Below are 70,413 nucleotides of genomic sequence, written 5' to 3' on the forward strand. Positions count from 1 at the left end.
CTGCCTTCGTCTGGAGCTCAGCAGACTCCAGAGTGAGAATGCTCTGTGGGTTTAAGCTCCCTACACTGGAACACATGTCCAGTGCTAGTAAGCACAACTAGCCCTGGCATTTTTGCCTTTGTGGCCCATTCTAGTTCTAATTCTGGAGTAAATGAGCCCTAAGTCATTTAGTGAAGTCAATTTACTCTTCAATTTTGTTTAAACAGCAAAGTAAACCTTAGGTCCAAGTTCACTAGCAGGTGTGCACTGAAGTAATCTGTCAAAGATGGGCTGCATCATTAAACTTGGGAAATGCCGGGCCTGATGGCAGCTGTCCCCTGAGCAAGTGAACACACAACCCAGGCACAGTCTCGGGCTCGTCTCCCCTTCCAGTCTGGCTGTACCACAGGCATCATTCCTTTACCTGGAGTCTGTTTCTGCCTACATGTGTATTTTATTAATACATAAACAACTGATTCACCATACAACATTCAGAAAACTCAGTAAAGTATGAAAAAGAAATAAAAACCTAATAATCCCAGAAGTCAAGTCAGCCTGTTAAGCATGGTGTTTTCTGCTAGCCTTTCCTCTCCACGGGCATAATACACAATGAGGATCACTTATATATACACATGGCTCTGTTCCCTGACTTCCTGACTCAGTACAGTGTGTTTCTTCCCAGATGATTTAATGTCCTGAACTCTGATTTTACCGGTTGGAAGTAGTTCATAAGCAGAACTAGCTTGACCATGTCTTCACTGAAAGGTGGGTATTCAGGGTATCTCCAGTTGTGGGCAGAGTCTAAAACAACTGTGGGAGGCAGCAAGAGCTCACAGGTCAATCGTTCCCTTTGCTTTGAACTTCTTTGCAGACCGCTCACTTGACCGAAGCTGGAATTTGCTCCCATAAATGTAGGAAATAAAGCCATCAATTTCCACAGTGAACACACAGTTAAGCTTGGGGATAACTGAAAAAAAGGAAGAAAATAGATAAGGAAAACAATCCTGGCAGTAAGTTTGCTTTTTGCACAGGATTATTCCTAAGATGTTTGTGTTAGAAAATAAACTTAATAGAAAATGGGAACCCACAAAGCAAACAGCTTTGGATTTGGATTTGGAAAAAAACCAGGATTAAAGGGAGTTATTCTGTCATAAGGTCCATTTATTCACATTTTAAATATAACTCAACACCTAATTTCCAGGGTCAAAGGCTATGAACCAAACTCCCAGAACCAGAAACTCCCAGACAGACTGGTAGAAACAGGTCTTCCCACACAACTTTCAGATAGACTCATGGCTTTGTGCTTAGTGTGAGCATGTATACCACTTTCTGAAGTTTAAAATGAGAAAATATTGAGGGAAAAGGAAGGAAGCCGCAAGAAAATACAAGCTCAAAAATGAAAGGAACTAAAACCTCCAGCTATGGTTTTGAAATCTCTGGATGTGTGGGCAAGGAGTGTGGAAATGCCGACAGACTGGCTGCTCATGCTTGTCTCTGCTGAAGCGATACACTCTAGCATGTTGAGTGCATGGACTCCACTTGCTTCCCTGGAACCCAAAGGATCGCCACCATGGGCACAGCTCTTGGAATTCCAGGGACAGGTGCTACCTCAGCTGTCTCCCTGTTAACTGTTTAGCTGGGAGGCAGTAGCCTTTGGGCAGGCGAAGGGTCCTAGTCCTGGAAAGAGTTAGGTGCCTGTAGGCATAGCCAAACAGCTTTCCTTCTCTCCTTCTATCTGGCCAAGGCTACTGACTGGGTTCATGCATGCCTCGAGGAGCACTATGGGGGCAGGGGATGGTCTCTGCAGGCTTGGAATGCAGCACCAGCAGGTGGACGCATTTTGTATTGACTTGAGAGGTCAAACTAACACTTAGAGCCATGAGGAAAGGGCTGACAAAGTGGCTGGGTGGGGGCTGATAGCCCACAATGCCCTCAGGGACAGCTACCTACCTTTCAGGCGGTCTTCTTTGGTGATAATCTTGAAAACATACTTTGTTTCCTGTAGAAGGATTCCTGTAACACCCACATAAGAAGGGCACTTCGATTTTGTGACTACAAAGAAAAAGGACAGTCTGAGGCTCAGGCCTCTGTCATGCTGGAGGAACAGCCACCAGGGCTGCAGGGGCCTGGGGCTCTGGTCCCACCCTTGGAAAGCAGAGAAGTGAAAGGACCTAAGGGGCAGTGCAAGGTAGAAGGTCCTCAGCTGGTCAGGGGTCCAGCTGGATGAGAAGCTGGGCTTCCCAATCCCTTGCCTCTGGTTTTGTAGTCCCTGGGCTGCTCTGACAAGGTATCCTTTGGAGAGTCTGCGGCCACAGGGGGTCTTGGGAAGGATTCTGGAGCCAAGAAGTCACAAGTGTGTCCAGCACCACCAAGGCCTACCCTCAGGTTGCTTAGATGGGGCCAAATCTCACAGGATCTGAATGAACACCCACCCATCATGGGTGTTTCCCACGATCTCCTGAACTCGAGCCAGAATAGGATTACACTACAGGCCATACAGCAGTGAGTGAGGTGAGCTGTCACCACAGGCAGTGGACCCTCAACTCTCAGGACCCATGTGCTGGTGTTGTCAGGATATTCACTGAGTACCTGCTATGTGCCTGGCACTGGCCCGACTGGTGCAAGAACAAGACAGTCCTGGGTCCTGCTCTCATAAAGCTGATGTCCTAATGGGAGGAGGGATCATGAGTACAAACCAACTGTATTTTCTGATGGTAATAAGTGCTTTGAAGAAAATAAGATTAGGGTAATGGGAAATGGGGTGATGGCTGATGTTCAGGGGAAGTGGTATCTGGGTAAGGATCTCATAACGAGAACTCAGTCTGTGAACAAAGAGAACACTCTGGGTTGAGGAAGAAGCAAATGCATCGGCTCTGAGGCCGGGCCAAGCTTGGTGTGTGTGAGAAGCAGAAACAGGCCAGAGTTTAGATCTGATGCCTGAGGAAGTCAGAGAGGCCTTTTAGAACACAGTAAGGAGGCAGAAAGGACAGGATCTGATTTTTGTTATAAAACCTTCACTCTGGCTACTTGGCTCGGGAGGAACAGCGTATCTACAGGGAGAGGGCAGGCAGTTTTGGCAGTTAACCAGGGGACGTGGTGTCTTAGACACTGGACGTGTTCCTTACCCCACGGATATCCCCAGATTAGTTAGAATGTGCTGATGGATTGGAAGTGGGGACACAGGAAAGAAATGTGCATACTTCTTAGGTGTTCGGCCTGAAGAACCAGGATAAATAGTGGGGAAAACAGGGGAGGGTCTGCCTTGAGAAGAGGACCAGAGCTCCGCTCTGGATATGTAAAGTTGGCAACACCTACTAGACATCCAGGTGGCTGTGTCCAGTGGACAGCTGGATGAATGAAGGGGTTCAGAGGAAAGGTCTGCACTGGAGACAGCAACTTGGGAGCTTTAAGTCCACAGGTGTCACTTAAACCATGGGACCCAATGAAAGGGACTTTCTGTTCAAGATCTCAGGTTGTGGGCAAGTTCCAGTAGCTGCTGTGCCCCTTGGGATACCAGGCCTGTGTGGAGAAGGTACACAACCAGCAAGTGGCCAGAATTGGCTAAGACAGCTAGTCATCTCCCACCCTCAGTGCCGGTGATCTGGGGATATCCATGGGGTCAGGTACACATGTGATGCAGTAACACAGTGCTGCACCACCACTGAGTGACAGCTTGAGTATCTAGATGACCATGGGCTCTTAGGCAACTTACCTGAAACAATAGCACCATGAAGATCTGCCTTTAGCAGCTTGGCCTGAATCATCTGTGGCTGCCTATGAGGTAGACAAATAGCCTTAATGTAAACCATGATAAAGAGTTCTGAGAGCAGCAAACGGGTCTGCAAACTTCTGCAGCCAGGCAGTACAGACAGCTGGCTCCAAAGGCTGCATTCACAAGGATTGTTAAGACTTGGGTTCTGCCCCAAAGGGCAGCGCTTCAGAAATGCAACTCACGTGTCTGGCTTGAGACCATTGCACAGGTCCCGAATGTACTGTTTCCAGAGTTCATGTAGAGGGAGAAAAAGACTGTATCTGTGGCAAAGTCAGAAAGAGATAAAAAGTTACGTGACATGGGCTTGAGGTTATAACATCCAAGGGGCACAGAGCTATGACCTGGGGTCACTGGGAACTAGGTGCACATCCTAGTTCCACTGCGGGTGTCCTGAAATCTGTACCTTCACCTATCGAACCTCAGTTTCCTCACTGGTAGGACCCTCTCAAGGCTAAGTTTCTGTTGATGAGAAGAGGAAGGTGTGGTCTTCCTTTGTCCCTTCATCCTCCCTGCTGGCTTGATGCAGCCACCATACCTGGAGCTCAGGCAGGTGTCTCAGGCCATGAGACACTACCTGAAGACGGCAGGGCAGCAAGGAGGCACCGAAGGATGCACTGCCTGGGTCTCCGGGGGCTGTGGAACTGCTCACCACAGCAGCCAAGGATGGTGTTCACCTGAACTTGTTTTCATGAGAGAGAAATAAACTTCTGTCTTGTTCTAGCCACTGTTATATTGAGGTTTTCTGTTATGGGAAGCTACACCTGGTAGGCCATCAGTGAACAGGAGTTGCTGGTTATCATTCAAGTCCCTGTTTAAGGTAACAGGTCTGTCTGGAAGGTGAATGAGCAAATGGTGGGGCAATGAGAGGGAGCAGGTGAGGGGACCCGAAGGCTTTCCTCTGGGGCATTAGCACTGGTCCTGGTGCACTGTGGGGAATTCATTTACAGGAAACTTTTGGCTAGAAAGATGAGAACCTCAAGCTCACATCCAAAGTGGGGTCTATAAGGAGGGGCACCAGTAAGGCAAACCTGGGGCGGCAGTGGCCCTTCTTCCACCCGAAGCCCAGGTGATTCTCTGAGGGGGTCATGGACAAAGTGACAGACTTGATTTGTCTTTGTGGGATGTGGGAGGCTATCTGGCTGAAGAACCTGAGGCGTAAGTCTAGGAACAGTCCTAAGACATGCCAGTGCAGCCCATGAGCAAGAAGGGATGGAGTGCTGGCTGCAGGGAGGAGCATGTCATCCCACACAGATGATGACTCCCTTTCAGAAATTTCCGAAACATGTAGGCAGCAGGTTCTTTGGCAATAAAACCCCAGTGGGTGATTCCATCTAGTGCTATTAAAAGCTACAAAGAGATGTATATTAAGAAATTTCAGTTCCCATTTTTCTGTTGAAGAAAGCTGAAAGACAAACGGCCTGTTGCTAAGGGCAACAGATTCACTTATGGCACAGGTCTCAGTTACTGCAAGGACAGAAGCCAAACAGTTCAGTCTCACTCACTCCTGCTAAAAGCCAAAGCCAAACCCAGGCTGAATTGGTAAAGGAAGGCTGCCCCCTTGTGGAACACCGGGAGAAGCTTTCTTGGCCAGAGGGGAGCAGGGGCTTCTCAGCGCACCATGAGTCTTCCCAAGCCCACACCCAGACCAGGAAGATCAAGCTGCCCCGGGTAGGAAGGCAAGAAGGGCTTGGCATACCTCTGCTGCTCTGGTTTAATGTCAAAGAGTCGCAGTTCCCTTCTCTGCCTGGCAGAGAGGCCTTTGGATTTCTTTTTCTTTTCTTTTCGCTTCCGGCGAGTGAAGTACTCCAGAATAACAGCCTTGCGTTGCAGCTGGTCCTCACGCGCTTGCTGTCTCATGTGAGGCAGGCTGCGTTTCAGGAAAGCCGTCACGAAGGCTTCAGCCCGCTGGGCTCCTGGGTGCTGTGTGGAAGTAAGGTGGCAAAGTGCCCACTACCCTGTTCACGGCAGCTGGGGACCCGTGGCCCTCCGACACGCCACTCTAACAGTAGGTGGGCTGCCTCTGGTGACCCACCGACACCCACTGTCATTCACGCAGCCTCTCCTGTGCCAAGTGTTCACTACCAAGAGCTTTCTAGATGCAAAAGTCACATTCAAGTACCAATTTGTGACTGCCGCATAAAACAACCATGTCAAACTCTGACTTCCTACCCTGCTTCTCTGAGGTGAGGTTTATCTCTAATGAGGATTAAAAAAAAATTATATTTGGAAGAAAAGACTTCTCTGATCCTTGACAGGGAGGAAAGCTTGAGAAATTTATGACAATGATATATAATATTCATGACCAGATGAAAGCAAGCTCAGAGTCAAGTTATGGCCTTTAAGGAAATGACCCTAACACTAGGGAAAATGGCATAACTAGCTGTACCTGGGTGGGCCAAACCTCAGGAGGTAGGAATTTTGGCTCATATGTCAAATCTCTACCTGGGTTTGCAGCCTTGTAGCTACCCACTAAGACTGCTCCCACATCACTTGGCGAAAGGAATGGTCAGCCCAGCTCAGACCCCCATGCTCACTCTCTCCCACAATGAGCAAAGCGTCATGTGATTGTAACTGAGCACAGGCTCCTAGAGAGGACTTTTGTGTAAAATAACTGTCATTATTGTGTGTAATTCTTGAAAGAACTCCAAGCATCACTGCCTCTCAAATTAGAGTTCTACCAGCCTATTCCTCATTCAGGTGCCTCTGCCCTTATCTGTCAGACCCGGGAACACTGTCTACTAAGATCCTGCCTCTTGGCTGGGCCATTTCCTGGACACTTGCTGCACTAACCAGGCTGCAAACACCCAAGGCTAATGTGTCAAAAGTAGTCAAATTTTCCCTTCATGGTGGAGAAGTGGGGATGGAGAGGTGGGGAATGATGCTATGATACATATAACCTTCAAGGTAGCACATGGTAAGGAAGGCAGTCAACTTCAGCTTTGTACCTTTAGATGCTAACTAAAAACACATTATCATCATTATTATTACTGTAAGAGGACACTTATTTGAGTATTTTAAATACTAAGTGGTCCCTTTTTCAAGAAGAAGCCAAATAAAGGTATATCAGTCTTTCAAAATCTTGATTTCAAGGTAACTCCCTCATTATGAGTCACCAGTGGAGCATACGCCATACTGTCAGAGCATGTTTGCAGCACCCATATAATCCATTAATTCTACTTATGAAATGTGACTTGCCTGCCCTCTTCAGGAGTGAAGGGGGTACAGTGACAAGGTCAAATGATTGTGCTCACCAGGGCAGGTCCTGTACACCATGGGGGATGACACAAGAACAAGAAGCCCCAGTTAACCAAACTTGACTTTGGCACAACAGGAAAGGAGGCCAGAATATGGAAACAGGCCATCACAATAAGAAACCTTGATTGAGCCTAACATGTCTACCGGAGAGTTGAGGAGTAAGCCATGGGAAAGTACATCCAGAATAGCACTAAGCCTTAGAAGCCACTGAGCCATCTTTGTCATCGCCTCTGTTGCCTCCAAACTTGTGGCCAAGCACTGTACCTGAATATCAAACTCTTTTGCCTCTTTCTGAGAAAGAGCATGGTAGACCACACCTGGGGGATTAAACAAAAGAAAACAAACATGAAATGATCAGTTCTTGTTGGGTATGGCTATGAGACCCAAGACTTTTCTACCATGAAAATAACTAGGTTTATTCAGAGACAGGAGAAGACAAGGGTGGTACAAAGAGCATTATTTCAAAGCTTTCTTGGATGCTTCTTATTTTACCCTTCTGCCACATCCTTCCTAGCAGTTCCAAGGGTGTACTTTGAAACAGTGCTTCTAAAATGTTTATGTGTGTAAGATTCTCTAGGATCTTATTAAAATGTGGATGCTTGGGCCCCACTCCCAGATCCCACATTTTTAACAAGGTCTTATATGCTATTGCAGTCAGCAGACCACACTTGGGGTTGAACTGACTTAAGGAGCTTGAGCAGTTACTCTATAAATATAATGAAGGTATTCATTTAAAAGGCTATAGAGATTCATTTAAAAGGTTATAGAGATTTTCAGGATGCAGCCAGTTGGAAATATTGTATTTTGTGACTGTAGATGTTTAAAAAAGATTTTTCAAATTTTAATGTCTATGACATTGGGATATAGCATACAATAGATAGTGTCACAGGAGTTTTCAACCTCTAAAAACTTCCATACTCCTGTTTCTTACTTAATTTGTCTGAAGAACAAGCCAGAGCATTGCAGTGGAGTATGAATGTGAGTGGAGTGAGAATGAGACAAGGCCTGGATAAAGGGCCAAAAGACTACAAAACATGGCTTATACTACACTCAATAAATTCCATTCCAGCTCCCTTGTGCTTCCTTGAATACCTCTAAACAAGCAAACCAAAGTGGGTACAATTTTTATAAACAGTGTGATTCTCCCTCAAATGAAAGAGAGGGATTAAAACCTGTTTGCAGAGAGTAACTGCATGGCCTGGAACCTCAGAAATGACTTTGCTTTACTTGTCACAAGTGCCTAGCATTAGACTTTAAGTCTTTACTGTAACAATATACATCTAATGGTCATTGAGCTCTTATTACTTGCCATGCACTTGATTAAAAGTCACACATATTTTATCTCATTATAATTTCTGAGCAGTCCGTTAGTTATTATCCCTACTAAGCACATGAGAATATTGAAGCTCAGATATGCTGAGACGGTTAACTTGATCACATAGGCAGGGAGTGGCGAGGTGGTACTCAAAATCCTGATCCCAAGTCCAGTTTTAACGGTGGTTTCACTCCCCTGCCTATAACTGTCCTGGGCTTGCTCCCCTCCTTGGCACAGGTCTCTGCTCAACTCCCAAAGCCTTGGGTTGGCGGCATCATTCCCGTTCCCAGCGCTTTACACCAGACAAGGGTTGTTCACAGAAGAGCAGGCTGGGCAGGCACCATTATCATTACCTTTCAGAAGCGGAAACCAGGTCACAGAGAGGGGCAGGGCCTTGGCCACTGTCACGCAGGTAGGTAGTGGCCAAGTCGGGCCAAGGCCTTGGGCCCTCCTCTAGCACCACACACCACTGAGTAGCACCCTCGAGAAAGCCTGCCTCTAGCTCTGACTTCATTCATCCCTAGTTCAGAGGCTGAAGCAGGCCAACCAGGGCTCTGGGCCTCGGCTCTACTTTTGTAAGGTGGGGCGATTCCCATGGCAGTTCTGTTTGGACTCCGTAGCGACCCTTTTCACCCACAGCACCAGGTCCCCGACGCTTTACAGCACCCCGCTCTCCAGTTTCGGGGCCCTCAACCCCGCTTACTCTTCATTGTCGTGCCGCTTCCGATGCGCTCTGATGACGTCTCCTTCAGGCGTCGCTCACTCTTTACCTCTCTCCACTACTTCAGCAGGCCTCAACCACCACAGGTTCTCCCGTCAAAGTTCGCGGCGGTAAGCTTGTGGCGGAACTTGCGGCCAAGTCACGCTCGACTCAGCCGGGGTCACAGGCGCTGGGAGCTCGTAAGCGGCGCTAGCCGTGACGTCACCGACGCGCGCCGACCTAGTGTGGCGCCTGCACCACGCGGCCGGCTCTGCCGCTAGGATAGGCACTGCTGGACCTGAGGGTGTCAGTGCTTAGTGGGGCGTTTTCAGCTTGCGTGTTTTGTGTGCGAGGGAGGGCCAGAAGCAGCCTACTTCTGTGGTCTGGGCGTGTGGAATGCTTGTGAAGGGTTGGAATAGAGTGAGGCAAGCCAACCTGAAGAGGACACGGGGAACGTTGAGGACATGGGGAGGGCAGAAGTGGGACGGGGTTGTTGGTGATGGTGGGAGTGAGGTCTGTGGGGCCCCTGATCGGTGTTTCCTACAGATTAGCCAAGGCTTTGGATTTGGGATAGGAGGCTCAGGTTCCACGTTTGTCTCTGCTGCTAACTATCTTTGCGGTCTCGCTTGAGGCACCTCCCATCTCTGGGCCTCACTTTTCCCATCTGCCCTGAGTGGAGTTGCACTTAAGGTCTCTCAAAGTTTTCTTGAGACCCGGAGTATTAATTTTTGTTCCATAAGATAAAAGTCAAGGAATTGATTCTCATTGCTTTGGGGAATGGGCCAAGAAATGTCGCTGGAAGGCCTGGTGCAGACTGCTCAGAAGTAATCCAGTGCCCGGCAGAACGGTGCAGCCTTAACTTATGCTAAGTGCTGGGCCTGGGCTGGGTGCTGTTGGAGAGCGAACATCAATATTGTCCCTGTACTCTTAAGTCAGTGTTTATCAATTTGCAATACAGTATAAACTTCTTTTAAAGGAAAAAATTTCTCAGGGATCCACAGATCCTAGTTTGAGAAACATTGGGTTGCATTTCTCTGGATGGTGACCTTGTGCCATTTTGAACTTAAACATAAGACTGCAGGCCCTGAAACTGAGGGCTGTAATGTTGCATGTCCTGGTGATCTGACCTATTTAATTTATGTGTATATTACCATCAGAATGCAAACATATTTAAACCAAAATGTGTTTGCAGATGACTGAGAATAGGAAAGAGTCTATGGAACTAAGTTTGAGAAACTGCTCTTGGGAATCCATACTGCCTAAACTACTAAATGTGAATTTTAAAATAGCAGCAGACAATTACAAGACTGTAAGGGCCAATTTCAGTGCATAAGACTCAAGGGGGTCCTTTCGAGCTGAACCTTTATGGTTAAGGAGGTAAGTGAGAAGGCATACCTCTGATAGCTTCTTCTCTAGGATTGTTAGGACTCTTTAATTCCCGGTTGATCCCTTCTTGAGTAGCCAAGGCAGCCCTGGATCACGGTTAGTCTTCCCTAGAATTCCATGATTGTGGTGGGGTGGGCACTCCCAGAGCTGCAGTTAAGTCCATGGTTACTTGGTCACTAAATCTTTTTTAAACAGTGAATGAACCACTTTAATATCCTCAGGAAATAATTGTCTATGTATGCAGAGAAGTATCTGTTACAGGTATTGGCATTCTTGTGATTTTTGTTTATAAGAGCAAATATTTGGAAACAACTCCATATTTGACAATAGTGGATTAAGTAAGCGAAATATGTGCTAATTAATTAGTTTAGTTAAATGCATTACAATCACAGGTTAAGTCTCAAAACTCGGGTTCCTTGGGATCCCTGGAGGTTCTTATTTAGTAGGTTGGTCCCAAGACTCTGCATTAAAAAAAAAAAAGGTTCCCAGGTGATTTTGTGGAATAATTACTTTGTATAGTATGATACATTTATAGAACTTCTATAATGGAATACCATGTAGCCATTAAGCAAATTACATACAATTTTTTAAAAGTTACAAAATACACATAACATGAAAAGGATTGAAAAGACATACACAAATATATTAAAAATTTGTATAGCTTTGTAAATGAGCTTAGTTTTTTTGGGGGGTCTATTTTTTAAATTCTATTCATTGAAAATAAAACTTTCTTAAAAATACTTTTTTCTTTTTTTATAATATAAATGATTAACTTTCAAACATGGATACACATGTATTTTCCCACTAGTGAGAAAGTTTCAATTGGAAGTCAAGGTTTGACAGCATCATTACAGGTGACTGATTCCCTTCTACCCCTGAACAACTTACTGTAAAAAATCTTCAAATATACAGAAAAATGGAGAAAATTCTAGAGCAAACACCAACTGTTCTTAGATTCTACAGTGAACATTTTCCTGTATTTGTACAGGCTTCTTTGATTGCTGCTAATACATTCAGGTTGCTAGGTTGAATACTCAAGACAAGTTCCATATGTAAGCTCAAAAATGTTAAGCCTCAACTATTAAATGTGTATATATCTATGAAAACTAGGACCCTCCTTATAAACACAGATCCAAAGAAACCATTTATCTTAGAGCCTCTGATAATACAGTAGAAATGTATTATCTGCATCCCCTTTTCTCTACTTTCAGATTAAAGAAAAATATTTCAAGTAGATTTCTTGCTATTCCCTTAAGTGTAAGAAAAGGTAATGATCCTGAAGAAATGCCTGCAAACCTGCAATGAGAATATGAAAGACTTTTTTTTTCAGTGAAAGTTGTAAACCTTCAAGTTAAAAAACTCAGTATTTTATATACTACATGTATATACGTATTAATGTGTAAATACACATGCATATATGCATACATATGTGTATATGTACATATATACATACAGAGTTTTTCTTCCGTGTTCCTTTTAAATGATTAAACCTAGTATGCTTGAGAGGGGTGAGGCCTGTGCTGCTTTTTTAAAACAGGAAAGCCTTGTCTGTAAGATGGGGTTGACAACAGTACTGCTTCCTAGGGTGGCTTGGAGCACTAAGTGAGGTGATACCAAGGTTAAAATGGGACCAGGCACGGACAGCACATGAGAGATGATAGCCATTATTACCTGCATTCTCTCACAAAGCTGGAACAGTCCCTGAGCCTCAAAATCACAAACTTCCCTGGCCTTGCTCTGCCCTTGATCTGTATTCTGGTCCAGACACGGTGAATTGACAAGTGTAGCTGGGATTGGTTGGGGCAGTAGGGGCTGGACACAGTGGCACCAGCAGTCGTTCCTCAGGCTTAATAGTGCCACAGGAGACTGCCCACTGACAGGGGAGACACTAGGCAGTAAGGTGCCAGGTCTAACGTGGGGCATTCCTGCTGGGCAAGACCTTTCCTGCTTGGTAATTGGGTGGTCTGGCTACAGGAACTGGGGAAGATGGTTCTAGGAAGATGGCCTACCAATCCCTCTGGTCAAGAGGCAATACTGCTCTAAGTAAACCTAAGATCAACCATCTAGAATTCCGAACAGCAGGGGCTATAACATATTGTGCAGCCAAATACCAGTTTCCAAAGTCCTGGTTGCTCAGTTTTTCAAACCCTAAAATTCATTTTTCAAGACTACCTTGATCCAAATGTCTGAAGCAGAACAGTGATAGATTTTTCCCCTTTCCTGATGAAGTTTCACTCTGAGATGAACCCACTGAGAAAACATTGGCTTGGGATTTATGGCTGAGCATGTGAATAAACAGGAAGGTCTTTGGGGTCCTAAGAGATCTCCTTCACTGGATTTATGGGGTAATTCCTGAGGCACTTAAAGGATTTTCAGGGAAATCACTACAGGCTTTATGGGACACGTGTGCATGCAGCTCACACTTCCCCTCACCTGTTCTGACCTGTGCTCAACTTTGGGGAAGCATCCATTGACTCCAGGCCTGAGAGCTGGATGTTTACATATCTGTGAGTCCATTCTGGTCCAAAACGGGAAAGTGGGAGGGAGAAAGGAGCTGATATAAAATCACCTCCAACTGGAATTAGGACAGGGTTGGAAAGTAGAGATCAGGTTTTGTGCTGTTTGAATCCCAACCCTGCTGGAGGTAGAGGACAGACCTCTCCTTCAAGACATCTGAAGCCAGAGAGGCCATGATTCAGCCTGAAGGGGTGAGCCCCTCAGTCTAGTGCCTGACAGGAAATGGGCTCTCCTTTCTCAGAGGTGGATATACACATATATCTTTTAGTCTCCAGTCTAAATTCTGCTTATTAATACACAACATACAACTTAAATTTAAAAAGCAGTATATATGACATGCAGAGAAGCAGGAACTGTGGCCCATAGTCAAGAGAAAAGAACAGAATAGATGACCCTGATGTTTGATTTGGAAGGCAAGGCCTTTAAAAGATTATTATAAATACAGCAAAGAGAGGAAAAGATGGACAAAATGGGTGAAAAACTGAAGAATTTCAGCAGAAGTAAGGAGATCCTACAGCTGAAAAATATTTTTAGTGTTTCCGGGATGGCAATTGCTTGCATGCTCAGACTTGAACATTTTCATAACTACTGAGAATACATCCCAGACCTCACACACACTTCATTTTAAATAATCTGATAAACAAATATTTATCTCCCACAAATTCTGAGATCTCTCTGGGCTCCCGGTCTTGCTTATTCAATGAAGAGGGCCCTGGGGATTCTCACCAGCCCCCATGCAGAGGCCTCTTACTGAGAGGGTTCAGTTCCCTGGAGAGGTTCTCTCTGCTCTGGGTCCTGATGGCCATGTCACGTGGCCTCAAGTAGCTGAGGAGCTGGAATGTGGAACCTGCCAGCTAGAATATGGCTCCTGGTCCAGGCTGAACTCTTAAGTTGTTTTCCATCTTGGCACCCACGTCAATCCCATTCGTGAGGCTTCCTTGCTCAGGACTGGGCCCAGTTTATCCCCAGCACTGGTCTGCAGAGCAGTCAGGGCCTGGCTGAGGCTCTTTATGATCTTGGGGAGGCTCCTATATTTGCCTCAGATCTTTGGACTTAGTGGGGATCCCAGGAGTGACGGGGTATTCATGAGGATGCATCTCTAACACACATCAGCCCGCCTGCTGCTCTGCTTTTGGAGCACGGAAGTCTATGAGGGAGGTCCTCATACTTGGCTCAGGAGCCGAGAGGGGGGCCACAGCCCCTCGGACACAGAGTTGGGCGGTGGGAGCACATGAGGGAGGAGGTGGCTGGACATGCCAGGGCTAGGGCATATCTCAGATTTTTGACAAAAGTCAAGTCAGCTATGGAATCTATTTTTCCATATAATGAGGTTCCTTGACACCTGAAGAACCAGCTTTAATATTAATTTGGTCATTTGGACTATGATAGGTTATATCAGCATTTATTATATATTAGTTAATTTTTTCTTTTTGGGTAGTTCTTAGAATGTTAGACATAAAAGCTGGCCATGGTCCACAGCAGAATATCCAATCTGTCACAAGATGGCAGCCTAACACAAGGATTGAATTGGTGGCTGGCGGTTTCTTTCCTGAATCTTGGAGTTATTTTCCTCCAAGCCTGTCAAAAATCTGCTTTAGCAGTCACTTCAAAGAATTGCAGCCCTTGGTACTAAAGACCAGGGCCACCAGAAGCTGGCGTTATTTCTCTATAAACAATGTAACTCGATTTTGATCAACACCTTCCCTGGCAGAAGGGATGGTTACAGAATCAAGCAGCTTCAATGAGAGAGGTTAAACGGAGAAATTACGAGACCCAGGGGAAGAGGGGTGATTGTCAGTGACATTAGGAAACTGATGGTGCATCAGTGAGGTGGAAGGAGGGGGGATGAGGGGCCTCTCACTGGCAGGGCTCATGGGTAGATTGTGGCTGCTTAGAGGCAGGTGAGGGAATTTCTACTCCTGTCAGGTTTGATTGTTTTTGGAGGTGCCCTTTTTCCTTTTACTATGAAATGATTTTCTGCCCAGCGACCTTGTTATTACAAAAAAGAGACACTCAGATATGCAGAGTAAAAGTAATGCAGAATTGGGCAATGATGTATAGACATGAGTTCATAAATTTCATGTGTTTATGGAGGTAGAGAATGAGACAAAGGAAGGTGAAGTTACTTGGCAAAATTGCTACCAATCAAGTTTTATTTATTTATTTTGATATTAGAGACTATCTGGTGACGTTTATTCCTGACATCTGTGTTAGGAACCATTTGATTGCAATTTTCCCTCCTCATTAAGGGACAGCAAGTGCTTGTGGAGGAGAGGGCAAAGGCAGAGGTGGCAGGTGGGAGAGTAAACTGCCCATTGTTATCACAACGCTGCCTGTCAGAACTGTGTCTATCCACAGTGCTTGAACGTGGCGCCGTGCAGAGAGCATTTGTGAGCGAAGGCTTGAATGACTGAATGTCTGAAATCAGCGAAAAGGTACAGAGAGGATTAGGCAGAAGAGGTGGCTTTGTAAGCAGTGTGATTTCCAGGGGCACCATAAAATGCCCCATCCCCCACCCCCAAGGATGTAGTAACAGGCAAGCTCCTGCCCCAGGGAACCATCTTACCTGGAATTCCAGTAGCAGAGAGTCATTTTTTCAGGCAGAGCCTAGCTTTCTCTAAAGTCTTTTTTGAAATGCAAATACCCCTATTAAGGGTAATAAATAAACTCTGCCAGGTGGTCAGGTGACCCGTCTCCCAGCATCTGAGGCAGGACTAAGGAGTCAGGGTGGGGATGGGAGGTGGCCAGGGGAGGAGACTTGGGACTGACAGCACCCTTGGTTGGTTTCACCCTTTTGCCTTCACAATGAAAACCTGGACTTAGAATTTCATCTGACATGGACAGAGTGCTGAGAGTTTGACTGATCTCGGGTGTAACTGGGGAGAAGTAGATTGTCTTCCTTTTTCAATATTCCCTGGCCTCCCCTCCACTGAGGTACTGGATAAACTGGTGTGCAGAGATTGCTGGAGGCGGGGAGGTGGAGCCCTCGGTGCCTGCCTTTTCTGTGAAGCAGCCCCTTGGCTTCTCCCAGCGGTGGCAGGCACTAGTTCTATTGGCCTGAGGCTGGTTGCTTTTGGAGGTGCTGGACTTCCCTTCCCTCCTGGAGACACAGGTGCTTTCCTTGAAAGTGTAGAGCATCCATTTCTCATTGTGCTTGAAAGGCTATCTGTTGTTAACCAGAATCCTGAACAAAGAGCTAGTGCTGAGGTACATAGTGCTGCATAGGAGAAGCACCTAAATTCATTCTGATGCTATGGAGGCTCTTCTGTGTTTTCTTTTATTAAGTAATTGATCAGCAACATTGATCAGAAAAATGTATACCTTGTTGACCATATTTTTGGATGAAGATCAATGATGTTAAGTTTTAGTACACCAATTCCCACATCAGGCACTAATGGGAAGGGATAAGGCTGTGTGATGTGTCACCAGGTGGGACCTAGGACAACCCCATCCTTAAAAGGGGTCCAACAGATTTGATTTTACCAACCTACTCAACAGATAATAAAATGTAAAATTGTGCTTGGTAGACGGGCTCTGAAGACAGAGGTTTCAAGCTGTTCCAATTCACTGACGTGAATGCTGTTTGACGCTCTCTGGGCATCCTTCCTGAGAAGGAAAAATGACACAGCAGACTTTGGAGCAGCCTCTGCTCCTTGCACTCCAGATATGAGCCTCCCCCTTCCCCTCCAGCACACATTTTCTTTCCTAAACCCCATATCTTGTCATCATTGTGAGAAAACTTTATGTTGAAGAATAACAACTGACTGTGTCAAATATAGAGAAAGTCAAAAATTACCTACTAGCAAAGGCTTCTAGCGTTTGAGTGTTGACCTATTGCCTCTTTTTGATGTCATGGTTTTTTGTGTTTGGTCTTCTTGAAGGTAGTCCTGAGTAATTTTCACCTTTATGAGAATGCTTGTTATGGTGTGAGGGAAAGTGCAGAGTGTTTGGGCCACTGGCTAGGGAGTGGATCAGAGAGGCATCGGCTGCCTGTGTCTGGGAATCTCAGGTGTCAGAGGGAGGTTCCCTACCTGTGACATCTCACCTTTTTACTGTATTTGCTTAATGTGAAATTGTAGTGACAGAATGTCTTATGACTCCTGGACATGGGGCTCCTTAATGTTCTTTTTCCAACTGCCCATTTGGCTTTAAAACAATTCAGGGAGTTTTCAGCAGAATCATTGTCAGAATAACAAGTGTTATTTTTAGTGGCACCAAAAGGTCAAGATACTAGGTTTAGATGAAATCAAAAGGAGATGTAGTCAGATGATTTGACCAATTTGTCCACGAGTGTATTTGGGGGGTTGAGAGGAGGGATGGAGATTTTAAAATGGAATGACTACCTCCTTCTCTTGATAATGTTGCCATTGCTCACACAGTGACAGGGGCTGAACCAGCTGGTGTTCAAGGTTCCCTGGGCTTGAGGACCCAAGGGGTCTGTGAGTGCTATAGGATAAGTCAGTAGCTGTGAGTGTGTCCAGGAGCCTTTGAGGGTCAGGGCTACAGGCTGCCTGCTATGGGTTGAACTACATGCCTCTTCCCCACCTGCCCCCCTCCCCAATCACACACAATTCATATATTCAAGTTCTAATCCCCAATGTAATGGTATTTCAAGATGGGGCCTCTGGAAGATAATTAGGGTTAGATAAGGCCATGGCTGGGGGGATGGAATTTCATGATGGGATTAGTGACTTTATCAGAAGAGATACCAGAGAGTTTGCTCTTTCTCTCCATCATGTGATGACACAGTGAGAAGGCAGCTATCCTCAAGTCAGGAAGAGGGTTCCCACCAGAACCCGACCATGCTGGCTCCCTGGTCTTGGATTTCCAGCCTCCAGAACTGTGAGAAGATCAATTTACATTGTGTAAGCCACCCAGTCTCTGATATTTTGTTAGGGCAGCCTAAGTGGACTAAGATACTGCCCAAGTAGGTTCAGACGACCATGTCTGCAGAGGGACAGGACGATCCAGATCTGCAGGCTCCTTGTTAGGGGTGATGGGCAAGTGTGGTTATGCCTCCAGGCAGTGATCCTGGAGCCGTCAGTGGCTCAGTCATGGCACTTTCTCCAGTTCTGGTGAGGCACACCAGGGTTCCTGCCCCTTCTACCCTGAAGACTCTTACTTATCTACTGCCAAGAAAAAGAAAAGGTCAGAGGAATTTAACATTTTCCTTAAGAGAGATCTGTTTATCTTGAAAAAAAATACAGAACAACTTGTAAATGACCCTTTGTCAAAACACCTCCTGTGCTCCCAGGAACATTCTTTTATGACCTAAGACATATGCAATTTTCTTGCTCAAGAACCAGGGGGCTAAAACCTGGAATTTAAGGGTCTCCTGTCAGGAACCCCATTTGCCAGCTAACCAGGTAAATGCTGTTTCGTGAATGCTGGCAGAAGACACAAAAGCCCTGGATCAGAGATACAGGACTTCACTATCACAGCACCCGCAGTACCAGAGAACCAGCATTTTCTCATCTTGGCTGAACACAGAGACCAAGGACACCTGCACGTGTGGAGATTGTGCTGCAGCAGAGGAATGCTCAGAGTGCCTGAGGTTTTATGACAAGTGCTCAGCGTGCCTACTATTTGCTCCAGAGACAGAGCAAACCTATCTCTGTCTTTCAAGGCTGTTCACATACAAACATCCTTGAAAAGATAGTCCAGAATAGAGGGGCTGTCCGTGCCTCTGCTCACAGGATGTGCAGAAATGTGAGAGACCCATGGGGACCTGTCCCATTCTGGCAAGCTCTCCCTGTTAGACTGTGAATTTCTTGAGCAGTAGAGGGTATGACACACTGTCTGAATGAGGAGCTTCTCCTTGGTTCTCTAGATGTAGACCATCTACAGTTATAGCCACTCCAGCCAATCCTAGGCTAATTCAGATGTGAGTGTGGCTGATCTTTCCATGCAAATCCCTTCCCTAGCCACTGTAAGCCCCTGAGGACAGGGCTGTATGTTGGACACCTTGACAGAGTAGCAAGCAGGTAGTGGGCATACAGTAAATGCTTACTGATGGGCTGTACAAAGCCAGTGACTTGGCAGGGACAGTTAACTGGCCAAGCAGACATGTGCTGCTGGTCTGTGCTACAGTGACATCTTTCTGAGATATTGAGGTTGCCTGTTGGACATGGTTTCCTGAAACTGATTGCATTGACTTGCGGACTCCTTTACAAGTAGCTGTTGTCTCTGCAAGAAGCAGTCCCTAGATCACACCAGATTTGTTGAGATCTGAGTTCAGATGTTTTCTGTGAATTAAAGAGCTGCATTTAACATTTTGAATTATGGAAGGGGATGCTGGGAGCAAGAAGCACCTCTCTCCTACTCACAAAGTTTCTCCCCTACAGAAAGACAGAAATTCAAGGTACTCTGGCAAATGTTTAGGGATCATTTACAGTATGCAGGGAAATTAGGGACGTAGAAAGGAAGAGGGTGTCAGTGACAGCTTGCTCCCTGCCCTCCAGAAGCTTCCATCCAGCAAGGTGGAATCCTGGCACTGAGTGAGAGCAACTCCAGCAAATACGAGACAGATAACAAGGAGACAAGACTTGTTTGCCTGCATCTGGAGGTGGAACTATAGGATTTATTGCTGCATAACAAACTACCTAAAAAACCAAATGGCTTCAAAGAACTACTGTGAGTTAGGAGTTTGGGAGAGGCTTAACTGAGGAGTTCCGCCTCAGGGTTCCACTTCTTGTAGCCCCACCATCAACCAGAGCTGCAGTCATCTGAAAGCCTGACCTGGGCTGGAAGATCTGCTCTCAGGAATGGCCCATCCACCTGGGGCGGGGCAGGGTTTGCTTCCTTGCCATGTGTGCCTTTCCGTGGGGCTGAGTGTGTTCACAAAATGGCAGCTGACTTCTCCCAGAGCGAATGATCCAAGAAAGAGCAAGGCAGAAGCTGCAGTATCTTTTATGATGTACCCTCCAAAGATATCACCATTTTTGTGATGCCCTATTGCAGTAGGACAGGCCAGTCCTACTCAATGTGGGAGGGACAACAATACCAGAAGACAGGGATCACTAGGCACCATGTCGGAGGTGGGCTACCACAGGGTTGTTTCTTGCTAGCAAAAGGAACCAAGAAATGGAGAACAGAGCTGCCAAGTGTCTCCGTGGCTGTTCTTACTCCTGAACAAACTGACAGCCTCTGCAGGGACTACAGTTGGAATCTCTGCCTCAGGCCCCAGGCAGCAGGGAAATTCTGGGTCTGCTCTGGAGATGTTGCTGGTACCGCTTGTGAACACAGAGAATCCTCTGTGCTCCCCAGGGCAGCAGGGGAAGCGGGTGGCCATGCACCCTGTTTGACTCCTGAGCTGTTTCCCATGTGATTACTCTCCCTTCTCCACTTTGCACCTTCAGTGTGGAAACTTCCTTGGCCCTTCCACCTCAGCTGTGGTTACCTCTCTCAAAAGAAGGTTTTGCTTTGCTGACCTAGATTGGTCTCAGCAAAAGCAAAATGTATTTTCTCCCAGGTTCCAAGGCAGCCCCCAAATGAAGTTTATTTAATAGAGGAATTAGTTCCAGTTGCATTTTTGACATGGGTTATGGGTTTGTTTGAAGCAAAGTGGGAGGAGCAGCAAGCTCAACATTTGAGGAGAAGCTAATGAACACTATTTTCTAAGAATACATAAGACACCATCTGAAAAATGCAGTGTTTCCAGAAAGACATTTTCATTTTCCAAACTTGTGGCTCCCTGTCTCTCCTTCTCACACATACACCATGAGGACAAGTTTCCATCACAAATGCGTGTTTAGGGCAGGCTCCTCGTGTCTTTGTTTTCTATGCCTGGAGCAGTTCTCCCAGGGAACCAGCTGATTGATTCCAAATGAGCATATGGTCCAGGCTTGAAGTAGGCCCCTTCCAGTTTCCTGTAGGGGACACTAGTTGTTTATGCTTCCCAGCCTGAGGCCTTCCTAAGTGCATTTATGGAACTTGCTGCCATGAGCTGCAGGGACATGTCTCAGAATTATAGCCTTGGGTTGGTAGAAACAACTCTGAGGTTTGTTTTAAGGCTGTCATAGTCTAGTCTGTGATCTGCCCATGTGTTTTCAACCTCTGAGTAAACAGGGAGTGCAGTACTTGGATCACAGACTTGCTCTTTCTCTACTCAGCAGCCTTTTTCTGCTTTGGCACCTGTCCTTGCCTCCTGCTCAGGGCTGAAGCCTTCCCATCCTATCTTCAGGGACCTTGCTCCATCCATTACCCTCCTTGCTCCATTTCTCAGGTTCTACCTGACGACTACCTTTTACTCCTCGAACTATATACAGATTGAAGCCTTGGGTAATGTTCAGAAGGCATACCCCTCACCCCCAGCACCCTGGTCCTGCCTTCCCTGAGCCCTTCCCTTCTCAGCCAAACTTCTTGGAAGTGTGGTCTGTACTCTTTCCTCCCATCTCATACACTCACCCCGACCTCAAAATTCTTTGGTAAAGGGGACCAGTTTACTGTATTGGCAAAACCTGTGAAGCCTGCACACACAAAGTCATAGCACAGAACGCTCACAGCATGATGGCGTTGTGCCTGTGCATGCCTTTCTGACACTGATACCAAAGGTCTCTAGGACAAGGACACTTGGAGCTCTTAAGTTTCTTGGAACCCTATGTTCCACAGTCTCATTCTGTGATGAGCCTCCCTCTACATCTCCCTTTCTTTGACTTCTTTACTTCATGGTCTCCTTTGTGCTTACCCTGTCCCTGCAGGTTTTGTCTTTAAGACTGTCCTTCTTTCACTACAGGCTCTCTCTCTAGTTGTGCTCTATGTACTTGCTTCCAAATATTTATGTGTGGTCCCAACCTCTTCCATTACTTACAACTGTTTGCTAGATACCTGCAGTTGTTTATTACACAGGAGTCTTGAGTTCAAAATATCTGAAATGGATTTCTGCTTCTGGTCATGACAGAGCAATAGGGACTGGATTTACCCTTCTATCATAAACAGCTGGAAAAAAAGAGACACAAATGTATGTAACAGTTGTTCTCAGACACTGAGTGCTGGGCAGCACAGGGTAGTGCTCTCTGAGAGAAGGGAGATGAATGAGGTGAGGCTGGGTTATCGGAGCCTCCTGACTGGAGTGAGTTTCCAGGGAGGCAAGAGTCCACACAGAGCCCAGGGGTTTCCCCAAGATAAGGAGGCTTGGCAGAGGATTCAGGGAGCCCAAAGGATCTAGAATTTGTAGGCAAAACACTGGAGAGGAGGGAGGAAGAGAGAGAGAAAGACAGAGATAGATAGATAGATAGATAGATGCATGGTCTGGAGTTCTCCAAGTTCCACTTAAGTCTTCAGATGAGTACTGATCAGTGATCCTGCATGTGAGGAAACTACTTGAGGCCACTGAATGAACCACTGAAAAGAAGTAAGTAGAGCCTCTGGAATTCACACAGGGCTAGAATAGGTCACATTCCTAATAGCAAGTGGGGGGAAACCTTGTAACACATAGGGCATCAGGAAGCATGCTCAATACTCCACAATTTAGATAAAATGAACAAATTTCTTGAAAGGCGCAAATTACTAAAGCTTACTTAAGGAAAATGTAGATAACCCAAATAGCTCTATGCCCATTAAAGAAATTAAATCTATAGTTAAAAACCTTCCCACAAAGAAAACTCCAGGCCCTAGATTTCTCATGAATATAGATGCAAAATTTCCTAATAAAATTTTAGCAAATTGGAGCCAACAAACAAAGAATATATCATAATCAAGTGGAATTTATCCCAGGAACACAAAAGCAATTTAACATTTGAAATAAATCAGTAATTCACTTCTAACAGACTAAAAAATAAAAGAAAACCATATGATCATCTCAATGTATATAGAAAATAATTTGACAAAATTGAACATCCAAACATGATAAAAATCCTTAGTAAACTAGCAATAGAAAGAAATCTTCTCAAGCTGATAAAAGGTTTCTGTGAAAAACCTGCTAACATTGTACTTAATGAAAGATGAAGTACTTTTCCTATAATCTCATCAAGACATTTTTACCACTTCTATTCACTTCCATTCTGGAGGCAGTAGTTAGTGCAATAAGGCATGAAAAGGAAAAAAACAACAACATACAATTATAAAGGGAGAAGAAAACCATATTTATTTTCTGACAGCATCTTTACCTATGTAGGAAATCTAAGAGATCTATAAAAAAGATGTAGCACTTATAATTTAGTGTAGGAAGGCTGCAAGAAAAAGATCAATATGCACAAGCACACTGTTTCTATATACTAGCAACAGTCAGAAATTTAAACTTAAAGTAATGCAATTTACCATAGCATTAAAAATGTGGAATACCTAGAGATAAATTTGGCAAAAGATGTGCAAGCCCTCTAGATTGAAATCTACAAAATATTGCTGAGAAAAATTAAAGAAACCTACTTAAATGGGGAGAGATATACAATGCTCATGGATCAGAAGACTCAGTATTGTTAAGATGTCAATTCTCTTCAACTTGATTTTTGGTCAACAAAATCCCAATTAAAATTCCTGAAGTTTTTTGTAGAAATTAGCTTGCTAATTAAAAAATGTATATGGAAGTGCAAAGGTCCTAGAATAGTTAGTATAATTTTGAAAAGGAATAGCAAAGTTTGAAGACTTGTATTAACTGGAAAGGGAGCAGATAAGTGGCTAAGTGTGCTTGGGGTTTTATGGCAAGGCCTGAATTTGGAAATATTTCATCTGTACCTCATTGCCAGGGTCAAGTTACTTCATGGTCAGGGTGTTGGCCCAACCCCAGTCCTCTTTGGTCACTTGCATCAACTACATCTGTGGGCTTTTTGCTAATGGAGCATGCCTGCAACCTTCTGTGGGCTGCTCTTGGGCATCAGAACCTCCTCCCCTGTATGTAGAGAATATCATTTTCTCACCCTGAGCAGCCTATAGACATGACTGATGGGTGTGGAAGAAGAAAAGCCCAGCATCTTTCCCTGAGGCAGGTCAAACTGTGAGGTGTAATTCCAGAGCCTCCTGTGGATCAGGATGAATCAGGGACTACACTAGGAATCACAGCCTTGTTTGCATTCTCCCTTCTCTGCCCTGCTTCCCCCCTACCCTCTTACTGGGATCTTCAGTAGCACTTCATCAGCAAATCAACTGCACTCAAGACAAGCAAGGGTTGGTGAGCACCTACCCAATCTCACCACTTCTTATTTATTTAACTTTCTTTTAGAGACTCAGGTCTAGGCTTCCCTCCTTGAAGAAAACTCTTTTGCTTGTCTCCATTAACAAGTGGCTCTGTTGCCATGTCTGTTTTCCTTCACTAGATTGACTCTCCTACAGCCAGGAACTAAGCCATGTTTATCTGTGCATCCCTGGTGTGCTCACAGCAGGAATACAGTAACTCCTTGATGACCCATCATACGTGGACTTCACATCTCTCCGTGAAGTTCTGCTGCAAAGGTAGCATGAGGTGAAATATTAGGGGTCTTTGTTCTCTGCTGCTAAGGACAGCTGAGATGTCTAAGAATGCAGCTGAAGAGGGAGGCTGGACCCTTGCTGTTGTCCTCAGGCCAGTTTTCCCAACTCTGGACTTCTCATGAAAAGTTAAATCATCCCCAGGCCCCCAGGCATTACAGCTTCCAAGTTTCACACTCTATTGCTCTGTAATTAAGCAATAATGCAATTAGAATTAATGCAGCAAAGATGATGATCTGTGGGACCTGTTATAAAAATGCTTCATTTAAATATTGAGCTGGGTGCAGAGAAAGAATAAACAGACATATTTCTTTTTTTTTTTTTTTTTTTTACATAAAAAGGAATTGGTCTCAAAACAGTTGTGGGTTTTATGAGTCATCACTTTTGTTCAGCCCACAGCTTTCTGCTGCATCAGAGGAGTCTCTCCCTTGTGGCACCCACTTTGTTCATCTCCACCATGCAGTGGGGGTAGTTCCACAGGAAGATCATATCCTTGCTACTTGTGTGGCTCCTCCAACTCTTTGCCATGCTGTGCCTGAAGACCTGAAGACAGCTGCCTCATACCTTCCATCCTCTTCCTTCTCCTCAGCCAGGGGGCAGGTACCGAGTCAGTGCAATGGGTGAGGGGCCATCCCTGGAGCACAGGGTTTCTGTAGCAGTGACCTCTAGATGGGTTTCCCTGTCATTTGTTTGTCAAGATGAGTAAAGTCAGCTCAGGAGACCCCAGAGTGATATGGTTCCCTGGCTTCCAAAGCTGGTCTAACGAGCACAATACAGACAGCACAACAAATCCTTCATTTAGCATAATGTCCTGCATTGTGAGATGGTGTCCTGCCTGTATTTTAGGTTAAAAAATTATCTTTCCTATTTGAAATGGTAGTAATAATGGAGGTTTCCCAATGTTCTTGCTCACTAAAATCAGTTTTCCAAATTGTTTTTTATTACTTGAGCCATGTGAAGTTGCTAATATCAGACTGTCTTGATCTATAAAAATGGAAAATTTGCTGTTCTTTGATAATTTTGAACAATAAAAACTGCAGTTTTGGATGGTTCAATCTAATAATTTTGCCAGAGTATGAGAAACCAAACATTTGGGGCCTGATGATATAGTGGAAAGACCTTCATGCTAGGATTGAGTGGGTTTAGAGTTGAGTTTGGTTTCTCCCTTTTGCAGTGAACTTGGTAATCCCCTCGCCTTGGTGAAGCTCAGCCACTTGTCTGTGGAATGGAACTCATGGTCTACATCCTGCCCATTGTGAAGGGTCACATGAGATGATGGGTATTACATTGCCTCTTAAACAGTAAAATGCCTGTGCATGTCAGGTTAATGGTCAGCAGTTGAGATAACTCTTCTGTATAATGATCAGTCTTTGGCTTGGGCTCTAGGGGAACAGTGTTCCTCCTTAACCCCGTACCTCTTTGGGATGAAGACACTTGGGTGACTGGCCAACATAATCCCCAAGAGGCTAAACCTTATATATGCTATGTTAGCATTTCATCACAAGTTAGAACAATTGGGTTAAAAATGAAAAAATCAATCTGTCAGTTACTTTATCTCCAGAAGGTTATGCAACCAGTTTGGATCTTTTAAGAAAATAAACTGACTTTAAGAAAGAAAAAAAAAACCCTTGAAATTCAGCTTTCCCTTCTCAGGTGGCTTAGAGACCATGTTATTTATAAAATGTTTTGAAATTCTTAGAATAATATCAAAGAGGAAAAAGGTATCATTCTTCAAGAAGACATTTCTAACTTTTAAGCCTCATAAAGTGACTTTACATTCCACCTATCAAAAGTCTCTACTAACTATTTTTTTGTAAAGGGCTTGGTACAATGGTAAATGATATTCCTATTATAGACCTGGAGAAACTGCAAAGTTCTCAAGTGTCTTTAGACCTCCAAACAATGTAGTTTAGTGCAACTGGTCTTTGGAAATAACAGATGTTGGTTCCCTGCAGTATCTGTCACCCTTCCTGCTTCAGTACATGCCAGCTCCACTTCCAACAGCCAGCTCCTGCATCTCTTTGTCTCTGGGCTCCTTTGTCACTGGGCACAGCAAGCCAGAAGTGTCAGGGATTGGAAGTTCCAGGAGAAGTTCTCAACAATGACAGACAGGGGTTGGTGTATAAATACCCCAACTCCCTCATCCCTGGGTTGTTATAACTGAGGTGTGATTTGCTGTCACCCAGAGTTCCCCAGTGGGATTAGTTTCATTCTCCCATGGTAGTAACTAGACACCTAACATGCCCTTTATTGGTTGCTTTCTCTTGCTTGTCTCACTTTCCCTCTCCCCAATAGATATTTCATGATCTCCAACTACTTTTGCTGAAATCTTCATCTCAGAATTTACCTCCAAACTAAGACAGTCAGTAATCTGGGTCTGGGTATGGTGTGTGCACCGTCCACCATATTAATCTGAAATATAGATTTATCCAGGACATGACATTCTTTGGGCATGTTGGATAGCTGCTTAGTGTAATATTATATATAATAATTATAATTATAAGAACTTAATTATTATAACGATTGCAATGTAAGACCCAGAGATTTAGTTGTTTGGCCAAATTGTAATTTGCTTGCCATCTTCTGTTAGCAGACCTCAACTTCCCTTTGGGGGCGCTTTCCTCCCACCCTCAGCCCTAACTCCAGTGGGAGGCTTGTGACTCAGGCTGGGCCAGTGAGACTCCACATGTCTCTGGCCTGATTGGTTCTGAGTTTAGCACATGACCTAAGCCAGACCAACCTCAGGAGCTTTAGGGAAAAAGGTGGTCTCTTTCCACTGGCTGCTAAGCTAGTGGGATAAAAGATGGGAGCCGTGGAAGTCACCCATGGAAGAGGCCTCCCCAGGGCCCATGATGGGCCCAAGGAAAGTATCTGGGAGATGGAGGGAGACCCAGTCCCGGTAACCATGTTTACACCCTAAGCCAGCCACACCTGTACTTTTCATCCTATTTTTCCTATTACTTGCAATTGAACCAGTTGTTACCATGTTGCTGAACCAGAAAGAGGGGCAGTACAGAGTTCCCTTCTCAGAAATTTCTCTCTTAATGGGAGTTGTGGGCTCCTCTTGGCTCCAGTTAGGCCTACAGGGTAGAATAAACTCTGTGAGGATTTCAAGCTCATTCTGAGTTCTAATTCTGGGTCTGGCTGTATTGGGAAGTGGCCTTTTCCAGAAGAGAGGGGTGCAGAGTTTGGGCAGAAGGGCAGGGTATAATGGCAATGAGAAATGCTGAGTAACAGGTGTCAAGCCTGTGTGGCTCCTGCAGTTGTAAACAGCTGAAACACACCTGGAACACTCCCTGGAACCTGTGGATCCTCACAGACAGACCCTGCAGCAGTCAGTTGTAGAGGCTCCACAAAGACTGTGTTGCTGCTCTAAATGGTCATTGCCCTACAGCCCATGAGTGGCTTGGCCAGAGACCTTGGCTATGTCCCCACTGGCTAGTCAGAAGGATTTGGCTGGGAAGGGCAATATGGCTAGAACCATGAAAAACAAGGAACAGGAATGTCTGTTACTGGTTTCCACTGAGGCCTCAGGCAGGGAAGGAGAAGACAGACACAAATGGTGTCTAGGGGTTGGAGGGGAAGTATAAGGCACCAGTGTGTTGCTCTGTGGGCTGGGATCCATCACAGGGGAGGGCAGGAGACACCGGACTATAAGGAGATGGGTTTACAGGAGCCTGGGGTCCGGAACAGATAGCTGAGGGCACTTCAGGGGACTGATGAAGCAGACTACTTAGACTTGACTGGTTGATGCAACTGTGCCAAAACTGCTGTGTCAAACTGTAAAATCACTGTTTTTAATTAATCAGTGATGTTCCCATCATGATCTCTGGCAGATGACAGGGTGAGGCTCAGGGCTGGGTTCTGATTTGATCTGATTTGATCATTACTTGGTGAAAGTAATTACTTGGCTGAAAGTTTAATGGCTTGGATTGTAGGCCGTGTTAAATGTCCCCATGTACAAAAAACCCCCATCAGTATGTCATTGACAACTCACTCCTTATCATCTCAAAACCAGCAGGAAGTCTTCCTTTTAATCTTTGCTGTGTAGCAGAGTGGCTTCTCCTGTTGGCTGTAGAGAGGGGTGTTTGCTGACCTAGTGAGACTGAACGGGGTCCCCATTGCTGATACTGTAGTGTCTGCTACTGTATGGACAGTGTACAGCAATATCAGTACCACCTTGTTAGAAATGCCAACCATGGGTAAAGTTGTAATATTTTCAGAATATTTCACCTGTCTTTAATCCTCAGGGGTGATGAGAAGTATGGCTTTAGTGCACCTGCATATCAACAGGCATTCCTCAGGGTTGGAGAAAAGTAGTCCATCTCCACATCACTGGGTAATTATCTGGGCAACTGAGGGCTTATCTGAACCTGAGAGGTTAGGGGGAGGGCTGGCCTGCTTCTGCTGGAGCAGGAAACAGAAATGGCCCTGGACTGCAGTTTATAAGCAATAAATGAGTTTTCAACTTTATTTCTCCCTTTGACTGATTTAGGTTTTAGAGGTATTTTGCCCTGGGATTTTGTCTCCCTGGAGTTAGACCGACTCTAAGGTCTTACCCCAGACATGCATTTCAAAATATCTTCCAATGATTTATGTGCATGGAGAAGTGTGAAAATCCCTGATATAAGGGACATCCCAGATGCAATGGCAACCTGGTCCCTCACCAGGAGAAGGGCCAGGCAAGCAGCCGTTTTGGATAACGACTCCCTAGCTTCTTGTCACATTTGATTGGATTAAGGCTGGTCATATGACCCAAGTTGGGCCAATCAGAGCCCTTCTCTGGGAATTTGAATTAGGACTTGTGTGTGTGTGTGTGTGTGTGTGTGTGTGTGTGTGTGTGTGTATGAGAGAGAGAGAGAGAGAGAGAGAGAGAACAATCCAGCAGCTGGATGTGTAGTACAAACACTTGGGAGTGGGTCATCTTTCACTAGCTGCAGGGCCTGAGCAATGGGAGACCATTAATAGAGAAGACTGAAGTGGATTTGTTAGGTAATAGGTAGTGGTGGCTTTTATGGTCTTGTTCCGACCACATTCTGAAGCACAGCTCAAATTCCATCCTTGGGTTCCATGAGGCTCCCTGCATTCTGTTAAATTCCCCTTGCCGGACTGGTCTGGTTTGAGTTGGCTTCTGTTACCCCCAGATAACCATGTCAGCTGGGATTTGTGGTGGCAGTAATGGAATCTGACTCTGGCTATCTTCCATGGGAGAGAGAATCTCTTTTTGAGGGCAGGTGTCAGGGGCACCAAGGGAGCTGGGTGGTAAAGAAACAGAAACCATAGCCAGGGCAATGCTGCAAGACAGTCTGGTAAACACAGGCTTTGCCCCTGGGGAAAGACCCTGAGCTGTTCCTCTCACCCTGTGTCCCTCTGTCCGGGGGGCCAGTGGCCCTGAGACTGCCCTGGGAAAGGGAGAAGGGAGATGTGGCTGCTTTGATCTCTTTCCAGGTCCTACATGGATCTCCCTTCCACAAATCTGCACACACTGACAGCGTGGGGATTCCCCAATGAAAGACCCAATTCATACCAGTATGAAGGAAGGATGCTCTTGGACAGCTCAAAATCGGAAAGCTCCACGTCTCAAATCAGAGCCTGAGGCAAGGACTTGGGTGGAGGTAATTTATTTGGAGGTGATTCCAGAAAGCGGATGGAGGGAGCAGAGAGAGTGAGTCTGGAAGGAGAAAAAGACAGTACAGGATGTCCTATCTAGGTTGCTTTTATGGGCAACGGGAGCTTGAGCTTGGCTGTACATTGAGAAGCAGGCAGAATGCCTTCTAGAATGATATGCCTGAGGACAGGGTGGTGGGGCCTTTACCTGTGGGATCCTCTGGGCACCACCCAACCCCAGTGTGTTCCCACTGCGCCTGCTCTTGACTGAACAGGCTCTGTAACTTAAAGGAAGCCCTGGGTGGAGAAGCAGAGAGCACAGGCTGCACCTTTGAGAGGGGACTCTAGTCACTCTCCCGAAGTGTGTATGTACCACAGCTGCTGGTAGAATAGGCTGAGGGCATGTCCTGCGTGACGAAAAACAGCATCTGCTCCAGTCATGACACCCCAAGTAACATCTTCATCCCCTCTGCACCCAAAAAACCCAGATGAGGGAACATAGTGATATCTCCAAAATGGAATGGCTGAGTAATTATCTCAAACAGTATTTATGGATGATCTTGTGAAAAGTCACCTTTTAGTCTTTACAAGTGGAATAAATCATGAAACTGGAAACTTCATTTATAGTTACAAGCAAGGAGAAAATCTCTGAACTTTTCTCTGGTTTTATAGACTCCTTGCTGATTTCTGTTTTGTAGAAAATGCACCTGGTAGTGTGCCAAATGCTATACATCTCTTTGATAAATAAGAACCGATTGCTGAAATATTCCTGCCTGATAGATAATTTTCTTAGTTCCTACCTCATAACATTTAGGGGGAAATGACAAATTTCTCATTTATTTGACTGATTTTAGTTTTCTGCACAGCCAACAAATGCATCCTTCAGACCTGGATCTGCCTGTTCATTTGCAAAATCTCTTTGCTGTCCCTTTCTGTTGTCTTTGGTGAGCCTCTGTGACACCAGCTCTGGCAAAGGTAGGAGTGAACTAGCTGACGTTTTTTAGTTTTATTTGACTGGGGTTTTCCTTGTTGTTTTTGATCTGTGGTGTGCCTATCTTTCCCCCACATCTGTCTCCATCATGACAGGTGTGCTCTGATTCACACAGCACAGAACCGACTTCCAGCACTTCCTGCTCGGAAGGGCTCAGCATGCACCGTTTTCTGTACCTGACTCAACTCTCAGCAGATGCTGCATGTCACAGCCCTGTCCAGAGACCCATCCACTTGAGTGAGTGAGCTCTGAGACTCCCACACAGGCTGCCTTCTGCTCAGATGCCCTGAGACTCACTGGTTCTTGTTTCTGCACCTTGGCACACCTTGGAAAGAGATGCAATAAGGCTACCACTTGTGACAGCCACTCGTGAAAAAGCCCTGAGTTTTGCCCAAGTGACAGCAGCTCTGATCATAGAGGAAATCCAGCTGTGTCTGTGTCTCAAAGGACTCTCCAAGCATCAGGGCAAGGGAGTGAGGCCTCTTAAAGCCCAGCTCAAATGACACTTCAATTCAATTCCCCGAATGTTTGATGAGACCCTGCTATCCCTCCCTCACAGTCTGTTACAATTAATTATTCTTCTTCCTGCATCCCTTTACCCTACTGTGTTTATTGTGGTCCAACCTGAATTTTAGCTGGCTGTGGATGTGTTTATCCCACCTTCTCCTTTATGAGGGTGGGGAGGGATCCTTCCATAGTCATCTTCCAGTCTGCTCATGACTGGAGCAGATGCTGACAGGACTTCCATAGTCATCAATGCAGGGATGTTTACAGAATAACAATCAATATGTGTTTGTTGAATGAGTAAAAGTAGCTAATGTCCAGGCTCTGCAGACCTTGTGGGTCCACATTCCCTAGGATAACCCACTCCCCTAGGTTCCCCTTCCTCTGAGTCCCGGGGCCACCCTCCCCATGCTTGAGCCAAACTGATCAATTTTTCAGGGTGGTGGGGTGGGATAGATCACCCACCCAGAGGCACTTCCCTCAAGCTCCCCGCCTAAGCAATATTGTCCAGGCTCAACCACCAAGGAACCATGTGTAAAACGCCTTCCTGGAAAAACCTCTTCATAGAGCACGTGTTCTTCTGAAAACTGCTGGAAAGTTACAGCTTTATACATTGATTCTTCCTTTTTTGTGTGTGAAGTTGTCTTTTCCTTAATTAAAATTATTTAATTGCTTTTATTGTATTACAGAAATAATGTTCATCACAGAAAAGTTGAACCTTACAGTCAGGTACACACAATCCTATCTGCCATGGAGACACAAACTTTTAACAACTTGGTGTGTAATATCCTAAACCTTTATTCATGTGTGTGTGTGTGTGTGTGTGTGTGTATGAGTGCGTTTCTCTTTCTTGTATAATAAAACTGAAATTCAAATCCTATTTTAAACATGACACATGAGCTTGCTATTTAAAGGAATTCTAGTGATTCCTTTTGGGACATGTATATAATTCCTCTGGAATTTATTTGTACTACTGGCTCATGCAAAATCTGGAAGTCATAAACTGTTTATAGTGGTGTATGTGTATGTCTGACAGTCTTTGAGAATTTCTCTCTCTGATTCTGCCTCCATATCCGTCTATCCATCCATCCATCCACCACCTATTAACCTATCATATATTTACTAATTGAGTGTTGAGAGATTGACATAAAGAGACAGGCAGGGAATCCAGGGCTGGGTTGATTGAGTGCCCTCTGTAGGGAGCCTCACGCACTCAGCGCCACATATTTATGGCGTTTGCCAAGGACTGGATTACACAGCAAAAGATTAACATCCCTGCTGCACAAATTAAAAATACTCTATTATTTGCAGCATGGAGCAGACTAGCTGAAGATCAGCATCTTCTCTTTGAACAACATAATTGAATGTCTCTCAGCCTGAACCCCTTACTGTATTGATTTGAATTAATTATTTGGGCATTTGTAATCTCCTGGCTTCCCCAGCTCAGGAGTGCCCCACATCTCAACAATGCATGACTGCCCCCTCCCCAGCCCTCACTTCTAGTCTGGAAGCCTTTGACAGTTCTAAGGACAATTAATCAGTCAAATGGAATCAGTTTTTGCTGATAAAGGAGAGCCTTCCCTGTAAAACTGACATTCCATTTTATGGGAATTAATGTTCTGAAAAGTGACTGTGGTTTGCCTTAGTTAAAAGCATCAATTCATTAGGACCCAGGTTGGAGAAGCTGTGGGAGGTGTTGCAGTGGGATCAAATATTTACCGTGGAGGGGCTTAGAGCTGGGTCAGAGGATGGGACCTTGAATAACACCAAGCCTTTTGGTACTTAGGGAGTAGGAAAATATTCAGCTGCAAACAGGAATTAGTCAATTATGTAGATAAGGAGAGCGTGTTGGTAGATTATGCTGTAGAAATACTGCAGACCTTCCAAAGCAAAATGGAAAATTTTGTATACTATCATTTACTAAAAAAAAAGGTGCAGAAAAATCAACATTTGCAAGGAAAATAAGACTCAGGTTATCTGCAATCCAATTCAACTTCCTCTCTGTGTTCTTAAATCGAAAACTAGATGCATGTTATTTGAAAACATCAATTACCTGTGTTGAGAATGGGATTCTGGTTAACCCTAAAATTTCTTTTGCTCCAGCCTTCTTTGAGGAGCATCCCAATGGCTGTGATGCCCTGTCACCCTGGAGGCCAGTGGAGTGAACACAGCTGTCAGAGGCTGCTGAGGGCAGAGATGGAGCCTGGCAAGAGCCTCTTGTGCACACACTCATTTGCCCACCAACACTCACCGATTGTGTATCTGTAGGAGGCAGACTGGATGGGTTGCTGGGAAGGGTAGAGCTTGTAGGGAAGTGGGGAAACTGCTCTTTTGTAAGGGACAGCTGCTGCTAGGCAGCCACTGATGTCACCACATAGGAATGTGGGCCCTGTATGGCCACATGTTATGATTTTTTCAAGGGAAGCCAGAAATTTGGGCTTTTACATAAGAGTCCCTGATATTGTAAAGTAATAACAAAAATCTTCGTGCAAGCCTAACAAAATATGTCTGTGAGCCAGATGTGGCTCATGAACCATCAGTTTTCAACCTCTGGGTAGGAGATTGAGTTAGATATGAATTTGTCTTGGGGGCTGTGGAAAGAAAAAGTTTTGTTTTATTTTAATATAAATCCCTGATAGAGATTTTCTTCTTTTGTTTTTAACTTTACCTGCATAGAACTGTTTAACTACTGTCCTTGTTTATAATAGGCTCTCATCACTGATTGTGTATGGCATCATTCATTCATTCAATTAAAATATAATGCAGTGAGTACCCTAACTCATCACCTAGTTTGGAAACTAAGATCTTGATAATCCCCTACACCCACCTGTGGCTTCCCCTTCACCCCATCCCTCTGCCCACCCCACCAAAGTAATCATGGTTCTTTATTCATGTTCATCACTCCCTTGCTTTCCACTTTAGATAGTTTTCATCTCATCTATAGATTTTTTTAAAAGAGTCTGTCCATCCATCTACCCTCTATCTACCTATTAGTTTTAGTTGGGTTTTAACTTTATAAAATGGATATTTTACTGTATGTAATCTTTTGGGGCTTGCTTTTTTCAACTAATAGATGCTCCTTTGTGGTTCATTCGTTCTGACTCCTGTGTAATATACCACCATGAGAATATTCTACAGCATACCCATTCATCCTCCTGTCTATGGGAACTTGTCTGTTTCCAGGTTATATGAATGGGGCTGCCACGAACTTCTGTTTACCTGTCCCCTGGTGCACATGAGCGAGGAGTGAAATGGCTGAGCTACAGGGTATGTGAATGTGCAATTTTGAGTTACTGCTGAAGTGTTTTCCAATGAGGTTGCACCAATTTATGGTTTCACAATCAATGTATAAGAGATCTTGTGATCCATATCCTCTCAACACTTGATATTTTAATTTTTGGTAATTGAGTGGGCCTTGATTTATAATTCTCTTATTACCATTGAGACTGAATACATTTTATATATTTACTGCCTATCTTTTCTGTGGTTCATGTCTTCTGTCCATTTGTCCCATTGTATTGTTTCTGCTTTTTGTATTGATTTCTAGGAGTTCTTTGTACATACTGGATACTAATCCTTTATTGGTTGTATTTTGTAATTTTTTTCACTTTCTTTATGGTGACTTTTGATAAACAAATGCTTTTAATTATAATGTAGTCAAAATTGTCATCTTTTTTCTTATACTTTTTGCATCTTATTTAAGACATCCTCTCTGACTTCATACCTAAAAGTTATCTATATTTTCTAAGAGTATCACTTAGTGGTAAAAGTACCACTTATCACCTCCCCCTTTAAAAAAATCTGGTTCAGGGAACAAATCTGATTTTTGTTGGCCTGCTGCTAGTTGGTGGCAAATTAGACTTGGTGTGAAGTCACATTTCCTGACTTGAAATATATTTTTGGTGTTCTATGGATCTTTGTCATTTAAAAGATGTCATCACTGGTGTTGTTTCCAGACGATCTCATATTGTACATGCAGCCACAAAAGGGGCAGGTCCCTCCTAAAGGGAGCTTTCTATGCATTTTAGGGTCCCTGGAGTCCCAGGGATTAGGCAAAGGTTTTTGGCTGATGAAGGCAGAGAGCGGTGAGGGGCAGCTGCACCAGTTTGGCTGAAGTTCCCCATGGGTGGGGTCACTCTGACTGCTGCATCATTCACTGGAAAGGTAACAACAGTATTCTAATGCAGCCGCCTGCTAAGCAGACATGCGCATGCACCCAGGGAGCTAAGGCACCAAGTGTTTTGCCACTTGTTATCCAGAAAAAGCAGGTTTGCACCCTCCAGAATGCCAACAGAATGGATGCCTGATGTCATCTGATGTGAGGATGGGGAAAGCAGTGTAAAAATAAGCAAAAACTATACTCCGGCCTGCCAGTGTCAGAAGCACCCTAGCCACAAGCTCGGTTCAGAAATGACTCATCTCGTTATATTCCAACCAAGGCCAGTTGTGAACAAGGCAGATAGAACTTGTTTTTCTGAGTTAGAGCAGTAGCTAGGAATGTGGGGCTGAAATCTAACCAAGACTTGGAATGCTGCTGCCTTTGGTCACATCACCTCCTGTCAGTTCTCCAAGAATTCCTGTCCTTCCCCCAGGTTATTCCCTGAAATACTGCCTGCCTCCTGAAGGACCCATGTGGGTCAGCAGCATGAGGTGCTGTCAACAAGGGGCATCTAATCACAACTGCAGAATGCAGGGGCTTCTCCCTTGGGCTGGGGGCATGGCCCACTCCCCCCAACATGCCTGCTCTCCTCCCTCCCACTCCGCTCTTCTATCCTCTCTCTCCCTCTCTGGCTGGAGTGTTTTGCCCTGCCATCACTTCCCTCCTCTCCCTTCCTGTCCCCTCACCCGGTTTTGGTGTTCGTGGCTGACCCATAGTACCACAGTCCCTTCAAGCCAAGCAGGTGGTCCTCACAGCCCGGGACCAAAGCTCTTGAGTCACCCACAGTGCATCTTCTCAAATTGAAATATTTCTCTTTGTTCTTGGACCCCCGCCCCCATCTGTCCTGGGCTGGAACCAAAATCCAAAGGAAAAGAGGTGGTGGGTCCAATCCCACAGTTTCCGTTTTGGTGGGTGCTCTTCCTCCTGTCTGCTTGTAGCCCATAGAATTCAGTGCAGTCACCTGTTCTTTGTCCTCGTCTTGGAGGGCTGCACGAGGGACCCCAGAGAGCATGTGCTCAGATCCCTGTCAATCTGCTTTGTGGATCTGCAAATGCACACTTCATTTCTTCGAGTCCAGGGTACAGACAGCACAGATGCTGTTCCCTAGGGGCCCCAGGGTCAGAGGGATTTTCCAAAAACAGGGTTTTGCCCTCTGTGGGCCCCAATTCCTCCTCAGCCTCAGCCTGACTTCCATTAGCTTCTTTTGGGGGTTGGTTTAAGCCCAGACTCATTCATGATTTCCTTCCTAGAAGTCTTTGGTCTCCAGGAGACCTAAGGGCTTGCTCCTCTACATGTGAGGTGCTGCTTGTCTGTGCAGAAGGGCAGCTCAGGAGAGCAGTTCCCCAAAACACACCTGCTTCCTCAACCCCGTGCACATCACCTCACGGCCGGCTGGCTCCAGCAGGAACCTGGCTGGCTGTGCATATGCAGAAGGGTCTGGTTTTGATGATGGGAAATAGCTCCTAGCTCCCAGTCCCTGGAGTGGTCTGGTACAGTATCAGCCCATCGCTGATACACCATTTCCATCTGATCTGGCCCCTACGAAGTGTCTTTTTTTTTTCAACCACAGAGGGCCTGTATTTAACATGACATTACCCTGCTGCAGTATTGAGTTAACCATTAAAAGAGATGATCCTTCTGGACAGAATCACTATTCACCAGACAAAATGATTAAATTTATAGCTTGATTGTTGCTGATCAATATAAATGAAAGGTGAACAACTTAATGTATCCACCATAAACAGCAGGCATCTGGTATGTCAGCTCCACACTGGGGGTCTCTGCACATGTGGTTTTGTCTGTATGCACTTTTCTTTTCTCTTTCCCCTTAAATAAAAACAGCAGTACCTTGCCAAATCCAGCACAGAAAGTGTTCAGGCCGGCAGAGTATTTATGTCTTGAAAGTTGCCAGTTATCATATCAGAGGAAAAGAGTGCTTTCGAGGGTCTTACACTAGCTGTCAAATGCCTGGGACTAGAGATCATGCATGCTCCTGTTCACAATTCACCAGCCAGAGCTGGTTACCCAAACACACCAGCCATAGCCAGGCAGCACAGTCCTAACTGCATGATGGCCAGTGAGATGGAAGTATTTGGTGAGCAAATCAATAACAAGCACACTTGTTTGAAAACTGGCTAGGTTCTAAAAGAGTACATGGGGTCTGGCTACCTAATGTGATTCTTTCGTGGAATGAGAATGAAGAATAGGCTCCCAGGAATGCCTATTTCTTTAAGACATGTATAACTTGCTCCAAAGGCATGAATTTCAGGGGCTCAAAGCAATCTTTAGATGCACAGAGGAAGAGTGTGGAATGTCCCATCTTCTTCCCAAATTCCCTCCTCAAACTAGCAGTGAATCCAATAACAGTGAATACACTTGGAATGTATAATCTCCAAGTGGGCAAATGCATGCATGATAAGCTTAACCCAAAAGGTTTAAATTCTTGATTTACATCACACCTCTTCCCAGCAACCTCGTTTCCTTCAGGACCCAAGTTGGGGGCTCCTCTATCTCCTGGCTCCTTGAGGTCCCCTCTCCCCAGGGAAGCCAGGCAAGCACTCCTGACTGCTCAGTGTGGCCTTGGCCAGGTCCCCTATGCTGGGCTGCAACCAGCCAAGAGTGCAGCTGGTCAAAGAACAGGTCATGGCATTCTGGCGGCACTAGGCACCAAGGCTTAACACTCACACGTACCTGTAGAAAGATTATTTCAAAGTTGTTTTTATTCAACTGTTATTCAGCAATATACAATACAGTTTATAAACAAGTGTCTGACCTTGTTTCCAATCTTTATTTAAAAATAAATATTATTGACAGTGAATTTTAATTATGATAAGATGTATCTTTTTTAAATCAAAAATGTCTCAAAAGAAATAATTTACTTCAATTTAAAAAAAGGAATGCCCCCAAAGAAAAAAGTAAATTAAAAAATTCCTAAACACAATAATCTACTAAAAATATTTTGCTTTGTCAGAGAGGCTTTGACCCAACATTTGTATATGCTATCCTAAAGATAACTGCTCACCAGTTCGTGCAAAATGACTCAGAGGAAAACTTTAGAAAAGAAAAATACATTGAAGTAGAGAAATTATTGATCCCATGCATACTGCATGGTCCAAACTTCATCTTATTTGGAAACTAGATGCATTATTTTAGGTATTCTACATTTGTGTAACTTCCCCAAAAATATGATTTATTTATTTTCCACGAAGACTTTGTCATGCTTCTCTCAGTCTCTCCATGTCCATCTGGCTACATGGTCCTCGCCCAGGGTTGAGGCTGGCCTGTGGCCTGTGGAGGTGTGCAGGATGCTGCGTCCATCTGTCAGTGCCCCACCAGCAGGCGCAGGAGCTTATGCAGAGCTAACAGGAGCAGGGACAGGAGTGGGTCTGTGGCATAGCTGGGGCAAGTGCCTGCAGGGGATGAGAAAGCTGTTAGCACCTGATTCACAGTAACCTGATGGCCCAGAGCAGGCCAAAGAGAATGAGACTTCCCGTGGCCTGGGCTGCTTGACCTCAGCACCCAGCTGGTGCATGATGGCTGCTTCCATGCAACAATAAAGCATTTTGCTGCTTCTGTTTGTTATTTACAAACTGCACATTTTAGGAGTCTACTGGGGTCAGATACAACATACCCTTGGCCTGAAGAGGGTGTGCTAGATTGTAGTTTTAAAGTCCAGGTCATTATTTTGGTTGAATAAAAAGACAAAATCTTTTTTGATTTTGTCAAAAACCCTCCACCAAGTATTGTACTTCGCATGTAAAGCCCAGCTTCTCCCCTCCTCTGGGAAGATCCCATGATTGCCTACAACTCCAATTCCTCCCACCCCTGCTTGGACCACACAGCTTAGTATTCACAAGTGCCCTGTCTTAGGCATCCTGATGTTTCTGTGAGTGAGCCTTCTTTCCATGCACTATCAGTCCAGTCCTAGGGTCAAAATGGGGAGCTCAGAAATCACTGGGTGTGGAGGTGGGTAGGTGAGGTCCCCTGAGGAGTGACCCTAGCACTCCCACCTGCTTCTCCAGTGGGATCACTAACCTGGGCCTCTGGCTGGCCACTGTGATAGTAACACGTGCCTTTGTCTTGCTTCCACTGGGCTGCCCACCTGGCTCCCCATCTGTCTGTCATGGGCTGTCATCTGTTGGAAGGCCTCCTGTGCAACTAGGGGAAAGCCACCCATGTCCCCCAGGCTTTGTGCCCTGGATACTCCCTCCAGAGTTATTGACAGGAGCCAGTGTAAAGCACTGTCCATGCTCCATGGTGCTGCCCAAACCCTGGTGGTATCACTGCCAACTTACTTAGAGTCAGGCTGCATCAGTGGAAGCAGTTTCCAGCCCCACCCAGCTCACCCGCACTATCTGGAGGCCTCTGTCCTCCCTCCACCACACCCAGCCAGGTGGGCTGGAGCTCTGAGCCTGGGTGGAGGTACAAGAGGTCCTTCCCTGTGCCAAGCAGATGGTACAGAGGCTGACTGCCGCAACTTGGCTGCCCTCGGGTGCTGCTGTTGGGCCAGTTGGACTTGTGACTTTCCTAGCAGGCTGCACCTCCTCTCTGCAGGTGAAAGAGTCACTAGTCTTTTCTATCCAAGGCATTTATTTCCCACAATCCTGAGTCATTCTTACTCCGGTTATAACTGTCTGTGTCCCATGCCCCACTCTCCCCTCTATAAAAGATGGGGTTTGGACAAATGAGCCAGGGGTCATTCTGGTTTGAGACTCCAGGATTCTATCTGTCCATTTGGGAAACTTGGACTTTCAAACATCTGTTGGAAAGGAGGCAAAGGCCATCGCTGTGCATGCCTCATCTGTAGCTAACTGTTTCTAAACATAGTTCTCAGCTCCTGTGGAGAAGCACAGAACAGGACAAATCCAAAAGTGCTAAGCTTCCTATTCAGGTACTCATTTTTCATGCCGTTGTCGCTCCTGGCCTTCCTTCCAACTTGGCCCAAGATGACATGCTGCCTCTTCCCATCCATCTGGAGAAGGACCAGTGTGTGGTGGTCACTTTAAAGAGCTGGATCCTCCTTTGCTGCTCCTCATTGTCACACATCACTGGGAAGGATGAGGGTAGATGTGGTAACAGATGAGTTGATGGATGACCAGGTGCCGAGGCAGAGTTCAGGCTCAGGTGCATAGTAAATGGGGATATGGCTGGCCTAGCAGTGCCCCATAGATGCACGGGGCCTCCCAAATCTCCCCCTTCAGGTAATTATGCTCAGGCAGGTACAGGCGAGACAGAAACAACCAAACGAGGCATTTAAGAGCAGATGTATATATGCAATCAAATTCTAGACCCTCAAGGTACACAGGGGCAGGAGGAACAGCAAACGGACTCATGAGCAACTGTGAAAGTGTGGGCACAGGAGATGTGAGAAAAAATTCTAATTTGCTTCCAACTACTGCCAACTGGTATTTTCCATATTAAGAGTCTCACCTACTTGTGTTTAAAGTTTTGAAATTGCACAAGACTTCCCAAAGAGCCTGCACTGAAACAATCAGCCTGCCACACTGTGCTGGGCCAGGGGGAAGCTGCAGGGCCTGGAGGGCCAGTGTGGTGGCTCCAGAGGTCAAAGCCCGGGGAGGGTAGATAACACGGCCTGCAGCGTTTCTGCTGCTGGATGTCTGTTGGGAGGCAGCCAGGATTTGGCTCTTGGCTGCACCTCGCCCACTCCATGGCCCAGCACTGCTATAGAGGGGACTACGACAGGTGGTATGGGGCAGCGGCTGATACCCAAGAGACAGGCTTTCAGGCCAGCTTGCTGTGCAGTCTGGGGTAACACCCTTCAGCCCTCTAGGTCTTGTGTCACACTCCATAAAATGGAATGTACATATGCATGGCTGCATAAAATTAATATGTTCACAGCCTGTCTCACTGAGTTGGGGTCCAGATTAAGCAAGAGCTTAGTGACAGATTGCAAAAAGGCAATAAATCCCCCTTGTCCCTCATCTGTGTCCCTGGCACCCACACTCTATGACAGCGCCCTCCCACACTGGCTTTGGGCCTGCCCAAATGACTGACTTTGGTCAATGAATATAAACAGGTACGAAGCAAGCAAAGGCTTAAAAAGTGCTTGTGCATGGAGGCTTGACCCTCATCTGTGGCTCTTGTAACCCACTTACTGCTGTGTGAACAAGACTGTGCTGCCCTGTTGCAGGATAAGAGCCACGAGAAGTCCTAGCTGAGGTCCCTCTAGACCAACCAGCCTCCAGCCAAAAGGGCAGCTGATCACAGGATCATGAGCTACATGAATGGTACTCATCTATATCAAAGCCACTGAATTTTAGAGATGTCTGTGACATAACAAAAGCTAACTGATGTAGACAGAGTCAATTTCTATGCAAACAGATCCCATTGAAAGGGCAACAGAACTGTCTTTCTGAAAATGGTTGGAGAAAAAATAATTTAGGGTGTGGTCCTTCTCTCAAGAGGAAACATCCAAGATAGAGAAAGCAGAGCAAACTATCTCCCCAGCCATTTATTTCAGGACAGACATCCCTAGACCTCTGAGAAAGAAGGACCCAGGTTTTGGAAACTCTTGCTACATCACCATATCCGAAACTTCTCTTTCAGCCTCCCAAATGGTCAGGGCAGAGCAAGACTTCCAGGCTGGCCCTGGAGAGAGAGGGGTCTTTACACCAGACGGGTTCAAATTCAGGACTCTGGCAGCCCAGTGTGCCCCTCCCCCATGTGGTCTCCTTGGAGGGACCCTGACAATTGTCCAGCACTTGGCTGCTGGGCCCCCCTCAGCATCTGCTGCCCTGTTCCTGGAGCAGTCAGGACTGCCCACTGCTGCCGGGGGCTCACCTTGGCCTTCCAGGGAAGGGCCAGGAGGTGCCCTTGGCTCTGCTCAGGTGGGATCTCCTACACTGGCCTCTTTTATTATGCAGCATGGAGACCGCTGTGTTCCAGGGGATGTGCAGGCTGCTGTGTCCTCTGGATGCTAACATCTCTTTATTTCCTCCTTTCCTGGGGAGTACTAGGAATAATGCTAGAACATGCAGAAGTTTATTTGTCATGATTAAACTGGAACATCAGGCTGCTTGAAGTGAGGGAAGCCTTCTGACAGAATAGTAGCTGATTTATTCTTCAAATTAAAGTATCACTGTTTTGCTAATCATTCTTAAAGAAATCAGAGCTGCTTTGGCTCTGTGGATATTACCATTTAGAGGGTGAGCAGGATATGACACATGCGGGAGCTGTTCAAGAACCTCCCAAGACAACGGTGGGCGTGGCCAGCCCCCAGGAGCAGAGCAAAGGCACCAGCCCAGACACCTTCTGATAGGGAACCCTGCTTTTCCATTTACCCAGCAATGGTGGAATTCCAAAGGCCCTGTCAGAAAATAACTTGGCACCCATGAGGCTGTTCACTGCCTTGTGATGGAAGTGAAAGAGGCGGCTTCGCGCGGGCCATCCTCTAGGACCATGGCTTTGCCCGCACTGTTGGAAGGCCAAGCTCGTGGGGCAGATCCTGGGGACGTGCGGAGGTGGTAGCCGGCCATTCCCACTCTGGCCTGGGCTCATGCAGGTAAGGGGGCCTGTAGGGACCACCCCCCTGGGTGGGTATCAGGATCATGGTGCACTGTACCCCAGCTGACCAAGGCAGCCACTGCCCTCCCCCGACTCACTCTGCCTGCCCTTCTAGGATCAGGGATGGTTCCCTTGGCCTCGGGGAAAGCCATCTGCCTCAGGTGTGCAGCACCTGACATGCCCTGCCCACCAGGGCCTACGGAGCCCCAGGCCCAGCCAGCCGCACTGCCTCTGCAGGCCTGCTGGTGGCCTGAGCGCTGCAGCGGGGGGCCTGCTTGGGTCAGGGCTTTGTAAAGTGTCCCTCAGAGTCTGGAGTTGCTCAGGTGCTGCTTTGTTTTTTTTCCTGTAGCTTCAAAAACTACAACTTGTTTCAGGTTTGCAAAGCAAACTGTAAAATTCAGATACATTTGAGGCCTGGCTCTCCCATGGAAATGGTAATGGGCTGGTTCTGGCTCTTAGCGCCTGGGCTAAGTTGGAGGTTCACTCTGTGGGTTGACACTAGTGCTGGCTTGACGCTGCCGCATTACTCTAGGATATGCCCACACTGAGTACAGGCAGAGAAGAAATAGTCCAGTCTCAGCAGACAAAGCCACTCCACCAGTAAGCGGGGATATCCTAACAAGAGAATTCTGATGGGGACAGGCCCCTGCTCCGGGTCAAGCAGAGCAAGGCCACTCACACCTGTTCTACATATTGCACTGTTATGATACATCTTTTGAATAAGGGCTAGAAAAGTTAGATAACCACACAAATGCCCTGGCTAAGGACCTCTCAGCACCTTTGCTCAGTTTTCTAGTCCTTTTCCTGTTTGCTCTTGTCTGAAAACGAGAGAGGAGGGCTGGCCCCCAAGTAGCATATCTGGGCATGGTTGGCCTTGACGGGCTGGTCTTGGACATCCCAGCTGTGGGGACAGCTGGGAACGAGCTGCTTTTACTCCCTTGCTCCTCTACCTTGCCCCAGCTCCGTCCTGGGCCCACAATGGATGGCTGAGCCACAGCTGAAGGAAAAGGCTCCCTCTTGGAGCTTCCTAGGGTCAGAGTGTAAGGAGTTTGTCTCTGGGTTTTTAGGGGCTTGTGGGTGAGCAGAGAGGGCACTTAGGATTCATCTTGGCAATGGCCAATCACCATGCCTTTATCTGCAGGGACACGCACAGGATCCAGAAGCACAAGGCCAGAGCCAAGGGCAGGGCTGGGAGCAGTCCTGGAGGCTGGCTCCTCACCAATTCTCCACTTTTTCCATTCTGACCTTACTGGTTACAAAACATCAGCTCCTACAGAGCTGGGGACAATGGAAAGGCATCAAGTGGCCACTTGAGAACTCAGTCTGGTCTGCAGAACAGTCTGGCTTGGTGCACACCAAGTTTTAAAGCTGGAAATGATAATCTAACGTGTAAAACTTGGAAGATTTTTGCGTAACAGCACAGATTTGGAAAGGTCCAAGACCCAGTAGCCCTGGGCCTATTTTCCCACACAGCTGCGTGCCCAGTAGCTGCCTGCTCTTCTCAGTGGGAATCCTGCTCACTGCTCCCTCCGGACCTGCACCTGAGCCCGGATGGCCACCAGCTACCTCCCAGCCCCTCTTGCCAATGGGCCTCCCTTTGCCAGCCCGTCTCACTCAACTCTGCCACCTGGCCTGGCTGGCTGGCCGAGTTTGTAGCCTCTGAGACAGCTCTCCTGTAGGATCTAGCAGGCCCTGCTCCCTGTGCCGCTGCACTGCAGTGGGTGGCTGGCCTTCCTTGTTCTGATGTTCTGGGCTTCCTGACGGCCACCTGTGCCCACCCCACCCCAGGTCTATGCCCTGCCCTGGATGCTATGCCTGGTGGGTCAGGCGGCCCAGCCACAGGTGAGTGTAAGGTACCTTGTGAGGAGGCTGCTTCCCTTGCTGATGTTTTAATTAAAGCCTCTTTGTGGATATTTATTCTAAGGGAGTCATCAAGAAATAATTGAACACTAACAGAATTCATTTCTGCCATAAAATTAATGTGTGCTGGTAACTAGGGCAAAAACTAGGAGCAGCCAATGCTCCTAGGAAAGGGTTTTAAAGGAAATATAGACATTTGAAAGAAAAGTTGAGTGTGAGATGTGGAATGTGGGTCTCTCAGTCCTGTGCTGACCCTGCCCTACTGGCCCAGCCCTGGACAGCTGGCTCCCGGGTTTGAGGACAGCTGTCCCCTTGGCAGGGCTTAGGGGTCATCTATCTGGTGTGCCTCCTGCACAGCAGCCTCAGTGTCCAGGCAGCAGGAGGAGCTTGAATGCTCCTGGACAGATGGGGCGGAGGTGGTATCCCGTGCCCAGGTGAGCCTTCCTAGCTGCCCTCTCTCCCCTGCCACTGCCTGAGCTCAGCAGTGATTACCTAAAGCATGTTCCTGTCTCCATTATCACCCTGTGCTCACCTCCCTCCTCCAGAATCACCTAGAGAGATTTCCCTAACGTATAAAACCTCTGATGGGGCCTCTCTGCCCACTGAAGAAAGATCCACCATCTTTCCCTGTAATCCTCCCTAACAACATCACCCTCAGTAGGCCCCTGCCAGCAGCCCAGGGTTCCAATGTGCTGTTCCCTGTGAGCACCTCAGGGGGAACCTGGGCTCATGCTGCAGAAGAATCTGCCCAGGTCTGACCTGTGCTCCAGCTTGGGCTTCCTTGCTGAGCACTCAGGCACAGAAGTCTTGGCACAAACATCTGTGCTGTCCATGTGGACCTTTGCTTCTGCCCCTTTGCCCTGCATTCCATAAGCGCCTTTCTCACAACGTGTCCTATGTCTCTGGCCACAGTGGAAGCTCACATGCAAGAGGGCTGGCCACAGGCCTGCTCCCAGTAAGTGACCCCTCTCACAGGTGGGAGTGGTGATCTGGTGTTGGGGTTGATGACTAACAGTGAGGAGTAGATGGCAGGGAGCAGACCCAGCTGGGCTCAAGCAGACAGCCAAACACCTTCAGGATAACAAGAGCAAAGCTGGCTGGCTCTTCCTAGGGCCTGGTACTGTTGCTACTTGTGTATGTTATGTTAAGTCCAATCCTTGTAACTGTAGGACTTACTATTTTATCCCTATTTTACAGATAGGTAAACTGAGATCCAGAGAGGTGAAGTGATTTCCCAAGGTCTAGGGCTTGCCAGTATAAAATACAGGACACCCAGTTAAATTTGAGTTTCAGATAAATAACAGCAAAGCTGGCTAGATCTTGCTAATAATTTTAAGTAATTATATATCCCAAATATATTGCATGGGTTCTACTTATACTGAGATGCTACTGGTTGCTTATCTGAAATTAAAATATAACCAGGTGTCTTACATTTTTATTTGCTCAATCTGGCAGCCCTACCAAGGCCACACTAAGATAAAAGGCAGATCTGGGACTTGAACCCAGACAACCTGGCTTCTGTTCACACACCCACCCACCATATGCACCACCTCTCAGGGCTGAAGAGCAGGAGCTCTCCTTCCCTGGAGCTTTCACTTGACCCCAGCCCCAGGCTGCTTCCAAGGGAGAGAGTGTGGGGATGAGAATTGTTTCCTGTGTTTCAACATTCATACTAGGTTTTTAATGTGGCCAACTTTGTTGCTAGCTCCATTCCAGCTTCCTATTTCTTTTGAAATGAGATCTTGCCCCAAGTGATTCTTTAATGGTGTTACTTAAGGAAAATGGTAAACAGGCCTTTCCATGTGGTCAGGCAGCTGGTGTTGGCAGGGCCAGGGGCAGCCCTGACCATGGTGAGCATCAGGGTACTCCCCAAGCAGGGCCGGTAGGGGCCTCCCTCAGTGCTGGGCCCTGTCCTCACAGGGGCATCCCCCATGGCTATCCAGATTCTCTAAGCTGTGAGGCTGTGGGCTGCTAATAGGCACACTGTTCTCTGTTTTCAGAGTCAAGAGAATACTCATTTTTAACCCTTTCAGAAGCCATAGGAGTTAGAAGCCACTTCCCTCTGTCACAGGGGAGGCCCAGAGAGGTTAAGTGACATGCCTAAGATTGCACATCTGGTAAGTAGAAGAGGAGTTATCTCCAGTGACTTCCTGGTTCCTGTAAATCCAGTCCAGGTGACCTTACTGGAAGCTCTTCCTGACCTCACCCCAGGACAGGTTTGCCTTACCTGCCTTCACACTACTACAGGTGCCCCTGGCTCTAGGCAGACTATGCTTATGCTTTCCTGCCCCCAGGCCTTCACGCATGCTGTCCCTTTTACTAGACCGCCCTTCCCTGTCTGCTCTGTCTGCTCACAGCCCATTACCGGCCCAGCCCAGAGGCCCCCACTGGGTAACCTCTAAGGTAGTTCTTAATCTGTCTGCCCCAGGCCCACTCCTACCTGGTCCTCCAACCCTCCCTCTTATCACAGGCTCTTACCTGGGTCAGTGTTCCCCACTGGCCTCCCCATATCCATTGACTCCAGCCAGCCAGGCACCTGCCCAGCCAGGCACCAGAGTGCCCTCTTCAAATGCAAAGTCCACACCTCTCCCCCAGTCCCCAGTGGCTTCACTGTATGACCTCATCTCAGGTTAAAGACTTAACTCCTTACCTGGGCTCCACCACAGCCCACCTTGAACCTCAGCCCTGTCATCCATCCACACTGCTTACTTGTGCCCTCCCATTTACCCATCTGCCTCCTCCCCTCTCATGGGTGTCCCTCAGACACTGCCTCCTCCCTGACCTGATCCAGAGGTTCCCTCTGTCCTTCAGGCTCCAGCGTGAGCTCTATTTCCTCTGAGCTGAGTTTGGGGCCATGAGTCATTGACCTTTTGACCCAGTGTCCTCTGCTAAAGGGTGAGTCCTGTCACCCAGACCCCTGTCCACACCCTGAAATACTCATAAAATATTTGTTGGATGAATGAACGGAAGTCTTTCTTAGGCGTCCCGAGCTGGTCCGAGCGGCATGATGCACTAGACACTGGCCAGGCACTTCACATTTGACATCTCAATTTTAATCTTCAAATATAAGCTGGGTTGGAGGCCTGTCACTGTCACGGTGATCTGCCCTTTCAACTGCCCAAGACTGCGTGCACACATCCCTGTCGAACTTTTTCTCAAACTAATCTACCATTTTACCTTCATGTATCTTTATTCTAATTTCTTCATTAAAAACTGTTTGTTCTGTCACCTGCAGCTTTCTAAGCTACTTCAAATTCTTCCCTTAAAAGGTGACATATACATACAGGCATATATATATACATATACATGCTTATATATATATGTGTATATATGTGTATATATATATATTACATAAAGTATACTATATATAAAGTATACAAATATATTTATAAACTTTATATAATTTGCATATTTATATATTTTTGTGTGTATGTATATATATATATATGTACACATAAATATTAGGACTATATCAGTTGCTTCTAATCTTTTAAAGCAGTAGAACCCCCTTTTCAAGTTAATTGCTACATGAAACCCCAATATTTCACATCCTTAGAAACAGAACTACTCTGTTTAAAGCTGGGGGCCCAGGGTTCTAAGCAACCCAGTTTGGGAATCACTCGTTGGAGGCTCTCTAGGCCCCTTTCTAGATCTGAAGCTCATGGACTTGTGGATGCTGGAGTACTGGTGTGCCCTTTACACAGATGGGAAATAGGGGACCTGTTAGGGCTTCAAATGAGTAGGTCCTCCCCTCTTTGGGGCACCCTAGCCCCAATTAAATCCCACTTGTCTCCTCCATAGCCTTCGTGCCCTTTAATGCGGAGTGTGTCCCAAGTCCCCTGGGTCAGGCCAACAGTGGCACTCAATTAACTCCCACTTCAATGAGGGCTGCTCAGTGGACGGGTCTAGATCTCAGCCTCCTTGTCCTTTCTGCGGAGCTGTGCCTGGCCACACAAAGGCAGAAGTGACAGACAGGAGGCCCAGGGCTGGAAAGAAGGGGTGCAGGTCCCTGAGGCCAGCACAACCAGGGCACAACAGCAGCTCTTTCCTCCAGATTACAGCTCAGTGATGCCTGGATATTTCTTTCTGTTTCACACTTGGGACTTTTCTTTAGAAACACAACTTAACAGGAAAGGTTAACACACTTTATTTGCCCAGGGATAGTGCTCTGAAAATTCTATAACATGTGCTCATTAAATAAATTTAGCACAGACGAGCTGCCCAGGATATGTCACACATTAAAATACAACTCTGTAGACTAGAATGCATTATGAATTATTGCCTTGTGTATTTTTTGTTACATTAGTCTTCAATGCAGCTACAGTTATTCATCTGCCCACCTGAAGATCTGATTTTTTAAGTGCTTGAAAATCATATCTGCTTTAACTTTTACATGGACACTAATAATCAAATCCTGGCCAGGCTGTACCCAGCAGAGTGCCTGGTGGTGTCAACTAAAGGTTGAGGGGCTAGGGAGCTGGAGCAGGCTGGAGACTGGCTGTGTCCACTCACTTGGCCTATTTCTCCCGTGGCCCAGGGACTGCAGACAGAAGCATGGGCTGGTACGGAGTTCTGAGCCTAGGCAGTCTGTGCTGTGCCACCTCCAGGACCTTTCTCCCCGTGGTTCTTTCCTGGAGGGTACGGACTGAGTGCTCAGGGTTCAGGTGTGAAGAACGACAACCCTGGCCTGCCTGCAGGTCCAACCCCACTGGTCCTGTAAGGCCCAACTGGCATCCCACATGCACCCATCTTCCCTTTCATTTTTCCTCCATGTACCCATTCGCTCTTCCTTCTATCCTCCATCCACCCAGCTGCCCATCCATTCACACCCTTCCTTACGTCCACCCATACACGAGCTACTTGTTTTCCACACATTCCTAAACCACTCGTCCTCCCATCCATCCCCCATCCACATGTCCACTCATCCTCCCTCCCACCCTCCCCCCATCCTCTCAGTCATCCAATCACACATTCTTCTCTCCCCTCACCCACCAGCTACTTGTTTTTCTATCTATGCCTCCAAACAGTCCAAGTTGCTCATCACTTGGCTGGATCACTGCCTCTAAAGTGGTTTCTCCACAACCACTCTGCCCCCTCCCACACTGGGGATGTCATTTCCCAAAGCATTATGCCCACCATGGGTTTGCTCCCCATCCCACTGTCCTTAGGACAGAGGCAAAGCTCCCTTCCCACTACTCTTGACTGAGTTTCCCTTGCTCCCCTTCTTGCTTTCTCTGCTTCAGTCCTAGTAACTTTCTGTCAGACTGTACTCCCTTGCTTCCTCCTGCCACAGGATCTTTGCACTCACTGTCCCCCCTCTTCCTGGAAGTCCCTACCTTCTCTCTAAGCCAACTTAAAACATCTTTCAGATTACTGTGTCACTCCCTCAGAGACCTTTTCCTGACTGGGTCACATCTTGCTATTCTTAGCTTCCATAGCCCATGGGTCTCTTCTTTAGAGTATCAGCCATGGCTGCAAATTTCCACTTGCTATGTGACCATTTGACCAATGTCTGTCTTTCCCCTGGTAGGTCTCATGCACATTATGTCCTCAGCACCTAGCATAGTTTTTGTATACCAAAGATGTCAATGGACATTTTTTGAGAACGAGTGAATGAATGAATAAAGTAGGGCCAGGTCCAGTGAAATGGGGTAGTGGGGATACAGACATGAGAAAGAATTGGGCCTGCCTTCCCAGTGCATCCTCTGGATGGGGTTACTCAGGCAGGCACTGACTTCAGGACAGAGAAGGAAAGTTGGGGCTGTAAGATAACAGTGGGGCCCTTGGGTACTCAGGACAGATGAGACCCCTCTGCCTTAGGGTCAATGAAACCTTCCTCCCTTCTGTGAAGTGATCATCAACCAGCAGCCCAGGCTTTTCTGGGACCTTATTGTGCCCCAGCTGAGCCGTCATTTCATTCTCAGAGCACCTCCTGCTTATTCTGGCTAGACTGCAACCTCCTCCCTGAGGCTTGGGCTGGGTCCACCTGATGTTCTGGGCAGCCTCTTGTCCTTTGGCCCCAACCAGACAAGCTATAATTGGCCAGGAACCCCCTCTCCAGCTCAGAATGGGCCATGCCATGATGTCAGCTCTCCCTCCCTGGGTTTATTAAAGATCCTTCTTCTGGGCCAAGCAGCATTTGTGTAAGAATCAATTGTCATGAAAGTCACTGTAAGGGGACTGACTGACATTGCTGCTGGGCTTTCCCAACTTTAAGAAAAGCATGACTTCCTTCTGACGAGAGCTGATGGGCAGGGGGCCAGGGTTAAGCTGGGGAGGAGCTCTCTGTCTTTGGCAATTGGCTCCCTGAGAAGGATTACAGGTGGGTGGACCTCCTTCTCGGGAAGCCTGTAGACGGTTCTCGGTGCTGGGTGGGAGGCAAGCTCATGTGGGGCATGAGGAGTGTGGCTTGGCAGAAGGGGTCCCCCTTATACTCCTAGCACCTCCCTGTGGTGGTCTTCATCCTGCCTTCTCCTCTCTGGTCCCTGGGTGCCAGCAGCACCTTCATTGGCAGTCATCAGGCACAGCAAGCCATGGGCACACATCAGGGCATCTGGGCAGGGTGTGAACACAAAAAGCAAAATGCAGGAGCATGGGTGCAAGAGCCAGGGCACACCTGAGCCTGTCACAGTGGCCCCAAGCCCCACCACTGCCCACATTCTTCCCTGTGGGACCCGTCTTTCCCACACAAGCAGCTCCATCTCGCCTGGTTCCATGAGTCTCATGAGGAGGACACCAGGCTCCTCCTCTTGAGTCCAGGCCTGCCTGGGAGGCCTCTGGCTCCTTGCCTGTCACTGAGAGAGGGCTTTGTACCTCCGCTCCTTTCTCATGTGGAGATTCCCTTGTCTAGTGCTGCAAACACTAGCCTGTCCTCAGAACTTGGCTTCCTTGCTGGCCAAAGGGCCATCTCCTCCTGTCACAATAGCCTCCCTGCTGAGAGTAGCCTGTACAACAGCAAAGTGAGGCCAGGAACAATACAGGTGCCCAGCCAGGCCCTGGGCAGGTGCGCAAAGGTGGCGGTTTGATTTTGGGGTGGAACATGAGAAACCATAATGAACTTGTCCTTGCTCACCAAGGAGCACCTGACTTTTGGAAAATAGCCACAAGCAGATGAGGATGAGGATGTGGCATCATCCTCATTTCCAACGTTCCCTGCTCAAAATTGTATGGAGGGAGAAAGGAAAAAATAGCAACTTGCTGAGCCATTTGCAATCTGATGGCACTTTCTGTTCTTAAGCCCCATCAGCTCCCTTCCATCACCTTTAGCCCCATGATGCTCACAGCATATGCAGAGGGAGAAACACCTCAGAGTGAAGGCTCAGATCCGAGCACCTTGTTCAGCCATGAAATGATCCTGGACAGTCAATCCCATTCCCATGAACAGCACTGATAATGAGAGACAACATCTATTGAGCATTTTCTAGGTGCCAGGACCTGTGTTCTACTCAACTTTTACTGGGGATTATCTCCTCTGACCCTGTCATTCACCCTCTGGCATGATTACTGGTGCCATCCAGGTGAGAAGAGACATAGGAACTCACACACGGGGAGCAGGAAGTGATGGATCAGGATTTACATCCAAGCAGTTGGACTTACGTGGAGAATAAGAAGCACAGTATTTATGAAGGGCGAGAAGGACAAGGCACATGCTGAGATTTCTTGGTAGCTGGAGCCCTGTGAAGCCCAGAAATAGAGAGAATTTGGTGGCATACACCCTGGCTTGCCTATGAGCTGAACAGTAAGGAATACTTGAAATGTCAGGAGGAAGAATGAAGTGGTTGGAGAAGGGTGGTAACAGAACTTCTCCTGAACTGTTCTCAGTCCCCCTCGGGTTTATGCTTTGTCTCTTCCACCATTATGGGCATTTCCAGAGATGACAGATCTTGCCCAGCCTCACCTTGTAACAGGCACCAGGCATCTAGCCGGGTGCACTCAGGACATGCCCTGTTCACGGGCATGAGTGTCTGCCCTCCTGGCAGCTCTTCTGAGCTAGAAGGGTCAGAATGCACAGGCATGGCTGAGGGGAGCGATGTGGTTGGGGAAAAGGCTTTTGAAATATCCATTCTGACTATTTTGTATAGACACCAGCTCCCCAAAACACTCCCCATGAACCGTAAAAACCAGAAGCCAGTCCAAAGTAGCTTTGATATTTCAGCCTGGAGAACAGTAATGATGGGGTGAATAACCAATATTTCCCAGAAACAGCCTCAGCCAGGACTGCCAACTTAGGGACAAAGCTTCACAAGGCCTGCCTCTCCAGGGCCATCTTAGGGAGAGCATGGGGTGGGGCGGAGGCCTGAGTGTGGTGCAGGCCTCACGCTCTTGCTGGCTGCCGAGGGGCCTCTGCTGCTGAGCACCTCCTGTAGCCACTTCCATGGTTTGCTGCTCAGCTAAACCCTAACTCAGAGGAGGCCAAATTGGGTAATCCATCCTGGTATTTAGTGCACAACTTCCCGGGCCACCGACAAGTAGACTAATTTCCCCTGAAGCCCCACCCCAGGCAAGGAGGCTCATCACCCTCCATGAAGAACAGGAAGCAACCGGCAGTTACAGGGGCTGGGCCTGTTTGCTTGTAATCTTAAACTTTTCTGAAGCTCTTACAGGAGCCAAAGTGTAGCTTCTTACTGCTGTGGATACGAGTTTCCAAGAGATGCCAGGTAACTGTCAGCAAAGCATGGGGGAATAGAAAAGATACTACTTTTCTTACCCCCAGTGCTGTAGAGGTATCTTAAAACCAAGCTGGCATCTCCCATTAAGCTCAGGGGTTTAGACCACCAAGCCCTTGCCTCTGTCCACATGGGGCAGAGCTAATCAATATTGTATTACAAAAGCACTTGACCTCATTTATCCCCATGGATGCTTGGGGAATCCTTAATATTCAGAGCTTTAAAAATGTGCTCCTGGCATATTTAATGAGAAGTTCCTTGGTGGGTTTGGCTCTTGGTGACATTTAGAAAGCTGGCCCACTTTTCTCACAGGGGCTGCCACCCTAGCTGGGGAAAGGGTCTGGGCTCCAGGGAGGGGACTCTTTGATGAAGTGAGACAGGAGGAGTTATGGAGAACTGCAGAAAGAGGGAACCCTGTGAGATGCATACATGACACATATATTAATTGCTTAGTAAAAGGCAGGTATGATTATTTATCATAATTACAATGCATAGTGCAGCTATTTTAGCCTTAATTTGGGGTCTCCCTGATGCTGAGAGAGTGGCTATATACTGAGCTGCCTGATCACTTACTGATGGACAAAGGCCATTCCATTTGGTGTGACTTTCTCAGTCCATGGGCCACTGGTGGGAAGGGAAGGCAAGATCTCCAGACGCTTTTCCAGGACTGGGCTAAGCAGGAGGATAAAGCCTGAGGTGCCTCTTTGAAGACTGAAATCACACACTGCCCATGGCAAGCCTCCTCTGACTGCCTTGCTGGATTAGGGCTGTTCCTCCTTGGGATCCCACTGACACAGACAGTTGTGTCCTGGAATTACATGGGCACCCTTGATGGCCCCAACCTGGGTCTGTGGCTGCCATGGCTGGTCACCACTCATGAAAAGCATGTGACTGGCTGACGAGGGAGAAGGACACTGCATAGCTGATAACCACACAAATTATCTCTGTCAGGGATGATGCAGGCATCTCTTGCCAGCTGTGAGGCTCAGCCATTTTACATGAAATCCTTTAATTTTCTCTCTCAGGATGCTCAGACAGCCTTGCCATCTCTTCTCTGGGACAACTTTTGCCAGATTTATTTTCTCTTTCATTATGATCCCTGTGTCAAAGCAGAGCTCAAACGAATAGTGAATTGTTTAGTTAAGGCAATGGCTTTCAGGTCCTTGTAGGTCCAGAGAGATGGGAAGGCCTGGTGGCTGCTGCCTGGCCCTGTCAGCCTCACTGGAGACTCTTCCTGAAGCATGGAGATTCTCCTGGGTCATGCTGGCACCATTTCCTCCATCTTTGTCACACTCAGGGTACAGGTCAAAAGTGATGCTTTCACCATGTCCACAGCTCACTTGGAGCATGGCCTACAGTTGCCATGGGGACATCCAAGGATGCTCCCCTTGATGGCTCTCAGCAGTAACAGCCTCTCTAAAGCTGTCACACCCATGGCCTTGGCTGTCTTTCTCTCATGGTTAATTGAAATATTGAGAGCCAGTTCTCTGTGTGGGTATCAGGCAGCAGTTTGCCACATCTAGCTGGATCTTTGCAGGGTCCAGGGCACCTCTCCTTGGAGCAGGAGCTCCAAGGCTAATTAAAGGTTCACAAGCAATATATCTGATCCCCAGGTCCCTGCAGAGGGGAACCTCTTGCCAACAAACAAGCCATTCAGTTGCAAACTGCATTCTTTTGAGGCCTCAGTGGGCTTCACCACAGCACTTTTCCCTTTAGAAGGGTTTGCCAGGAAGATATTCTGTTTTTTTTTTTTTTCTAGAAATGGCAACCAGCAACAAAGTGTTCATGAAAAATAGGTCAGCGTTCAGATTAATTAGGAGCCAGATTTATGAATGTGGCTAAGAAGGGGTCCAGTCTCCTGTGCCGGCTCTGCTGTGCTAATCCAGCCCATGCTATTTTTAAGCACACATATCAAAATGTCTCTTGACAAATGAGACGTGAAATGAATGAGTTTTTGCACATAAACTTTTAGTGCAAATATGCATTTGGCTGCGTTGGGCACATACTGGGCAAAGGAAGGGTTTTGGCTCTGTGGTAGCTAAGGGATGGAGACTTGAATAAGTACTTCCCCCTCTTTTCCTGGCATTACCAAAGCATGTCACTTAAAAAACAGAACAATGTAGCATTGTCTGGGACTTTTTCTGACTTTCTTCAAGGAGCAACCACTTCATGGGTGATTGTTAGGGGCGGTGGGCTGGGACCATTTCTTAAGTTGCCAACTGAAATGGCTGGAGAGTGCACGCAACCCTCCTTCTGGGAGGACCTCTTTAATTAGAAACTCAGCTGGGTTTATCCTGGAGTTGGGGTGGAGTGGAATCCATCATCCTCCCCTTGAGAGCTGGGCTATTCCCTTTGTCCCCCCAAGATCTACCATCCACCTTCTCCACTCTGCTCTGAGTCCCCGGAGACTGGCTTCTACAGGCCACAGCAGCTGGGTGCTTTTGCCTTCAGCTCCCAGCAGGGTCTGGCTAATGGGAGGCCTTGGCAGGAGACTGGAGGGCAGGAGGAGCATGAAGTCATGGACTTCTATGGATTGGCTGCATCCCTCTACCAAGGCCACAGTTCCTGTCAGGGAGACTTCCCAGTCCTCTCTGGGTTCTGCTAATTGTTTTCCCTTTGCTCCTTCAGGTGGGGGTGCTAATGGCTCCTGCTGTGGCTAGCCCTGGGGTCAGCACTCATTCTTCATTGGCTGCCCCACCCTTGTCCACACCTTTAACAACTACTCTCATCACCTCTTCTGCGTAACCCTGTTTAAATGTGCCATCTACTTTGCCAGCACCCTGACCTCGGCAAACACTCTTGCTGTTAACCACATGGCAAAAGTCCTTCCTGGTCCCCTCCCCTCTAAGCTGCTGAGAACCATGAGCTGGAGGGGCCAAGCCTGAGATTGCTGCCTTGAGCTCCCTGTTGGCTCATGCTGCTGGTGCCTCTGAGCAATCAGTTGGCCTGCTGCATCCCTGGGAGGCTCAGCAGGACCCTGGGCTGCTTAATGACACAGCCCTACAGAAAGGTTAATGCCTGCCACACAAAACATGGTCTGCATGCTTCGCCCCATTGACAGCCCACAGCCTGGGCGGTGGGGTGAGATGGGACACATAAGGCAGCATTGTACCTCCTTGGGATCAAGACAATTTGGGTATGTCTGTGGATTAGAAGTCATTTAACCCATTTCCACATGCCCAGAAAGGACACTCAGGTGCCCATTGCACATGACTCTTCCAAGGGCTTAACCTGAGGAGCAGAGGACACTGGTTTTCTGATCTTCCAGCTGAAAGCCCACCTTGCTGGTCTTCTGAAAGGGAGCTGGAGAGAAACTTGGGGTTCTTTCTGAGAAGTGTCTGCATGGTTCCTGGCCTGTTCAGGGGCTGGCAAGGGTTTTGGGTGACAGAGACTTTAGGGGTTACCATACCTCTTCTCCTAGTGGCACTGCCCTGTCAGTACTGCTGGGAGCCCAGTTGGCTGTGCTTCTGGAGGTAAATGAACCCTACCTCCCACTCCAGGGAGGGCAGAGGAGCCCCTGGCCTGGGCTGTTGCTCTGATGTATGTGGGTATTAATGTGCTTCCCTGTGGTTGGTGGGAGTCCAAGGTCCCACCTGCTTGAAGGCTCTTGGCACTGTGTCATCAGAACCGAGCTGCCCTGAGGACCCCCAGACTTTCTAGGAAGAAGAGCACCCTCTAGTGCCACCTTCCACGGCTGGGTCCCCTGCTGTGGGGATGAGTTGCCCTGTGGCCAATCCTGAGATTGGAGGAGATCTGACCAGCCCTGCCGTGCACAGTTAGATCAGCCTTGATTGGGCTCAGGGTGTCAGGCTCTGGCCAGGAGAAGAGGGAGATTCAAGCAGGAATAAGCTTGTGACCTTTGCCTCACTGACATTTTTGTGTTTATTCTCAAAGATTTCTTTTGCATGGCACTTCCTTGACCTTGGCCTTTAATGGTCCCAGTTGGCTCCACTTGGCATTCAAGGTTCTCCACAGCTTGGCCTCCAACTACCAACCACTCAGCTTTATGTCCTTCATCTCTCCTCTTCTGTCAGAGCATGTAATGGCTGTGATGATAATTATGAACATTTATGCAGCAGTTCCCACACTCAACTCTGTCTATTTTACAGATGAAGAAATATGTTCAGAGATGTGAAGCCACTTGCTTAAAGTAACACAGCCAAGAATGGACTAACAGGTACCAAAGGGAAAGGGACTGGGGAGGATGGGTGGGTAGGGAGGGATAAGGGGGGGAGAAGTAGGGGGGTATTAAGATTAACATGCATGGGGGGGTAGGAGAAAAGGGAGGGCTGTACAACACAGAGAAGGCAAGTAGTGATTCTACAACATTTTGCTATGCTGATGGACAGTGACTGTAAAGGGGTTTATAGGGGAGACCTGGTATAGGGGAGAGCCTAGTAAACATAATATTCGTCATGTAAGTGTAGATTAGTGATACCAAAAACAAAACAAAACAAAACAAAAAAGGGCAGTTCCTGTGTGGTAACCTCCAATGATTTCTACACAAGGGTATAAAGGGCATATAAAAATGTAGGCAAAGGGTCTGTTTGTATTTATACAGAGGATCAAAGCCTAATTGGGCTACCCTGAAAATGAACTAAGATACGATATGAAAGAGAACTTCCAACATCAGCACTCTCTGGAAGACTCATGCCAGAAGATGATCAGCAAAAAACCCCAACAAAGATCCACGCACTGCTACAGCTGTAGATGCACTCATCCCACCAGCTCCTGGACTTGCCGTGGGAATGAAGGAGATATCTAAGCTGGCCTGTGCATACAGTAAAACAACAAATTTGACTGGATCTATACTGTTGGAAATCAACCAAGAATTAGGAGAAGTGCAAATTGTAGCCCTCCAAAATCTTACAACTACAGACTATTTACTGTTAAAAGAACATAAGGGATGTGAACATTCCCCAGGAATGGGTTGTTTTAATTTGTCTGATTTCTCTCAGACTGTTCAAGTTCAGTTGGACAATATCCACCATATCATAGATAAGTTTTCACAAATGCCTAAGGTGCCTAACTGGTTTTCTTGGTTTCACTGGAGATGGCTGGTAATTACAGATATGCTTTGGTTATGTAACTATACTCCTATTATGTTAATGTGTGTGCGCAATTTAAGTAGTAGCTTAAAACCTATACATGCTGAAGTTACTCTACAAGAAGATATGTCAAAGAAATAATCAATCTTCCCATGTTTTCTTCCGCCTGCTACTTCTATAGCTTTTCTTCTTCCTTCCTAATTACAACCCTTAAATAGAATTCGTGCCTCATATCAAATTTACCGAGTATCATAATTCTTCCAAGTGGTAAAGCTACCTTAAGACAAATGCTGGGCATAGAAGCCACAGGGCATAAATATGCAAAGAAATAAAAGCTAACCATTTCAAACAATAAGGCTTCTCTCTCACTTACCAACTTTACATTTCCCTGTATGGCCCCGGAAGATGACTGGTTAGCCAGAGATGGGTAAGATTCCTCAAGGGAGGAACAACCTAAGACAGGCACAGTTGCAGGGGGGTCATCAGGTGAGAAATTGGGGATCAACAGAGGTGAGGCTTAGAACCTCACACCCCCGTTCTGAGAGAAATCTTCTGCATACGTGGATGTTTTATTGCCCTTGTCTAGCTTGGATTAACACATAGTCTATAGGCACACACCTGATCATCTACATTTGCTCTCTTACAACACTAAACTATATTTTCTACCTTTATCTTGTATCTACCTAACACTCCAGCATTTTATTAAAAATAATAATAATAAAGAGAGAAATGCGGTATCCACATATAAATCAAGTTTAAAAACCAAATGAGTATTCATATTTGAACTGACTGTTTAGAGTTCATAATGCATGAGCAAAACCGAAAGTTTCTGTGATGACTGCCCTTGTACTGTTCACTATGTAACTTATTCATTATGTAAGAATTTGTTCTCCATGTAAGAACTTGTTCGTTATGCTTCAGAAGATTGGAGACTGACGAAAATTAGGCTTGGGGTGGATTAATGATTGTGCATTGAGCATTGACTCCCCTATACAGAATTTTATTGTCGTTAACAACCATTTGATCAATAAATATGAGAGATGCCCTCACAAAAAAAAAAAAAAAAAAGGACAGACTTCCAATGGTAAAATAAATAAGTAACCGGGATGTAATGTATAGCATAAGGAATATAGTCAAGATATTGTAACAGCTCGGTAGGGTGATAGCTGGAACCTAGAATTATGTATATAAATGTTTTATCACTGTGTTGTACACTTGAAACTAATGTAATGTAATACTGTGCGTCAACTACCCTTCAATAAAAAATAATTGTCTAAAAAAAAAAAAAAAAAAAAGTAAGACAGCCAACAAGTGGCAGAGGCACAACTCACATTTAGGCTTCTGCCTTCCAAATCCTCTGCTTTGCTGCTCTACTCATGGTCTATGGAATATCAGAGGAATGCTCCAGTTTGAGACACACACTTATTTGCTGAGGCCCAGGAGAACAGGACAGAAAGGCCTTTTATCACCAACCAGTATCAACTAAGCCAATCACTCTACAAATCAGTAAGTACTTTTTCATTGAATCTGTTGTGTGCTAGATAGAGATGGCTAACACTCTCTTTCTGTTGTGGAGGGATGAAGCTCGAAAACAGCTGACAATCCAAGGACTAACTTTTCCAGCTTGCTTTGCATCTATGCTGGATCATGTGATTGAGTTCTGGCCAGTGGATGAGGGTGGAAGTAATATTTACCACTTGTATGTAGGCTGGGCTCTTAAAAACTTCCCTTGCCATTCTCTACACTAGCTTTTCTCTGAGAGAATTAAGCCCTACCAAAATTATGTGAGTGGCTATTTTCTCAGTCTTTTAAGAATGATATATACATTCTAAATGCATAAGAAAGCAGCCAATTCATTAAACACAGTGTATGCCTTATTGTATGGAGCATTAGGGTTGGTCCTCTCACAGTACTGTGCTGAGAAGGGCTGCTTCCATTCTCTCTTCTCTTGTCTACTGACCATATTTCGATGCCCAGAGTGACCTTGGAAGCTACTCGTGGAAGATGGTAGAGTCTCAGTCAGTGTAGGTCCCTGGATGGAACAGAGCTACCACACCCGCAACTCCAGAGCAGCACTTGATATGAACCAGAAATAATACATTTGAATTGTGTTAAGCCACTGGCATTTGGGGGTTTCTTGTCACAGCAGCAAGTATTACCTTAAACTAGTAAGGGGGATAGAAAGTTCCAAGTCAGGTAGGGGAGCTTGGGGCTGTCTGGGGAAAGGCTCTTCACAGGTCCCCGCTGACCCACCTCATCCCATAGCCTGTTGCTACGTGGAGCCTAATAGGAATGAGGACTCCAGATCCAGCCAGCAGTCTCCACAGGGGATGTAACTGAGTAAGAAATAACTGAACTGATGTGGAAGACAGACTGGCAGGGTCTCAACTGAAGGCTTAAGAATTAGCCAGACAGGTAGGCTAGGATACCTGTCACTTTGGATTAATCAGAAAACCCAGGAGCCTATGTTCTTAACAATCTCTGATGAGGGTAACAAGTGGTCTGCACATTGAGAACCTTGAGAGTAGGGTATGACAGTGTACTCCTCCCCAGTGGGAAGGTTTATATGTCACTGTCCCAGAACTCAGACTCCCAGTGCTGCTAGGCCAGTAGAGATGCTCTCTGAGGGACAACACATCAAACAAGACTGAGAACTGAGGTTCAGAGAGGCAGTGACTTGCCTAAAATCAGATGGGGAGTGAACACTGGATCTGAGCCCATCTCTGAAACCCATTTTTGAGCAGGTGGAAGGAGTGGGGAATGCTTTGGGAGGAAAGACACCCTGGGCAGTAGGCTCCTACATCCTCCATAAATCTTCACCCTATTACTGCCAAGTAGCCCCTCCTGCCCCAAGGCTGCCTGTCCTATCAGTCAGTCCGTTTTCCTGTGCTGCTCTCTAACTGCCCTCTCATTTCTCTCCCCACCAACCCTCCCAGCTCCCTAGGAAAGCAGGCCTTAACCTCTGGGTGCCCTCCTAACAATGGTAAGGCTCCATCCTCCCTCCACAACCCCTCCAGGAGGGCTCAAAGGGAACTGGAGTGGCTATTGGTAGCAGAGTCTGTGTCTAGGACCATCCTCCTGAACTTAACCAAAGAAAGCAGAGGCTATACAGCCAGGCCCACCCACCCCGCCTTAGACAAGGTCCATCTGTTCCACAGAGTCAAGCAGCGTCCAGACTTACAAGGCCTGAATTCCCTCTCCACGGCAAGCTAGTATCCCACCCTCTGCCCTTAAGGGCTCCAGGAAAGAAGAAGTCCTGGTGTGCCGGCACAGCCCTCGGGGTCCAGTTCTCTAAACTCAAGAGAGGGGTCCCCAAGCCTCAGCCTCGCGTGTACCCAGAGGTCAGTGGCTGGACAGCCTCCACAGTCATAAGTACCTGTGGTGAATGCTTCCAGCAGCCAACAATAAAGACAAGAAAGCAACAAAAAGAGGGCCTAAGTGCGGGTGTGGAAAACGCGCCCTGAGGGCACCCAAGTGAACAATGAAGCACTAAGCATACGCAAATGACCCGAGTGGGGCTGCCCGACTGGGAGAGCCAGCTAGGGACGCCAACCCGCAGCCCCCGCGTGAGCGCGCCCCAACTCTGCACCCACCCTTACCCGAGCCGTGCTTCTGGCGCAGAAGGACCGCCTGGTAGGGTGGGGGTGACGCTGACGAAGCAGCGGCCGCGGCCGCGACGGTGGTGGTGGCTGCGTGGGCCGAGGACGCCGCGGGGGCCTCAGGGACTCGCGGACCAGGGATGGCGGAAGGACTTCCGGGAGGCGGGCTTTTGTCGCCGCGGTCGGGCTCGGAAGTGGCGCGGCCCGCGGAGACCGCATTATTGGCGTTGGCGAGGCCGTGGCGACGGGGACCGCTGCTCTGAATGTGGGACACGGCCTCGGCGGCCTGCATGTTGGGCGGCGCGAACCGCGAGAGCACGCGCAGGAGCGCCTGGGCCTTGTGCTCCTGCGTGTCGTCGTCGCTGTAGTCCGACACGCGGCACTCGTACACGCCTTCGTCCTGCCGCCGCACGGCTGACAGCCGCAGTCGGTGCGAAATGTCATTGCCCTGGACCCGCACCGTCTGCAAGAGAGCGGGGTCTCGGGTCAGAGGTTGGGATGGGCAGGCCCACAACTTGCTGTCCCGGACCAGTGCGGTACAGCCACACCCACTCCTGCCATTGCTCCCCCATGCCACAGCACCCCAGCACTTCTCAGACCTATCATCCAGTTTGCTTGTCATTCCGTGTCTCCGCAGGGGCCGGGGGCTCCCAACTCTGATTGGACCCTGGGTGGCACCCTGCCCATTGCACCGTGTCCCCAGTTTTCTATCACCTTAGCCGAACGCCTCATGTTGCATCCCCCTGCCCACATAAATGAAAGGTTCACGTCTTCCCAGAGCTTTCACTTCAAAGCGCAGAACCCACCCTCCTTCCTCCCTCCTGCACCTTGGAGAAACCTCAGATTAGGCTCCTATCGCCAATCATCCCACGTCTTTCCGGTGTGGCCTCATTTCTGGCCCTCCATATCTACTCTCACTAACATTCCTTTATTCTAGAATCCGGAGGGCCTGAGCGGTGTCTGAAGGAAAGCCGCCTGTTCTCAAAATACGCGTATATACCTGCTCCCTAACCTTCCGCCCTTCCAAGGAGGCAGGAGACGCTGAGACTGCGGCCGCACCCCCTGGTCCCCTGCTAGTTATGAATCTGTTTTTTTTGCGCAGCAGCCTGAGGTTCCCGACGAAGCGCTTCTCCCCGCGGTTCTCTGGAGACGAGGGAAAGCAACCGCTCTGTAGCCCTCACCAAGCACCCAGCAAACCCTCACCTTGAAATGGGCGCATGAGGAGGGCCTGGGCATCTCCAGGCCCTGATACTTCCACGCACCAGTTGGGAAAGCTCGGGTGCCTCTCCTACCTGAGTTACGAACACCATGACCCTGGCCCCGCGCAGCCGGGCAAGACTTCCGGCTCCTCCTCCCCAGAGAGCCCAGGGCACCCGGCACCTAGACTCGCAACCCATTTGGAACAGAGAGGGCTGCAGCAGAGGGCGCCGGGCGTGCGTGGGGGTGGGGCGCACAACCCAGAGCGCGGGTGGCAGCCAGGCGAGGAGCAGCGCGCTTCAGTTGCTGGGAGCAGTGCCCGCAGAGGAGAGGCAGGCAGACGCGCAGGGGCCTGACAGCCCTGTCCCGACACAGGACGGTTTTACACAGGAGCATGGAGCGGAGGAAGGGGTTCCGGGCCTGGGCGCCCTGATTTACACAAAAGGGAACCCGATCCCACTAACGGCGACAGATGGCGCCGCGACACGCCGAGCTCCAGACAATACAGAGCTGCGAGCAGGGCTCTACAACGCACAGTCGCGGAGCCTTTCTAAAAGGGAAAAAGCTGCGGGGCGCGAGGCGGCCAGAAGGGGTCTCCCGCGGCCCGCCCTGGGCTCCACACTTACACTGATTTTAGTTGCATCCTTACTTGTTACCTAAAAGGCAAAGAGGGAGAGAGAGACATTAGGCTTTCGGCCTTCAGGCTCGGAGAACTCAGATGCGCCACCCATACGGGGACACGCCGCGCGCGGACTGGGACTGGAAACCACTCAGGATGTAGCTGGGGCTGAGGGCACGAAGGACATCAGGATTTCCGGGAATTTTACCCGGAGGGAAGCAGGGCTTGAAGCTAGTACGGAGCTTGCCCAAGGGGCTGCCCTAGCACATATGCCGGCCAAAGAGGGGAGGCCGGATTGCCACCGGGGCGGGAAGGAAAGCCCACCTTCCTTCCGCAGAGCGTCCTCATTCCCTGCTGCGTTTCTCAAAATTTTGTGAAAAGCTGAATGGAGGGGCTGGTGTATCTGGACAGGACCCAGTGGGAGACGTGAGCATTAACTCCGATGGGACCGTGGGTAGAGGGTAGGTGTGTGAGTGTGTGTGTGTGTGTGTGTAAGACGATGGTTTAAGAGGTAGACTGGCAGTGGGGCCGTCCCTCTGATCCTGTGGAGGCTGGAGGTGACCTACTGGCTTCTCAGTACACATTGCTCTGCCGGGCTCTGGATCCCAGCAGGGAGGAACTTAACTCCTTGGTCCTGGGCCCTGGGGACCTCAGAGTGGGAGAGAGCAGGGAAAGCCTGGCCGGATCTAGCGGTCTTCTTGACCACCCAGCACCCTTCAGACTCTGGGCCCGAAGCTCCAAGCAAGAGCAGGTGACCTGGGTGAGGTATGGCTTTTTAGTCGTTAGGCATAGAGCTCTGGGAGCTTTCAGGAGACGGGAACGAATTCACACAACCTGTGGGTAACAACTGCTGTTGTTGAACGTGTTGTAGGGACCGGGAGGGTGGAAGATGGGTTGCTCCACAGGGCTGCACCCTACCTTCCTGGCTGGGGTTAGCCCAACCGCCCCAGCCTAGGCCGGGGATCACCGGCGCCGCTTGGGCGGCGGTTACCTTGCTCCGGGAGCCGGGCACGCTGAGCGCCAGCTCGTGAAGCAGCTCCCGGGGCGGCTCCTTGAGGTACCACCACTGAATCTCCAGCGAATATGAGGTGGCTCCGCTAGCCCGGAACGCGCAGGGCATTTCGATGTCGTCTCCCTCCCGTACTGTCACATCTTTGGGGACTTCGGTAAATGTAGCTGGGGGCGGGGGAAGAGAGAGGCGTGACCAGCTGTGGGGCGGAGGCCTGGGGCCACCGGAGGCGAGACTGAGTCCCCGGCTCGCTGTCCTGTGCTTCCCACCAACCTCCTCCCTGCTATACGCGTGGCCCAGGCACTACCAAAGTTGGGCTGAGCAGCTACCGGGCCACAGCAGAGACCGTCTACCGCTGCAGGCTGCATCCCGCCGGATCGGGCGGGGCAGCAGGAGCGGTTTACGCTGTACTCCCGCGCCGGGCGGCACTACCTAATCCAGGCTGGGGCACTTCAACTCCCGCGTCCCGCAAGCCGCCTCTCCGCAGCTGGAGCATCGGTTCTTCTCATAATGACCCGGGCACCGGTGCCGCCGCTGCGGCGACCCTTTACTGCTGTCCTCCCCCTATCCCTCCGGGCCCTGGCTGCACACCGGGATTGCTGGAGACTGTGAAGCCTTCCCCTTCTTTTCCTCCTCCTTCTCCGTGGCGACCAGGACAGGATGGCTCTGGTGGCTCCGGCAAGGACCCCCCGAGCCCCCCGCGGCAGCAAAGTTCCCGCGCTCACCGTCGGCCACGAAGAGTAGGGCGTGCAGCAGCAGCGGGGGCAGGTATCCGAGGGCGCCGAGCCGGTTCCGCTGTTCCATCTCCCGCGGGGGGCGCGGTGGCGGCGGGGGCCCGGGCGCGGAGAGGCGGAGGTGGCGGCAGCGTGGGCTTGGATCCGGCTCGGGCTCGGGCTAGGACGCCTCCGAGCCTGCCATGGCCTTGCGCGGCGCCCCCTCCCCCGCCGCCGGCGGCCGCCAATCAGTCCCGCTCCCTCGCCCGCTTGCCCGGTGGGGCTCCGGAGGGGGGCGCTGCGCGGGGTGCGCGGAGCGCGAGGTCCCGCCGGGAGGTTATTGGCTATAGGTCCGTGACTCTCTCTATCCGGCAGTCCGCAGAACGATGGGGAACTGCAGTTCAGTCTCTGCCCCGCGGGCCGGGCAGAGGCTGGGCCGCGCCAGGACCCATCCCTGGCCAAGGGAGTGCGCGCCTCCCGGTCTCCTGGTTTGGCTCCCGACTGCCACCTCCTCCGGGTCCCGCCGAGCTTCCCCGCCGCAGCCCCCGCCGGTCCCTCGGCGGCTCTTTCCGCAACGCGAGTGGGCGCTCAGCCGCGGCGCGAGTACCTGGCGTCCGACCCAGCACCCGACCCAGCGCAGCGCCGGGAAAGCAGGTCCGGCGTGGCGGACCCAGAGCCGGAGAGAGGCGAGGAGAGGGGGAGGGGAAGGGGAAGGGAAAGGAAGGGGCGGTCAGTGGCTGGGCGTCAAGCCGCTTCCACCGCTACATCACCCCCGCCCTCCCCTCTCCTCCCCTTCCACAGCGGCACCGCCCCCGCCTTGGAGCGCTCACCCCCGCGGAGGTCATTTGGAGGGACCATAGTCCCTCTGGGTGGAGCGCAGCCCCGCCCGGCACTTGCTTTGGCTGGGGGTCCTCTCACCCAAACTCTCCCTGGCTTCTTCCCGATCTCCATTGCCAGAGCCTGCCGCTTATCCCTGCACCCCGCGTGTCCCAAGGCTCTCTCCGCAGTCCCCCGCCCTCAACTCCTTACCCCGGTTTGGGCAAAGAGCTGCACCGCTCTTTGTCCCAGGCCCAGGCCATGACTGGTGGGTGGGCGCCGGGGACCCGAGAGAAGGGCGGAGCGCTGTGCTGGGCCGGGGACTAGGCCGGGTGACGGCGGCAGCACCGGGAGTCTGCAGTGTGCGAGCGAGAAGTGAGCGCAGAGCGTCCGGCCAGCAGGTGCCTGTGGCGCTGAGAGCGCACGAGCGAGCCAGCGAGCAGCGGCCGTGAGTGACGGCAGAGGCGGCGGGGGTGGGGTGGGGTGGGGTGGGGAGCGCAGGCACGACTCAGGGCCCCGGAGGTTTCCGGGCGGGGTTGGGATTCCTGCACCTCGATCGCTGGCCTTCCGTCCCCACGCGTTCTTCTCTGGTCTTGGTACTCCCTTTACCGGATTTAAGGGGGAATCCCGGAGCAGTTAAAGGGAACGGTTGGGTCCGCAGCCGCGTTTCGGAGCCCATCCCCCGCATCCCCTTCATCACTGTACCTTTCCCAGCCTTCACCCAGAGCCTGCCCCTCCCCGGCCCTGTGCGTTTGTGCGGCCTTGTCCCCAAAGGGAAATGTAGGGCGGGCCTGTGGTTCGCACAGGCACACAGTTGTAGGGGCGAGTCCCAAAGCTGTGTGTGAGGCTCTCTTGCTTCCCTTCCCACTGAAGTCCTCAGGCAGTGGGTTTCGGTATCTCTGCCCCTATCCCCTTGCTCCTAGCTTCTCAGCTCTGACCTGCGGTTGGAGTAAGCACCCTTCACTTAGGTGTCTGTTTTCCCTTCCTCACCTGACTCTTGGGGGCACCACAAGAGGGTTCCCCAAGAACCACAGAGAAGGAAAACAAGACAGCAAATACTTCCCAGCAGCAGACCTGGTCCAGCTGCCAAGGGCAAAGCCTCAGAGGGGCAGAAGTTCCAGGCCCTTTGTAAGCTTTGTCCTTACCAGCAAGGTGCCCCCTAGACAGTGCCCTTTGCCCCTCCCAGGCCTGGGTGTCAGTATCCTCATTTGTGGTCAAGGAGTCATTCCTGTCCCGTCAGGTTATTGATGCTCATCAATTGAGCCCTTGTTTGCCAAGGTCTCTGGCCAGGAAGGGAGGAATGTCTAGGGCTTTCCTTCTCTACCTGCAGTTCCTCCAAGAGGCCCCAGCCCAAAGAGGCAGTTGCCATCTACCTCCTGTCGTTTCATTCCCCCGTAACTCCCCCTCCCTGGACAAAGGAGCTTTCCCTTAGAAATCCCACCTTCTTTAAGAAACTGCCTTGGATTGCTGAATGTAAGACTCTGCAGGGCCCCATTGCTGTCCTCAGCTTCTAAAGGGAGGGGGCAGACTTGCACTGCGCTATACAGATTCAGGATCTTGGTGGGATTCTAGGAAAGCAGATTCATTGATTGCAAGCAGGATTCTGATGGCAAGAACTAGCCCACTGTGCAGTGGAAAGTGCCTGGAAAGGCAGCAATCTCCTGTCCTGATACAAGATACAAGCACAGATGGATGGCCAGTGATCAGGGATGCACAAGGGGATAATTCCTGCAGCTAGAGGGAGATAGATATACCTTGGTTACCTTTAAGGTTTGTGAAGCTTTTAAAGGTTTGTGGGGTAAAGGGTTACTTGCTCACTGCATGAGTTGGTGTTATCATTAATCAGGATAATAGCTATGCCTTTTCACATGCTTTTCATATATCAGGCACTGGCTACATACTTTCCATGCCTTAGTTCTCAACATGAAAATCATGAGATCCTTCTCAAACAGAAATCAGATCACTCTTCCTTTGCTCAAAACCCTGCAGTGGCTCCCTTTTCACTCAGGATAACACCAGGGCCTTGCAATGGCTGGCAAGGTCAGACTATATGCCTTTCCTCTCCACTGTGCTGTTCTTATCTTGTGTTTTCTGTCCTTTCCTTGATCACACACCTCTAGCTGCATTGGCCTCCTTACAATGTAGTGCACTGGGTATGCTCCCACCCGAGGACCTTTGCACCAGCTGCATCATTTGACTGGGCTACTCCTTCCCCAGATACCTGGTTCACTCTCTGTCATGTTCTTGGGATATCTGTTGAGAAGTTGCCTCCTCAATGGGGCCCACTGGCACCACCATCTTAATACTGCAGTCTACACTGCCTCCCAGCACTCTCAGCCCCTCATCCTGCTCTCCTTTTCCTCCTTTCCTCAGCACTAACCACCTTCTGACACATGGTACGGTGTATTCACTTATCGTGCTGCTTCTTTGTGGTTTGTAGTCTCTACTGGGATGGGGCTCTTTGACTGCTTTGTTTGCTGATGTATCTCCAGCACCCAGAACAGGTCTGGCATGGAGTAGGAGCTCGATAATTTTTTGTGAGGTGAAGGTGAATAAACTAGCTCATTTAACCCCTACAACAATCCTGTATGGTAGACACTGTGATTTCACCCCATTTTAGAGATGCGGTGGCTGAAGTTCGGAGACTTAAGGAACTAGCCCAAGGTCACATGGCTAGTAAGCAGATGAGTAAGGCTTCAACCCAGGTCTGTCTTACTCTGGGGCCCTAAATCTTAACCAAACACCCAGATTATCCCTACTGTAGGTGAGATTCTGGACCCTGTACCTGGAGTTGGCATAGAGCCTGAACTAGCCTGGTGGCTTCTTCCCTGCTTGCTCAGCAGTGCACAGCAGCTCTGTACTGAAAAGGTCTGTTTGTTCTTCTGTTCCCACTTGTAGACTCTGAGGGCAGCTGCTGCATCTTTTTTCTCTGAGTCTTTAGCTCTCAGCAGGGCCTGTCCCATGCTCAGGGCTCAGGGAATGTTGGAGCACTGTTCCAGGTGAAGGAAGAGGCACTTAGCCTTTGCTTGGCTGAGGGTCTCCTGGTGGCAGGGCATGGGCTTTGGCCTCTTTGATCTAGCCCTTTGGCTAGTGGAAACCAGGCTGCAGATAGTGCCAGTCCTCGCCAATGCCTGACTGCCCCTCTCCTGCAATGAAGCCAGTTCCCCCTGCTGCACTGTTGTGGGATATGATCTCAGTTGGAGGCTTTAAAGAAGGCATCTGTGATGGAGCACATGTGTTGTTTTCCCAGGGGAGACTTCTCCCTGGAGACACAGCCACTCATTCCTACCAACTGCCAGTGTCTCTTGGGGCCCACAAAGATGCCCTGTTTGGAGACAATGTTGGTCATGTGATATGAAGCCAGTTTTCCACTGATGGGCTTGTGAGAACATTTCAGAACTGTTCCATCTCCAATCCTGACTGCTCATCAGTAGGAACTGACAGACACCACCCTTTGGGCTGCAAGGTTTTTCCCTCCCTCTCTCCATCCATGGGTTCCGAAATGCCTGCAGGATCACTGCATACAGGGGTCTGGAGGTGAACCCTCCTCCTGGTAAGTGGTGACCAGAGGCCCTCAACCTACCTGACCTGCCCATTTGGCTGTGCCAGGGGGCTTGCTTGTGGCCACCTTCAGCTCTCACACCTGCCATTATCACGTGCTGTGATGACTGGGCTGCAAGTTGGGGTGTGCAGTACTTGTCAATACCATTTTGTGGATGGATTCACTGGACTTTCAAAGGCACTACAGAAAGAGCTATTTAAAAAGACTGCTTGGCC

The 70,413-nt window shown here is 48.2% G+C and overlaps 2 protein-coding genes and 1 long non-coding RNA gene across 7 annotated transcripts; 1 reads left to right on the top strand and 2 right to left on the bottom strand.

The window, feature by feature from the left end:
- Positions 1–409: 409 nt before the first annotated feature.
- On the bottom strand, positions 410–9,292 carry POP4 (POP4 homolog, ribonuclease P/MRP subunit). Of its 3 annotated transcripts, none has more exons than XM_036929905.2 (7): positions 9,025–9,292; positions 7,271–7,323; positions 5,448–5,671; positions 3,934–4,011; positions 3,692–3,753; positions 1,930–1,992; positions 410–946 (listed from the first exon to the last, which is right to left on the bottom strand). In XM_036929905.2, exons 1-7 carry the CDS (start codon positions 9,029–9,031, stop codon positions 810–812), a joined length of 624 nt encoding a protein of 207 aa, XP_036785800.2. In that variant the 5' UTR covers positions 9,032–9,292; the 3' UTR covers positions 410–809. The 3 variants fall into 3 exon arrangements, with proteins under 3 accessions (XP_036785800.2, XP_036785799.2, XP_036785801.2); XM_036929904.2 differs by having other exon boundaries at positions 1,930–2,031; positions 9,025–9,279; XM_036929906.2 differs by lacking the exon at positions 7,271–7,323 and having other exon boundaries at positions 1,930–2,031; positions 9,025–9,286.
- On the top strand, positions 9,103–35,637 carry LOC130680926 (uncharacterized). Its single transcript, XR_008993968.1, has 3 exons — positions 9,103–9,152; positions 30,798–30,906; positions 33,530–35,637. It is a non-coding gene; the product is annotated as an uncharacterized LOC130680926 (long non-coding RNA).
- A 2,633-nt stretch (positions 35,638–38,270) lies between these two features.
- VSTM2B (V-set and transmembrane domain containing 2B) lies at positions 38,271–67,089 on the bottom strand. Of its 3 annotated transcripts, XM_057492962.1 has the most exons (6): positions 66,850–67,089; positions 65,833–66,427; positions 65,090–65,274; positions 64,106–64,135; positions 62,283–62,745; positions 38,272–38,995 (listed from the first exon to the last, which is right to left on the bottom strand). In XM_057492962.1, exons 2-6 carry the CDS (start codon positions 65,909–65,911, stop codon positions 38,907–38,909), a joined length of 846 nt encoding a protein of 281 aa, XP_057348945.1. In that variant the 5' UTR covers positions 65,912–66,427; positions 66,850–67,089; the 3' UTR covers positions 38,272–38,906. The 3 variants fall into 3 exon arrangements, with proteins under 3 accessions (XP_057348946.1, XP_057348945.1, XP_036785823.2); XM_057492963.1 differs by lacking the exon at positions 64,106–64,135 and having other exon boundaries at positions 38,271–38,995; XM_036929928.2 differs by having other exon boundaries at positions 65,833–67,089.
- Between the last annotated feature and the right edge of the window lie 3,324 nt (positions 67,090–70,413).

Source organism: Manis pentadactyla, chromosome 15, assembly GCF_030020395.1.
Source record: "Manis pentadactyla isolate mManPen7 chromosome 15, mManPen7.hap1, whole genome shotgun sequence".
In the NCBI taxonomy this organism is placed as follows: Eukaryota; Metazoa; Chordata; class Mammalia; order Pholidota; family Manidae; genus Manis; species Manis pentadactyla.

Coding starts and splice junctions, on each gene's coding strand:
- VSTM2B (XM_057492962.1), bottom strand. CDS start 65,911: ATGGAACAGCGGAACCGGCTCGGCGCCCTCGGATACCTGCCCCCGCTG. Junction 64,136..65,089: donor TGCCCGGCTCCCGGAGCAAG/GTAACCGCCGCC, acceptor TTTGCCTTTTAG/GTAACAAGTAAGGATGCAAC. Junction 38,996..62,282: donor GCGCCAGAAGCACGGCTCGG/GTAAGGGTGGGT, acceptor CATCCCCTGCAG/GCACTTGCCCCAGCTATGCC.
- POP4 (XM_036929904.2), bottom strand. Junction 3,754..3,933: donor AATGGTCTCAAGCCAGACAC/GTGAGTTGCATT, acceptor TCTACCTCATAG/GCAGCCACAGATGATTCAGG. Junction 947..1,929: donor CAAAGAAGACCGCCTGAAAG/GTAGGTAGCTGT, acceptor CCTTTTTTTCAG/TTATCCCCAAGCTTAACTGT.